General features: G+C 47.0%; 2 protein-coding genes across 2 annotated transcripts; both read right to left on the bottom strand.

The window, feature by feature from the left end:
* Positions 1–1,034: 1,034 nt before the first annotated feature.
* On the bottom strand, positions 1,035–33,628 carry LOC120836241. Its single transcript, XM_040216513.1, has 6 exons — positions 33,558–33,628; positions 24,750–24,887; positions 17,284–17,440; positions 10,425–10,462; positions 7,699–7,795; positions 1,035–1,070 (listed from the first exon to the last, which is right to left on the bottom strand). Exons 1-6 carry the CDS (start codon positions 33,626–33,628, stop codon positions 1,035–1,037), a joined length of 537 nt encoding a protein of 178 aa, XP_040072447.1.
* An 11,646-nt stretch (positions 33,629–45,274) lies between these two features.
* LOC120844647 lies at positions 45,275–55,502 on the bottom strand. Its single transcript, XM_040216517.1, has 4 exons — positions 53,652–55,502; positions 50,419–53,533; positions 45,928–46,035; positions 45,275–45,399 (listed from the first exon to the last, which is right to left on the bottom strand). Exons 1-4 carry the CDS (start codon positions 55,500–55,502, stop codon positions 45,275–45,277), a joined length of 5,199 nt encoding a protein of 1,732 aa, XP_040072451.1.
* Between the last annotated feature and the right edge of the window lie 5,446 nt (positions 55,503–60,948).

Genomic DNA, 60,948 nt, shown 5'->3' with positions numbered 1-60,948 from the left:
GTGATTACATTTTCTGGACATTTTAATCATATTTAGCTACTCGTGCGTGCTGCCATCTAAAATAATTCAGATAACCTAGATCGTGCTGACAGACTGGAAAGCACAGAATGTGTTCAGCTCACTCAAACGCATGCAGTGCATGGTCACGGAGGATGGATAATGGTCGCAAAATTCCACCTATAATGGCCACTGGACCATCTGACCACCCTTGGTCTACTACTTCTAGAGTGGTCACATTTGAGATGGGACCCCGCTGACCATAGTCAAGTTACCACCCATGAATGATTATCACGTAACGCCACGATTCATGTTCACGTGACTACGCGACCAAATTTGGTCCCCTATTTCCAGCATGTGACGAAGGGGACAATGTTCACGTACAATGCTCACGCCAGGTATTATATTCTTTGGGAAGATTACGATTCTATAATTCAGTGAGAAGAAATTTAAAATTTTGTCAAGATAACCCGTAGAAACCGACGTAAAAACAAAACAATTATGTCGGGCCCAGGAATGACAAGTAAACAATCCCGACGTTCAAGTAGGTATTCAATAAAAGTGTATTAGTGCCCTCTATGTATATCCCGGGGAACTTAAGAATTTTTACAGTAGTTTGGCTGAAATTATTATTTTACGGCGTTTTCCTGAGAATAGCAAAGGGAGGGCACATTGGGAGCATGTCCAAGAATTCTGAGGATGGTAGCGCGTCCAAGGGTCATGCTAACGTATTCCTTAAGAATCCACTTATGGATTCTCCTCTACTTCTTAAACTTTGTACAACAAATATATCCTACAGGAGCACAATAGGTTATAAAGGATGTCATTCTAAGTTCGTTCCATTGAAGAAAACGCACACCAACATTGACAAAAAAATTTTCTAGAAAATTTTAATGCAAAAACGTAATAAATGAATATGTGCAAAACAAAAATTCAAATATAGGAATCACTTGCTATGTTAATCCCACTAGGCGTTTAGTTGAGCGATTCTTTAGTCGTCTGTTACTTCTTTTTTTTTACGTTCGCCTCAGCACAGGTTAGGAGAACATTACGCATTCTCCGTGAATACACATCTGAAAAAAGAGGGACATATTAATTAGCCATATTTATATTGTTTCATTTCAAACGTCGTTTTCCTTTCTTAGATGAAACGTGATCCGTTCGACTGGCTTTGAATCAAGAAATTAACTTGTGACTGGTGAGTCTGGTGACGGTGTTGGGCGGTTCGGATCAATACTATCTAGAAGACAAAACCCTGCACCTGTCCCTCCTAAACGTCACCACTATGGTGTATCAACGCAGCTTCCCCTCACATGCGCCAGCATCGCCGCCAACGCGTCTTGCAGTGTCTCACAACGAGCGCGACGCTAACACGCGGCGACGCCAAGACAAAAGCGTCGGCCGCTTTGCGCCGTTTTTACGTAGAGCTTCAGCGTGTCTGCCGCTTGGGGCGGGTCGGGATCCACTAAGGATGACGCCACACGCAGGCAGGATACAGTGGGTGTCCTGCTTCTTCGACTGGTTTTCTGGTGCAGTGTCGTTGATCGTTCCCAGCAGAGGTATCTATTAGATGCCACAAAGACCGCACTGGCGAAAGCGCTCCCATTTTTTCAACTTTTTTCTTCTATCAGCTTTTCTTCCATCGCCCTTCCCCCCAATCTAAAAGCGACCTGCTGACCTCTGGTTATAAATCCTACCTTTATTTCCTCTTTCGCGTGTCTCTCACTTTTTCGCAACTCTCTCTCTCCCGTCGATTTCCTTGTGTTAGGTCTAGCAGTCAACAAACAACGGACAAAAAGCGTTTAAAAAAAATGCCGATAATGGTTTGTCATTCTTCCCTGCCTAAAATATGACAGACTGGGTTCCAAATCACACGGTCATTTGTAGTTCTCATGGCTGAAACTCCGCCATATTTGGTTTTGAAGTGCGTCGGGTATATTTAACACGCTCAGGCAAAACTCTCTGCATACGTAGGTCAAGGTACCGAGGTTTATCAGATATGATATAGCTTTTAAACTGTAAATTAAGATGTGTTTAAGGTGCACACTCGAAAAAAAAGTCTGTGCGTCTGCTTTCCCGCACAATACTCGGAGAGCCAATCACCGCGAGTTTCGGAGGCAGCTCAGCGAATGACGATGCCGAAAAATATGTTTAGACCAAAAAACGCAGTCTGAGTTGTGACATTAAGCAATGCAAGCGTGACGTTTTACATTGCTTAATGTCACAACTCAGACTGCGTTTTTAAGACTAAACATATTTTTCGGCATCGTCATTCGCTGAGCTTCCTCCGTAACTCGCGGCGATTGGCTCTTCGAGTGCAGTGCAGGAAAGTAGACGCAGATACTTTTTTTAGAGTGCACCTTGAGGAGTAATCGTTTAATGGAATCTTATATAAAGAAAAAAACATTCCTAGTGCCATTTTTACATCCACCGTTTTCTTCTTCTTTATTTCTCTACTAAACACTCATTTAAAAGGCAATCAGGCTGTCAGAAAAACTACAACACATTTCAGCAGTTGTCGGAGGAAATAGCCTACACGAAACTCAATGCATTTGCTTAAAGCATGACAATTAGGTTTAGAAAATGCCACTAGCCGTAAAAGAAGATTCTTTGTAATTAGATTGAAAGTGTGTTTTACAGAGTAGGGGATCAGAACGGTATTATCGGAAATTCAGTGCCTAAAATACGGATCCCTCGCTTTATTTAAAGCAACTCGTCATAGAGTATTTTGGGTACGTTAGAGAAAGTGGTCATCACAATATTTACGATTATCGGTTCAAAAATAGAAATGTAAAGCGCGTTGAAGATACCGTGTGCACGTTTGTCATTTTTCGTGCCAGTCACTAACTCCATGAAATCCATAAGGTAGACCGTTCCGTTTCGACTACCAAACCACAAAGAGTTGCTAGGTTTCGAATCCCGGGTGATTCCTTTCCGTGAAGTATCTCCAGCATAGCTCATAGCCTCAGCTGCTTTGCGAAGTAAAGCCTCAATAAATATTTTTCCCCACAGAGGAAGTTAAAGCCTCTAGTATAAAAAAGAAATACTTGAAAAACAACGATGTGCAGACTTTTCTCACTTTTTTATTTATAGTGTGGGAACCAGAAGAAAGGTTTCACGCATAAATATATTTACAAGTATTTACAAGTGGAATGAGACTGCAGTTCGCATCGCCCGATGCCGTCGGCGAGCCGTTCCGTTGGTGTCTCGAGAAACATCTGCCGCGCGTGTCCCGAGCTCAGCGCTTGCGCTTGCCGACCTCTTCGTCGTCTCTGTGGCACAACTACCACATATGCCCCCCTTGGACAAGTGGCCTGTGGCACTTGCGCTGGAGGCGTGGAGTGGGCGACAGCGTATTTTAGGGACATTGTGGGAGTTGTGTCCAAAGCAGAAACGAAGGCGGGCTTTAGGCGATTTAGTTAAACTGTTTCCCGACGACTTTTAGGAGCACCATGTAGAACTTCGGTGTTCTATCCATAACAAGGTATTGTCCGTAGTAGAGAGGTTGGAGGGGTTTCTGGGCAGAATCCAGTCGAATGAATACGTGCGTAGACTGGGCGAAGGCAGGGTGTATAAAGACTTGGCGCGCAGTGGGTTTTCGTGTTTGCGTCGGGCGTAAAGATGACATTGCCTCTCCAAGTCGTTGAACGTATGATGTTGGATCTATGGTGGTTGTTGTCATCGAAGGCTCTACCATGTCAGCTGGGAGACGAAGACGTGCCCCATAAACAAGCTCAGACGCGGTGCAACCTAGGTCTGGCTTCATGATTGAGCGGAGACCCAGGAGCACGACAGGAAGGTTGTCAACCCACGCGTCAGGGAGAGGTTGTGCTCGCAGAGCGGATTTGAGCTGCCGATGGAGGCGTTCAACTAGACCATTCGCAGCAGGGTGGTATGCTGTGGTTCGTGTTCGCACACAGCCAAGGAGTGATGTGAGTTGCTGGAGCAAGACTGACTCGAACTGGCGTCCTCGGTCTGTGGTGACTATTGAAGGGACACCAAAACGGCTGGCTCAGTTGAATACGAATGCTCGAACTACCGTTTCCGCGGTGGTGTTTTCCAGTGGTATAACTTCCGGTCATCGAGTAAATCTGTCCACACAGGTCAGTACGTCGGAAAAGCCGCGTGAAGATGGAAGGGGGCCTACAATGTCCACGTGGACATTCTCGAAGCGAGCCGAAGGCGAAGGGAACTTTCCTAGTGGTGTCTGTGTGTAACGCTGTATCTTTGATGTGTCGCAGGCCAGACAACAGCGCACCCAATCTCGGATGTCGGCATTGATCCTAGGCCATACGAAACGGGAAGTAACTAATTCCTGTGTTGCTCGTATGCCAGGGTGACAAAGAGAGTGAAGAGATGTATATACCGCGTGACGTAGATGACGTGGCACGTACGGGCGGGGTTTGCCGTTTGAAGTGTCGCAGATCAATGTAACGTTATTGTCAGGAAAACTCACTTCGTTGAACACGAGTGATGTGTCAGTCAGCCTCATGGAATGAAGTTCGTCGTCTTCTGCTTGAGCCGCGGCCAGTTGGGCGTAGGTGAAGTGCTCCTTATCCGTGTTGACCGCATTGAGGTCCAAGTGAGACAAGGTGTCTGCGACACTGTTGTCTTTTTCCTTCACATGATGGACGTCGGAAGTAAATTCCGCGAGGAAGGAAAGATATTGTAGCTTTCGTGGTGAATGGTTCTGGCTCGACGAGTTCATTGCGTAGACCAGTGGCTTGTGGTCAGTGGCAATAAAGAACGCGCGGCCTTCCAGAAAGTGTCTGAAGTGCTTAACAGCTAGGTATGCCGCGAGAAACTCCCTTCCGAAGGTGCTGTACCTCTGCTTGGCGTCTTGCAGTTTTCGCGAGAAGAATGATATCTGGTGTCCAAATATCGTTGATCTGTTGCAAGACACCACCAACTGCGACGTTCGAGGCGTCGACCATGAGGCACGTTGATGCATCTGAGGAAGGGTGCGCCAGAAGTGTAGCACTGGCTAGTTCTTTCCTTACTTTTTCGAAGTAGAGCGTCGCTTCCGGAGTCCATGTGGGGGGCGACTTTTCTCCTTTGGTTGTACTCAGTAGTGCTTCCAGCGGACGTAGAAGGGTGGAAAAATGTGGCAGGAAACGCCTGTAGAAATTAATGAGCCCAAGGAACCGTCCGAGAGCGCGCTTTGTTGTAGGACAAGGCGAATCAAGGATCAGCTTGACTTTGTCCTGTAACGGTCGGATACCGCGCGAGTCGACGTGATGACCAAGGAAGGTTAGCTCTGGCACTCCGAACTGGCACTTGTTAATGTTGATCACGATGCAATTTTCTTGCAGTCGTTTGAAGAGCTCGATCAGATGGTTCTTGTGGTCTTCTGAGTTACTGCTCGCGACGAGGAGGTGGTCGAGGTATGCGAAGCAGAATGGTAAGCCGCGAACGACCTGATCAATGAATCGTTGAAACCCTTGGGCTGCATTACGAAGCCCAAACGGCATCGTGACAAATTCAAACAGCCCAAACGGAGTGGTGATCGCCGTCTTGGGCACGTAGGCAGGCTCCACAGGGATCTGGTGGTATGCCCTTACGAGATCGATTTTCGAGTAAATGGTCGTGCCGTTCGGGAATGCTGTGCAGTCCTGAATATTCGGGATGGAGTAACGAACTGGCACCGTTGCCGCGTTAAGAGCGCGGTAGTCTCCACATGGGTGCCAGTCGCCGGTCTTCTTGGGCACCATATGGAGGGCAGAAGACCAAGGACTTGAAGACGGACGCACAATTGCAAGTTGAATCATGTGCTCGAATTCCTCACGAGCCATGCGCAGCTTTTCTGGTCCAAGGCGACGTGGTCGGCAGTGAACTGGCGGTCCGGTCGTGAGGATATGATGAGTAACATCATGCTTCGGCACTTTATCGATGTTTCTTGGTTTTGTCAAGTCAGAGTATTTGTCAAGAAGATGGGCGAACTTGGTGGAGGCTTCACCAAGGTGGGGCTGAGCGCCGGAGCTCGTGATAGGACACCCAACACGTGCATGTGGGTGGTAGCATCGATGAGCCGCTTGTTCGCCATGTCAACCAGGAGGTTGAAGTTGCGTAGGAAATCGGCCCCGATGATCGCGTACCCCACGTCTGCCACCCAGAACAACCACTGCAAACGACGACTCAGACCGAGATTCAGGGTCAGTGATTTTTGTCCGTATGTGGCAATGAGGGAAGTGTTCACCGCTTGCAGTGAAGATGTTCGGGCACGACTTCTGCGGTCGAAGGTAGTAGCCGGGATGATGCTTACTGCAGCGCCTGTACTGACCAAAAATCGGTACCAGTGATTCGGTCGCTGACATAGAAAAGGCGGCTGATGGGTCGGGTCTGGCCACTTGCCGCCGCTAGCGACCGACCCTCCGGTTTTCCTGGTCCCAGGATCAGGGAGCACCACAGTGGAGGGCCTCGGATCCGAACTGTTGATGGTAGCGGCAGAGTGTTCGGTCATACCGTGGGGATGGTGATGTCCTACGAGGGCTGGAGGGAGAAAACCGTCGTTGCAAGCGCTCTTGCGAATGACGCCATGACAAACCGGGTTGTTGACGGGCTTCTAGGCGAAGGTTGGCTACTTCGATAGTCAGCTTCTGCAATTCCTTGTGAAGTTGGGTAAGTTCCGATGTCACATCGGGTGCTGTTTGCGCGGCGTTAATTGTTGGTCCCGCAACTTCCATCATGCGGTCTGCTAACTCAGACAGTTCCGCCAATGTAAGGCGGTGCGCCGCTGCTAGTCCAACTCGAACGGCTGTCGGGAGATGTTGCAAAAATAATTCCCGCATGATGGCGGCGTCGAGGGACGAAGCTCTGTCACCTAGCAGATGTTGAAGGTGACGTAAGAACTGCGTCGGTCGCCTGTCACCAAGCTCTTCTGCGCTCAGAAGTTGTTGCAGGCGGCGCGGTTCCGAGGCGACGAGCCGGTTGACCAGTGCGTCCTTGAGGATGTCGTATGAATTTTCGCCAAGGGGGGCCCAGTAAAATGTCCCTCACCTCGGTAGCGGCTTCAGGAGGAAGAGCGTCGACGAGCAGCTCGTACTGTCGAGCCGGCGAGGTGATTCTGTGCAATCTAAACTTGTTTTCGACTTGCACGAACCAAAGGGACGTATCCAGTGCTCAGAACTTGGGCAGAGACAGAACCGCTGTTGTTCCGATGACTGGGGCAGCAGCTGCTGATGCCTCCGTTTCCATCGCTGCGGTAATCACGTTCGGGTCACGTCCGGGAACCAGAGTAAGGTTTCACACATAAATATGTTTACAAGTATTTACAAGCGGAATGAAACTGCAGTTCGCATCGCCCGATGCCGCCGCCGTGCCGCACCGTTGGTGTCTCCGGAAACACCTTCCGCGCGTGTCCCGAGCTCAGCGCTTTCGCTTGCGGACCTCTTCGTCGTCTCTGTGGCACAACTACCACAATAGTATATATCGTGACACCTTGCATTCCTCTACCGTCTTTTCTCCTTAATTTTACACTACCTGCTAATGCTCCGCTCCGCTCAGCCCCGTGCTCCCTGGAGCTCTCCTTCCCTCTCAACTTGAAATGGAGAGTAAGGACGAAAACAAACCGGAAAGGGAGAGACTACGAAACGTGAAAAGCGTGGTGTGTTCGTCGGCTGTTGGAACAATACTGGTGGCAACGAACAGAATAACTGGTTTGGCAGAATAGATTGCGTCAAAAGATGGATAAATGGTACCTACCTTATTTTTACTCATGAGGTGTCCACAAGCTCTTCCGTCAGGTTCCTTTACGTAATCAGTTAACTCATGAGTGTCTTTGTCGCAGCAAGACGGGTCCCTATCATTTCGTCGAAACTCGTTTCGTGGAATTACGTTTCGTGGACAACTTTTCATGGACACACGTTTCATGGACACACGTTTCGTTGACAGTGTGACGTTTCATCGACAATCGTTTCGTCGACAGCACCATCGTAAAACGTTTCGTCGACAAACTTTTTTTTTTGCGGCTCCGAAAGGAATGCAGGAAACTTAAGGTACATGTAAAATAATTTAATTATGACTTTCTTCTTGAGTGAGAGCGATGAAAAGGACATCCTGGATCGCAAAAGGAACGGGGTAGCAGAACAAAGAGAACGAAGTGCGCAATGATATAGCCTCCACGAATACCGAACGACGCAATACATACCGAACGCCTCAACGGATCAGAACGTTTCTCAAAAATGTAAATATTGTACATAAACCATTTCATTCCTTCTCTTAACGTTATTTAACAGTACATGCGCTTGTAACAGATGAAAAAGACGATGCCTAGCGCAGTTTCTCTCCAAGGTGAGCAACTGCGCTATTCTCTCGCTCTCATCCGTGTCAGATGGAAAAGCAAAAGTGCGCAGGACTTCGCACGCGGCCTATTCGGATATTTGCAAGTTCCGATGCCCGTTTATAGATCCGAAAGTTACTGGAAGAGGAAAAGCGGTGGAGAAAATATGCGTAGGCACAAAGCAAAACTTCGATCCAATGGGGTTGCGGAAAAGGGCGTTTTTCTTCTTCATATTGGTTATTTTTAAACAAAAATTTAGCTTGCAGCCTTTTATTGCAACATTACAACACTAATATTTCAATTGAAATTAAGCATGTTCATTACCCTCAATTATTCAAAAGGAAAAATGATGCAGTGTTTTACTGGCTGCTGCGACTTATACGCGAAAAAACTGTTTAGTCACACTCGTTTCATCGTCATTTATCCTTGGGCCGATTAAAAAGGACATTACACAATAAGGGGGCTGTAACCAATGTTAAATAAAAATAAATAACAAAAACACGAAAACTAATAACACTCGCACTACCGGGAGCGTGCTGCCCGCGAGTAAACCTAAAAAAAAATAAAAAATAAACCAGATTGCAATGCAAAAAATAAATAAATAAACAAATAAACACGATAGTTGGTTACAGATAAATAAAACAGTACACCATGTTTAGTCGTATTACACAAAGTAAGCCAGAGTTGATATCAAATGTGCAACTTAATGCATTATATAGCTTCTCTCGAGCAGCCGCCACATGCAAGGCCTTGGAGGCGGTAGTACCACTAGATGATATCTGTCGGCAGTAGCCGACTGATCCTCACACGCGACATTAAATTGTTCTTTTATCGATGCCAGCAGACAGATACCTGGGGCAAGTTCGTAGCTCTTTCCATAAAAGAGCGGCTTCCAAATCTAATGTTCTTTGGTCACATATTGGCTTATCTGCATGCAAAATTTCAGTACAGGCGTAACATATGCAGAACTATTGTGTTATTCATTATCCAGAAGCTAAATATGCTAAAGACTAAAAATCGTATGCGGTCTGGTAAGTACAGTACGTTGAATACCCAGTGTTTGGAGGAGAAAACAACCGTGTTTTATCACCGTAAAAGTAAACCACGCGTAGTGAGAAACGGTCTCCTTCAAAGTTTATTGCTAGCGGCTAAGACCAGATGCCAATTAGCTTGAAAACCGATTTTATGCCATTTTCAACGGTAGGAAGGCTGTGTGCACCGCAAACAGGCCTCGTTTATTCTTTCAAATTTTCTTTAAGAGCTTTAGTGTTTTGACGTGTGGACTATCTATGCTATGTTCAGGTGGCTCTTGAGGATTCTGCCAAAAGACGCGACGCGCGGAAAGATACGCTTGCTCTGGAAATGACCCAGCCACTTTTTCGCAACAGTCGGAGTGCTTCGGCCAGCCCGCGAAGGGTTGCATCCGATGACGTACGGACACCTCGATCACGTATGCTGCCGAAAGCGTAGCCCTCAAGAGCAGCGCATATTGTTGAATGTTTTAAAAATCTAATTTGAGAAAGGACACTGCTCGATAACAAAACTTCCCGGCTTTGACAACGCTTCCCCAAAGGTTCGGGCACAGACACGGGCGAAACCATTCAAATCGTAAGTTCCGAAATCAGTGCAATCGGCGAGCTACCCCCCCCCCTCCCCCCCCCCCCCCCCCCCCCCCCCAAAAAAAAAGAATAAGCAAAAAAAAAATTTCGATAGTTTAAATTGGTGAGGCAAGATGGCTGCGCACTGGTTCGCCATACTTGGCCCAGTCGGCCATCTTTCATCCTACGAAATCAGTGCAATCGGCAAGCTACCCCCCCCCCCCAAAAAAAAAAAAAAAAGAACAAGCAAAAAAAAAAATTTTCGATAGTTTAAATTGGTGAGGCAAGATGGCTGCGCACTGGTTCGCCATACTTGGCCCAGTCGGCCATCTTTCATCCATCCATCCATCCAACACAAGGCCGCGCGAGGAGGCGCAGCCAGCTGGCGGAGCTTGCAGAGCGAGCTGTCGACGAAACGTCGCAACATCTGTCGATGAAACGAGCGGGTGCTCGTTTCCACGAAACGATCTGTCGATGAAACATCGCAGTGTCGACGAAACGATTTGTCCATGAAACGTCGTTCGACGAACTGATTGCCACCGCAGCAAGACACCCTACACTTTCGGGACCTTCGGTGAGAACTATAATTCTGTAAAAATAGACGGCAAGGATCAGCTCTCCCCTTGCGCTTATGTTCGATGCGAGGCCAAAAATAATTAACCCTTGACCACTCGGTAACGTCGTTTTCATGAATGCGTAATAATATACCACAGAAAAACGCCCTCTAGATCTCTTTCCTCCAAGTTTCAGAATTTCAAAAGACGAGATCAGATCAGAGGTTCAGAAGTAAAAAGTATTAAAAAAAGTAATTTGGTACAAAACAAGGTACTAAATACGTTTCAAGTGACGATAAAAGTTCATTAAATGTAACAGTGACTTAAGTACATTTTTCAGATAACTTGCAAAATGGTTTCAACTTCTTTTGAAACCCTCGGCGCTGTCCAACACGTAAAGAAACATGCTGTTCACATTGAAATGTTGTGCCTTTCTAGATATGTTAATAATGTTGTAAAGAGCAAACATTGTCCATACTTGATGACTTTGCCTAAATATTTTCGTTTCTAAGCTAGAAAAAAAATCATTTCGCTGACTATCTGAGGCCTGTTTGAAGACAGAAAGTAAAATTTTCGACCTGGCTTAAGTCTTAGGTTTATTACGGTGCTTTCGTGAGCAAGAATGAACCATATGTGAAATTGCTTGAACGTCTGGCAAAACTGTGCGCTACCATTTTGTTAAGTCAAGATTCCTCTGCTGTTTGTAAATTTCTTAGCATTTTCGATAACAATCAAGGCCTATTGCTCACCTGAAACAATACTCACCCACACCTGCGAGCTAAGATTTAGTATTGTTTTAAGCCCTTCCTTGTGCATGTATGTACGTGCTCGTCGCCACGCCGGTCGACCGTTTCTCGCCGTAACCAGCATGGCGGGCCTACACTTCAGCTCAAAATTTGGGGTTGAGTGCCGGCAAAGGCGCGGGCGCCTGGTTTTCGAAACCGCTTTCTCTGTGCGTACTTGTGCGAGCGAAAGATTCTTCAGAGCTACGCCTTCGCGCCCTTGCCTTTGCCAGCGCCTAAGCCAACTTGTGAGACAGCATATTCTTCGGCGCCTCACTAGATGGCGCTGTCCATTTCGCATATCGTAAGAAGCAGATACGGTGTGTGTAGCTTGCGGAGAGAAGGAGGAGACGGCTGGGCACTTGATACTTAACTGTAAGGGGCTTCACCCTGTAGAAGGTGAAGAGGCGACTAATTTAGCAAACGCACTGGGATTTAGGGATGGTGCTGAGAAAATAGACATGAGGAAGCTGTAATAACCAAGGAGAGATCGTCTGACTGGTGGGGTAGGTCAAGCGAATAATGAATATTTTCTTATTCCCTTTATTCCGGACGAGATATAAGGTGGAAGGTGTGGCCACCCGGTTACATAGAGGCAGACTTAAAAGTAATTCGTTTCGAGTAGCGGGATTACTTGTAATTAATTACCTTCCGGAGGAGATATGAGGTCGAAGGTGTGGCCACCCGGTTACATAGAGGCAGACTTGGAAGTAATTCGTATCGAGTAGCGGGATTAGTTGTAATTAATTACTTTTCTTGTAATTTAGTAATTAATCCGTTACTTTTTTGAAAATGTAATTTGTAATGCAATGTCATTACTTTTGCAGTAACGAATTACTGAAATTACTTGTTTCAATTTTCCGTCCCATCAAAGAGAGAACGAGAGTGAATGAAGAGCGATTTAACGGTCATCGCGTTTTTAGCATGGTAACACAAGACGCTCGTGAGAGGGAGAAGACAAAAAATATACGCTGGTGAGGTGCTGGTGAGGGAAAGGGAAGGAACTCACGGAATGCACGACAGCCCAGCCAGAGCCCATTTCTCCTCTCGTTCGTGCGGTCAGCCAGGCTGGGAGGATTCGACTGCCTACATGAAGGCAACAGGCTTCGACTTCTTGGAAAACGAATGGACTGCTTCGAGCGTACAAAAGAGCAGAAAACTAATGAACCATAAAACCGCCGCGTGGGGTTCGTGTCGAGCAGGACCATTGACACAATGACCATGGTGCATATGTCCGCTCCCTCCCCCCCCCCCCTCTACCCTTCTTCCCCCCACCCCACCCCTCCGCGCCTTGTCCCCCCCCCCCCCCCCCCCCCACAATTAGTTTTTTCTTCTCACACGAAATTGTTCTTTCCCCGTCGATGTTTCTGCCAATACACACACCCACTTCGCAAATACAGAAAATGCTCTAATGAGACCTCGTCCATGCTCATCATTGACAGCGCTGTGAAAGATACTGGCTGGACCAACCAGCTATGTGGCTTCTGTCACTTTGCACTAGCGGATGCGTAAAGCAGAAACACGAGGGGGGCGATGGGAGCAGTTCATTCGAACAAAAAATGTAGCATCAAGCCTGCTGTCAGTTTAAACAGCAGGCAACAAGCTGGCCGGGGAGCACAGCCAAAACGGCTTGGGACTTCGAGGCTGAACCCATATTCTTAGAAACGAGAATGCTGGCGTTCTCGTTAGCGGATTGCGCCTGCGGGAACTTAGACCGAAATTTTAGGGAAAGAAAACAGAGCCCGAGGTTTCTGGGAAGAAACAGTGACGAGTTGAGAAGCCGCCTGTAAACGCGCGAAACACATGGAAGCGTGCTGTTCACTGAAAATTGTTTTTTTTTTTTTAATAATTTCTAAACAGAAAAATTAGTTCAGTTGAGATATTGCGCATTAATATTTTGTGTGATGTCTTGGTTCTGATACGTTTGGTGATAAAGAAAGAAGATGAAGTGGGTCATTCGGTCGGATAACAACCTTCATCAAGCGGGAATCTTTGATATGAACTGATACGCAAGTACCGCATCTTGGTCTCACAGCCAGTCAGTTTCAGTAGGTAAACTAGCCCCTATTTAGGCAACATTCAGCAAGCACAGAAAAACCACGTCTTAAAGAGAATCGTGTTTTGAAGATCGCCGACGCCAAAACTCGGATTACTTCGAATGGTGCGGGTGCCTCCACAGCCCAAGAGCATCGTCGCATGTTCATGGGATTTAGTTCTGTCCCGGCCGGTTGGACAGCGCAAGACTCGTTTATCTTGAGCCCCTGCTTAAGTCCTTTAAAACTTTATAGATTCGTTCTCCTGAACGTTTTACCCTAAAATATTGGGCAGAAAGTAATGAATGTGTTTATTTTTGTTTTAATTTTGATTGGGCCCATACGTTTCTATATCAAACACGCAGTACATAGTGTGTTTTTTCGTACTTCTTTGAAGTAACGCAAAAGTAATCGAGAAAACGAAGTAATTAATCGATTACTTTTCACGGGGAGTAATTTGTAACGGTAATTCATTACTTTTTAGGCCAAGTAATTGTTACTGTAATTATTTTTTTAAGTAACGAGCGCAACTCTGCATAGAGGCTCCTGCATTGTACGGGTCGTATAGAGGTTTTAAGAATAGATCTCTGGATGTGCAACTCCGCGTTAAATAAATGTCAAGGAAAATACAAAGCATTGGCTGAGTAGCGCAAGTCGCCGCCTGATTCAAAGAGTTTAGCCGCATCCATCCATCCATCCATTCATTCATCCATTATCTATTGATATGTTATTTAATGACGGGATTAATGTGAACTGACCACTGAGGAAGGTAGGATACATATAGTCACTCATATCTTAAACCACGCAGGGTTTGAGCAGTCCAGAGTATCTTATTATCGCTCCCGCCTATGAGATTTCAACATTAGCTGATAAGAACGACAAAAAAAAAAAAACACGAAGTAGAAAGTGTACGAGACAACAGAAAACGATAAGGCAGAGACGTTGGTAATAATAAATAAAGTAGGTAACATCTACTTTATTTATGCATGCGAGTCAAACGCCGGACGCCGGAGTTCCGCGTTCTAACGCGTTAGACGAGTGCAGTATAGAGACAGCTAGCTTTAGGTCTGCCCACTATTCATTTCAACCACAGCTCGGCTTATCGACGTCCCCGCGCGCTGTCGCCTCCTACTCTCCCTCAGTTTTTAGGTGCATACAAATTGACATGCCCTTCTAAAAGACTGTTCCATCGTACACTTAGGGAAAAAACGCTAAACAAAAGTGAGCGCGACAATGATATGGAACCAGCACCCTCTCATGCAAACTTCGCGTCGCTGACACCCCTCGTGGTGCTAAATGTAGTGTTGTTTGTTACCGGTAAGGTGTCGCTCTTAAAGGGAAACTCCGCTTCATTTTTGATACTTAGAAAACTATGCAGCCCTCTTCAGTATCATATAGGAAGACTAAATGTCAAATTTTACGATCTAACTCCGTCTATATATTTCTTAAACTGGCCAGCAAACTTTCAAATAAGCCAAGTCGCCGAAATCTGCCAACTCTAGCTTGCGACGTGTGGCGCAATCATCAGCGCAGTCAATGCCACAGAGTTGGAGCAGCCAACATTGAGGCGCTACGTCAGAAGCATGACTACGTCATTCTCACGTTTTGTTTGTTTTCACTTCTCGGAGCAAAATTGAACGATGACGTCATGAGTTTCTCCTCTCGGTGTTGGCTGAACGGCGTCCACGTGATCGCCGTAACACGGATGCGCTGGTTTGCGCTGCCCTGCGTGCTTATCGGAGCTCAGAGCTGGGAGCAGTCTGTTGGTCTGTTTCGTCTCGCCGCTGCTCTAACTTGAGAAGGACCATAGTTTTGTTTAACCCGAGACTGGGGTATTTCGGAAAAGGGACGAGAAGAAAAGAGGCCACAAGAAGGCGACGTCTCAAGACGTCGCCTCCTTGTGGCCTCTTTTCTTCTCGTCGCTTTTCCGAAATACCCCAGTCTCGGGTTAAACAAAACTATGGTTAACTTCCACCAGCTCGCCTGCACCCTTACAATTTTTTCATTGAGAAGGACGTTTTGTTTACGATACAAGCGCGGGCCGCATCTCCAATACCTAGCTGCGATGAATGCCGAAAGATCCATAGGCTCACGATGTTGTGTCGCTGCCTCCTAGAATTATTAGTTGACCCGCCCGGGTGTTGTCTTTCACAAGTTTCCACACGCTGTTGTAGCAGACTACATTGGCAAACACCGCGGAGCAGACGACACTTCCGCTTTGCTCTACGTTCGCATAGAGGATCGCGTGACCTTTGAGACTGTGACGGCCCCCGTAGGGAAGGCACAGACGCGCTGTGGTGGGCCCACGCTGAGGTGAGGAGAGATGAGGCGAAAACGATATTTACTTTTTAATAATAATAGGAGTCGGTGCTGGTGCTGCCCGCAGCTTACCGACCGTCGCGGCGTTCTGAAGGGGTGGTGACCCAGGCTGTCCATCACTGTGCCGGTGCCTGGGCGAGTTGGCTCCGGGGCTCACAGGGTTCAGGAGCTTGGAGGAACGCTAGTGGGTGGCCTAGTGATTGAGGCGATACGGGCTTCTCAGGGCTCGAAAAGTTCGGGGGCTTGGGGCGCTGACGCCAGCGGGTGGCCATGTTGTTTCTCTGGTCGGGCTCACAGGGTTCTGGGGCTTGGAGCGCTGACGCTAGCGAATGGTCTTGCGGTCGAGGCGATTTTGGCTTCTCAAGGCTCGGGGGCCTGGGGCGCTGACATCAGCGGGTGGCTTTTTCGTTGTGTTTTTCTGGTGCGTTGTTTCCCGCGCTCTCTCCAGCGCGCTCCCTGGCACTTTTCTCGGCGCGTCTTCCCGCTCGGACTCGCTTCCCCCGACCAGCCCCGACTCCCAACTTGTTCCCCATGTCCGGTTTCTCCGCTCCCCTTGTCTTCTCTCGTCTTCTTCCCGTCCCCCTCTCCCCCAGTGTGATCATCGTTCACGCCATCCGAAGCAACCTGCCCGCGTCACGTGTCGTGTACCTCGCCGCCACGAACGTCACAAGACCACGTGGTTCGACGTGACGTGGCCATGCTTCTGACGACACGAGACCAATGTTGCCTGACACAACCAAAGTTCCGGTTTCGGTATCTGCCGAATTTTCGTGTTTTTTTTTTTCTGCTTCGTGAATCATTTTTTTTTCTGCTTCGTGAATCCGAAGACGTCGAGCTGTTTAGTGGTGTTTTGTGAAATGGAATCTCATGTAAGCCCAAATAGTTCGGAATTGAGCAGAGTTGCCCTTTAACAGGACTAACATGATTCTAGCACACTATCATAGAGGGCGCCACCTCACTGTTACGTTTTGTATATATGTCGTGAATAAAGACTGCCGCGGGACTTTGCCCATCCGGCCCAGCTGACCCTGTCTGGTCCCGGTCTCTAGACTAAATACCTTGTAGAATCAATGCTAAGATTGATGTTCTGTAATGAGTATATAGTACATAGAAGCTGAAGACGTACTTTACCGTATAGAGTGGCTTAACAGAGTCGTGCTCTTTTGCATTTCTTGCGTATGAATCGCAGTGATATTTCCTGCGTCCTCAATTTTTCAATACACACTGTCGTATCAGAGTCCCATACCGGGGAGACATATTCAAAAACAAAATCAACCAAGGTTTTGTAAGCACTGATTTGATATCAAAGAAGGAGTGCAGCTTAAGATTGCGCATCAAATATCATAGTTTACCGTGGCCTTAAGCCGGGGCCTACTGCTCACACATCATACAAAAGACAGTCTGCAAACACGAGTGACCGCAATATCCGTGATTCGAACTCCGCACGTCAAATGTTCTTCTTGAACTCATTATCATGCGGTATTCGAAGCTCGGATCTCGCGATTACTAGAGTTTGAATCTCTATGCAGACTGTTTCTTGTGTGATGTATAAGCAGCGTTACCCCGACTCCAGTGAAAAATAAAGTCGATGTCTGCATTCGACTACAAATACGTCGAAAAATGTACCCCAACAACTTTTCCGCATTAAAACAATTTTTTTAATTAAAATGAAAAGGTCGCATAGCTTACACGTCAAATATACAGAAACGAACTCACACTCACCTTGCATGATACAATGAAGGGAAGATAAAATAGGCGAGCAGCGCATAAATCGACTCGCCCTTCGTGTAGAGAGTCTTCAAGGCACTTGCTTGGGAGTGTCCAGTTATTGTGCATTATCGGTGTTGGCGTATCATTCCAGCAGTTATGCCTAGAGTTACTGAAATAAATACCATCACAAAAACATGGAATACTTCAAAGATATTCTTCTCCCCTCGGTAATGTCATTTTATATATTAATCTACTCGTTGCAGTGTTTACGGAAGAAAAACATCCATTGCCAGCGTTCAGAGACCGTCTATTTCAGTGTCACAGCAATATTTCGAAAATACTGCCACTCAAAGCAGCTATGTAAATCAATGGTATAACACCGTCACCCTTTTCTAGGGAATTAAATCAAAGATAAGATCGTTATCGAGCACTTATCTGCCCATTTCTTGAAATGTATGTACCTCTGATATTGTTTCTGCTTAAATTAATATATTTTCCGATAAATTGCGAACTATTGATTTTATTTTGATCAGTTGTAATCATATTGTATATTGAATAGTGGCCCTCATATTGCCGCTTTTTAGAGCGCAGCTCTTAGGGGCCCGTTCCCGGCTTGAGCGGCGTCGCCGTCGCCGTCGGCGTAACCAAGGTCATCCCAAGGTCACGTGACCCCCAAGGTCACGTGACCCCAAGGTCACGTCACCCCTCCCAAGGTCATCTCAAGGTCACGTGACCCCACGTGACTCCCAAGGTCACGTGACCCCTCGAGATCACGTGACCCCTCCCAAGGTCATCTCAAGGTCACGTGACCCCAAGACCCCACGTGACCCTTTGAAGGTCACGTGACCCCCAAGTCACGTGACCCCTCTGAGGTCACGTGACCCCCGAGGTCACGTGGTCTCCTCCCCAAGGTCACCTCAAGGTCACGTGACCCCAAGGTGATCCCCACGTGACCCCCAGGTCACGTGACCCCTCTGAGGTCACGTGACCCCTCTGAGGTCACGTGACCCCCCGAGGTCACGTGACCCCCCCTCCCCGAAGTCACGTGACACCCCCCCCCCGAGGTCACGTGACCGCCCCCCCCGGAGCATATTAAAGAATGAGGGGAGGAGGAGGGGTCTACCCTCCCCTCAGTACCCTTCACTCCTCCTCCTCAAGAGCTGCGCTCCAATTCGGCGTTACAGGGATTTGTAAACGGCTTTCAATTTTTTTTAAAACTTGTTTCTGTTTTGTAATTATTGTAATTGTCTGGCGTCTGCAATAATCTCAAGGCCGAACCTGAATTTTTGTCAAGCTGTTTATGCGGACAGAAGCAGAGGGAGAGGAGGGGAAATGAGCGTGAGAGAAAGCCAGAACACCGAGCTCTGGTTGGGATGGCTAGTGGATAAACACAAAGCTAGCTGCCTTTGTCTCCACTGCAGTGTTCGAACGTGTTTCAACGCGAAAGCCCAAAGCTGGACGCCAAAGTTCCGGGTTCTAACGCGTTCCACGAACGCAACGGCGACCAAGGAAACGTTTGTCTCCTCTGCACAGTTCAAACGCGTTCGATAGCGAACGCCAAACGGCGGAGGCCGGCGTTTCACGTCCTAACGCGTTCCACCAGTGCAGCGAGAGTCAAACGCAGCTAGATTGACGTCTATTCACTAATCCTTCTATCCCGAGCCCGGTGTTCTGAGCTCCTCGAGCGCTCTCATCTCCTCTTCTCTCTCTCAGTTTCTGCCCGAATAGGTTAGCTTACTCTGCGCGCTCACCTCTTTAATATTATTAACCTAGCAGGCGTACAATTCGCAATCACAACTAAACTAAGTAAGGTTTCATCGATCTGACGGATGCCCTGAAATAAATATCGAGCATAAGATGGTCCTTCGACATGATCACTTCGACTCTCATATAGCTACTGAGAGCTGAGGATACGCGGGACGTGGCTTATAATCGTGAAGGCAGGAAACGTCCGTACGCGACATGACACCACCATAGATGAAGCCGGTTGAGACTTCGGGTTTGGAGGCCCCCAACGATGACCGAAACCAAGAGACGCAATTGGACGGACTTGGGCACACTTGGGGGCGTTCCCACCGAAGAACGACCTCTACTTCCGGCTTCACTTATGATTTTCTTTTAGAGCGCAGCTCTTAGGGGCCCGTTCCCGGCTTGAGCGGCGTCGGCGTCGGCGTCGCCGTCGGCGTAACCAAGGTCACCCCAAGGTCACGCGACCCCCAAGGTCACCCCAAGGTCACGCTACCCCAAGAGGTCACGTGACCCCTCCCCCAAGATCACGTGACACCCAAAGTCACGTGACCCACGAGGTCACGTGACCCCCCCCCCCCCCCCCCGAGGTCACGTGACCACCCCCAGGGTCACGTGACCCCCCCCCCGAGGTCATGTGACCTCCCCGATGACGTCATCGTCACTGATGACGTCACCGGCATCCGCATCGTCATCGTCATCATCACTGATGACGTCATCAGTGACGTCATTGATGACGTCACCGGCATCCGCATCGTCATCGTCATCATCGCTGATGACGTCATCGGAGTCCGCATTGTCATCGTCCCTGATGACGATGACGTCATCGGCATCGTCACGTGACCCCCCCCGGTCACGTGACCCCCCCAGGTCATTTCACCCGCCCCCCCAGTACCCTTCCCTCCTCCTCCTCAAGAGCTGCGCTCTAATTCGGTATTACAGGGAGTTGTAAACGGCTTTCACTTTTTTTAGCTGACTTCAGCCGGTATGCCGCCTCCTCTTATTCCTACCTCCATGTTTATAATAATCCAATTTTAATGCGGAAGCATTAGCTGTCCTAAGAGCGAAGCCGGTGTTGTCTCTAGACGTCGTCTGTGCAACAAAAAACGGTACCTAAATTCCCATTGGATGAGCGAAACGGCACCTAAATTCCCATTGGCTGAGCGACACGACAGCTATGCAGGTGCTTCGTCATGGAAGGCGGCGGGGGCACTCAAGATCAAAGCGGACGCGCCTCAGCAATAAAACACAAAGAAAAGCACAGCAACGCAGATGCTTCGTCACGGAAGCCGGCGGGGTTCGCCACGCCTGCGCAGTGGGGGGCGCGATGTCACCGCCAGAGGGCTGTGTAAAAAGGGAGACGCGGCTCGCTGCCTGTAGGAATGATTTCGCATTCCTACACGTAAGCAATCCTAAATGTCTCTGCCGAATTTTCGTGTTTTTTTTTTCTGCTTCGTGATTCATTTTTTGACATTCTTATGGCAATTTTATTGGTCCTGGAAGCTTACGCCAACAAAAATCCCCCATCAAAGAGATTCTGGAAGCTTACGCCATCAAAAAAGAAGAAAAGGAGCGATGTGTCAGCCAAACATCGCTCCATTTACATTGGAAGGAAATTGCCTTCCTTGGCACGTGTTGATTGACAGAGAGCGTGTGGTGTGTTTTTGTTTTTGCTACTGTTATTGTTGTGTATTCTTTTCATCAAATGTTTCAGTTGAGAGTTAGCGCTTGTCCCGTGTTCTTCCTTTACAACATATTTTTGTCTTTTGAGCGCTGTATTACAATTTTTGAAGGGAATTCTTATAAGAGATTTGTGCAAATCAGCAAATTTTAGAATCCGAATGCTAGTGCTGCATCAGAGGCGCTCAGATTGACGACGAACGATTTCAGTAAGTTGATGCGTCATTCCGATCTAGATGCATCACACTCCTATCTATCGAATATTTTCGATAGATGGCGCCACGAATATGAATAAGGTGTATTGAATTCATGACAATACATGATAAATCGACGGTGCTTCCAGTCAGCACAGTTCAATTGTTTGGGATCAACTGGTTTCCGTCCCCCGAGAAGACGTAAGCCGCGGATGTTCCGGGCGAAGACATGTGGCTTCGAGCCTGGTCGCTCCATATCATGTCGGGGAGAGTACGCCACCTTGTTGGCCTACCCTCTAGCCCTCCACCGCGCGTCTCCCGTTTTCGTGGAACCCGCAAGATTGCTCTAAACCGTCGGGCCTGCCCTCCTCTGCGAGAACAGCCGTTTGGTCAAGGAGTCCTGGATTGAACTCCGGGCAACGAATCGAGTCGCGATGTGAGCTCGTCCGACCGGCGATGACTCAACGCGAGCGGTTCCCCTGGTTCTGACAGTCGGCGTCTTCTCCTCCTAGTGGGCGTCCGTCTGCCGAGAGCCTTCGCCCGAACTCCTGCAACGACAGGTAGCGCCGTGAGCTCGGCCCACAGGCGGTGACTCCGCTCGCAATTACCCCTTTTGCTCTCAGGTCGGCGGGCGCTGCGGCCACACTGAGTCCATGGCTCGCCTGACCGTAGTGTGTCGTTGGGGACCCTTGGTTCTCAACAAAAGCTGTTAGATACCGGGATCATTGTCGTTGTTGGCATGGCATTGGACGAACCCGGCGCGGCGACCGCCCTTTCTGGTAGCCGTCGACGGCGCGGTGGGATGGGCATCGGATTCCCCTTTGAGCACCGGTCCCCAGACGTAAAAGTACGCATTCTTGCTTCCCAGAATTGTGGCACAAAAATATAGCAATACCTAAGTTTTCGTTTTTAAGAACCAAAGTTTCGCAATTACTTTCTGCACACTCCATGCTACATGACTATTCCAGCTGAGTTCTGACGTGATTATAACACAGAGGTATTTGTATTCATTTATAGTTACTAAGGTAGCATTGTTGAGGGCGTATCTAAAATCAAGGGGAGTTTTACTGTGTGTGTGGCTCACATTTATACACACTTATGATTGTTTAGTGACATTTGCCAATTCGTACACTATTGCGTTATACTGCTTAACCAATTACCTTTAACTGATCGCTTCTCAAACCTATTTCTGAAAGCAACACGTAGCCGTACGCTTAAAACCGACATTGTATGCTATTATCTTCAGTAAGATCGTTTATATTAACTAAAAAATGCCAAGGCCTGAGCACAGATCCCTGGGATACTCCAGAAGTTACCAGGACAGTAGGGGAAATTACACCGCCGATTAAGTATGAGTCCAACCACCGCAGGAGTCTCTCATTTCTGAGCAGAATTTTAAGTTTTTTCAACAACTTATGATGTTGTACTCGATCGAAGGTTTTTGCCAAATCTAAAAGGATAACACCCATCTGGCCCCCCTTGTCGAAAACATTGTCAACCTGAAGAAAGTTTCAAATGCCTTCGTCTACGGCTGTGTTATAACCTTTTCATTTCTTTACCGTATCATATGGTCGATTGGGAACAAAGCCAGGACAGTCTAACGCGATGATGCGGTGATCTGATATTCCACCTACAACTGCACAGTGATAGTCTTCAACACAAATATTATTATAAACAAATTATAAATCAAGGAGGGAAGTGGTCGTTTTTGTAACTCTTGTGAGAGTCGTCACAATCCAGATAGGATTGTTCCAAAAAGCCAAATCTATCAAAAGTTCGAAATAACAACATCGTGACATCGAGGTCATTGTAGCCCAGTCTACGTTTCGAAGATTAAGGTCACCTCCTAAAAGTATATTTTTATTGTATATTGGCATGTACATGCACAAAATCGTGTAAGTCGTTCAGTACATCATAGAGGAGGTTATAAAAGATAATATCACTCACACTGCTTGAGTGCCTGTGGTATTACGCAGAAAAGAAAATTCAATTCCTGATTTTATAACTATCATTTTGTGCGTTGGGGGGAACGGTTTCACAATCAGGAATACTATCACTTAACCAATTTTCGGTTATCAACAATGTCTCTCGATTGAAGGAAAGGAGAATGCTTTCCAGGTCGATCGTTTTGTTTACTATGCTCTTTGCATTCAGGTTGATGTTAATTACTCGAAGTTTCGTGTTAGCTGTACATTTTACGACGTTTACGATACTTATCGCACTTAAGCTGGCAAATCTAAAGGTCTTGCATGTCGGTATACCTCGGACGAGGCTTCAGCACCAGCAGCATTGCCCCGTCCTGAGGGGACCAAAATGGGGTCTTACTTGGTTTCTTTCCGGCCAATGGTCAGCTTCACACAACTTTTCGAGTTCTGAACCTTCGACATACACATGAAACGAAAAGTAGGTATCATACTTAATTGGCAATTTTGTGCAAACAAACATTTTGTCACCGAGCACTTGGAGAACAAGAGCCAACACATCGTCTGAGGATGTGAACGGGTGCATGCGCGACACGAATATTGCCTTGCGGACGCACAGGAGGCCGGGGTGCGGCACGCAACTTACTGCTGCGGTCAGAACCGATTAACGGCTGCGGTCGTTGCCTTGGGTGCGCTGGCCTGTCTTTGTTGACATCATGCGATTTAAGACTTCCACTTAGCTGCCCTGTCGTCACTCCTTAGTTGGAGGGGCTCCAGCTGCTCGAGCAGTTGCACCAGGCCGGCGAAACGTATTGCTGGTCGGAGACAAGGAGTCTCCGGCCATCGGCGCGTCGGTAGAAAAGCATTTCTAAAGAAGCTCACTGTTTCGTACCAGTTCAACTCGCAGAGACTCGTTTTCACGTCTCAGGAACCGTACTTCTTCAGAGAGTCCGACGATTTCACGGCAAAGCGCCAGCAGCGTCTCGCGAACACTGCACTCCTCCGACAGCACGTCTTCCCGTGGACCGCCGGCTTTCCTACCCGACGTAGAAGCCCGAGAGCTCACAAGTGTATCTTCCGAGTTCCGGTATTTTTGTGGACATGGCGCACTCAAACGTGCCACCACCATGTTTTGCGAGCAGGTCGAAGCTCGAATGTGGAATGTTGACGCATTTCAAATGGAAGCTTTCGTCGCACGTGCACTAGCAAACGATAAACCGCGTCCGAGATAATGGAGCGGCACAAAAAATTGTTTTGATCCAATATTTGAGTTGCTAGTTCAGCAGTGTGTTCTGCTACAGCGTAACGTATATTTAACGAATATTAACGAATATGCTACACGTAACGAAGCCGAAACCGAAATTCGACAGGGGGGAGAAAGAATAATATAAAGGAGGAGATTGTTGGCCGAAGTCACGTGGCCGTGAAACTTTTCTTTTAATCAACGTATTTACAGCATTTTAGAAGCCACAAACAAATAGTACCATAGTCCTTTTCTATTTTTAATATTGAGTGTGTGCCTTCGATGATTCACGACTTTGATTATATTTGTGTCTAAACCATAGAAAACTGCACGTGACCATTGAGAAGAGAGTGAGCGCGACCCGAACCGGCGAGTTCTCAATCGGCGGTTTTAGGGCGGAAATAAAATTAATTTCGGGCCTCAAATTATATTCTGGGCAGTTGGGCTCTCGTATGTTTTGTACGAATAAAAACCTTGGCGGGCATAAATACCCTGCCATTGTCCCTTTGAGCGCACGACTCGCGGTCACGGTATCACCCGATTGAGCGTTAAAAAGCAGGCTTCAAAGGTTCTGGTTTTTCTTATTAGAGAAACACTAATAGAAAATGACCCTCTCTCATTATTATTAAAAAAAAACATAAAATATTGCTGTTTTTATTGGTCACGGATCTACAAAACTGAAAAATAACTTACTTGAGAAAAAACCTTCGAACAGCTACCTTAGCGCACGTAGAAAGGCGAAAGCTTGTAGAGTCGTCAAGCGGGCCTGTCAAAAATCCGTCCTTTATTGCGCATCCCTTGTAGCTTCCGTTATCCCTGGTAGCCCCGATTCTGCATGAAAGGGTCAATAAATGAAAGGAGAGTTAGTGTGGTCCCGCAGAGACCCCTTTTTGTGTCCGCTTCTATGCGTAGCTCTCCGTCTGTTACTAAAGAAAGATGGAACTATCAGGAAAACAGTCACGAACGCTTTTAAGGAAAAACACAACATATACAATGTTTTATTTATAAGTCCCTGAAAGGCTAGAGCGCACACACAAACAAGCAAATATACTGAAAGTCAAAGTCCCAGCGCTTTCAATGTGCTTGGCTGTCCTCGTTGATGACAGCACATGAGCAGAAAGATTTGGAACGTCGCGGCGGTCTTGCTTTTTTAGAGCGACTTGAATGGCACTACCGGCACTTAGCGTCGGCTGCGCTCGAGATTGAGGTGAAACGAAGTATATTGTATACGTTTTATTTTGGCTTGATCATATCAGTAAAATTTTGTGGTTGGTGGTCAAGTTTATTTCGGTTGCCCATTCACGCTCGTGACTTGTAGCGAATACAAATGAGGAGGTTTTAGGAAGTTAATGTTTGCACGAGGAACGCGACTTTGTTGCGGATACTTGTGATGAAGAAATATATACGAGCTGGGAGGATGTCTCCCATGCGGAATCTGGATGAAAGTAAACATTTTGGTGGACATCCACTAAGTTAGCAATTACTTAAATGTAAAAAAGTAAGGCTTTGACCAATATTAATAGAGATTCCGACGATTTGAGCCCAGCTTGGACCCTTGATCACGGTTGAGTGTTTTGGCTTTTTCGTCGCTATGATAGTACCCGGTGTTGTCTTTTAAAACGGCCGTTGTTTCTTTGCGCTTGTTGCTGATGGCGTGTCGCTCGACGCAACCCACATGAGTCATCGTAAACCAGGTACGTAGGCGCTTTGGAAGTAAGTTTCCCAGCTGACCGGTTGTTGTCGTTTTTTTGTGTCTTTAGAACACATCGTTCGCCTTGTCAAACGATTTGTTCACCTCACCAGCTCTGTCCCAACCGTCAAAGTACACTTCACTTTTAAAAACAAATCTAGGAACGAACTACAGGTGATTCCTAAGAGCCTACGCCTGAAACGGGTAACCCACACCGGCAAGGGTCGCAGGATCATGGAACAAGCCGAGCGTCCTCTTCTTGACGCAGTAATTAAAAATGCTGAGAAACGGCAAAGAGGAAACACTTGGGCCTTTTCTTCTTGAGCAGACAACTGGAACACTGCGCACCTGAAGTTTTTCCTGCCGTCAACAAGTTTGCTAAATGTACTGCCATCTCATCTTCTGAAAGAAGGGAATCCGGCCACCAGATGGAAGCTCTCTCCCCTTCTTGCGCGTTTAAACAATTCTGAGGAATCCGACATAGGGTCTGTAAAAAATCTTTCCTCAAGAACACTTTCCGCAAGAGAAACTCGGGTCTTGGCGAAGGGAAAGAAGTCTAACCTCACTACCACAAAGCCACTTATTGCTTCAATGGCAACAGTTGTTGAATGTGGCCTGAGTGATGTGGACCCCTGCATTCGTGAAGAATCACGCCTGTAGGCTATCGGTGTACTTTCCAAGGCACACCGACGAGCACACCTAAACTACACGGCGGAAGAGAAAGCAGCCATCAAGAACCTGAAGAAAGACAATAATATTATCATCCTGCTTGCCGACAAGGGGAATGCGAACGTGATGATGAACCGCACTGACTACGACGACAAAGCCCACAAACTCCTTGCGACAAGCGCGTACGTGACTCTGCCGAAAGACCCGACTACCAAGATCCAAGCAACTTTAAACAAGACAATATCTTTGATTTTCGGTCAACGTCCGAAGTCTTGATGCTTTTACCTCAGTCTCATCTGACGGAACGGGACTACACGTGCGTTCTACGGCTTCCCAAAAATGCCCAAGCCAAGCGTTCCACTTCGCTCAATAGTGGACTTTACTGCATCACCGCTACGCGCATTATCGAAGTACCATCACCGGTTGCTGTCAAAACTCACGGGGAAGACAAACACGTATGTGAAAAACTCCGGCTATTTTATCTAGCTGACCTCCGGTCTCCAAATGTACGATGACCGAAGTCTCGTCTTCTTCGACGTCGTTTCACTCTTTACAAGCGGGCCCGTACCTCTTGCGCTGCTTGTAGTGATGACGGCACTATCGTCTCCAACGAAGCTCTCCAAGAAAACGTGCCTTACTGTGTATGAGATTTGCCCCTTCTAAACCTCTGCCTAACCAGCACCTTTTTTTTTTTTCTTTTTTCACGTTACGTCAATTTACGGAAAAAATTGTCGCCGATACGTTTACCGTGTCACAACCTACACGCAAACACACCGGGATTCGCTGCAAAACCAAACACCGTTAGCAAAACAAATTATACTGCATATAATATTCTTTATGTAAAAATATAACGAAGCCCAATATAGGCACATAGAGCAATGACTGGGATATGATTTCCGCTACCATAGTTTGTTTCGCCATAGATCGCAGCGTAGTGGAAGGCTAGAAGACATAAAACACGGATATACACAGCATGGAAGCTAACGCTTTTGAAGGGGTACTCCGGCACTTTCTTTATAGTCCATGATTTGCCTGAAATTTCGCTAAACATACAAATATTCATTTGTGGATTAGCAACTCAAATATCGGTTAAAAAATACTTTTTTTCGCGAAGTTCGTGAATTTACAATAGTGGTCCTCACCGTGTTTTTTTGCAGTGAAAGTCTCTACTGGGGCAACAATAAAGAAGTGACGTCAGAGGAGGCGGGGGTTCACTCTTTGAGCTGTAGATTTTGTTCCCAACTGATTGCAAGCAGTTGCATGGCGTCGAATGAATGCTTTGGAAGTTCGCTTAAGCACCCTCGCAGCAGCACGGAACAGATGCTCGGCAAAGTCCATTTTTAGACTTCCCGCTCGACCTGCAAGCCTGACTTCTCCTGACGTCACTACACCGAAAAGAGCGGGTGGATTTGAATATTGGTTTTGGTAACATAATAACTTCTCCATTTTACAATAACTATTCTGAATTTCGCGATACTCAATAACATACTGGAAAGGGTAAAGGCCGGTAATTCCCAAATTATAGTTAGTTGGGGTAACCTAAAAGATCCCCGGACTGCCCCTTTAAAGGCAACTCCGCTCAATTCCAAAGATTCCGGGATAATGAGTGATTTCGCGTGAAAGAGCCCTAATAGAAGACACTACGTCATTTGCTTCGCAAAAAAATGGGGTACATATTTTTAAACATAATTCTAACGGGAGCAGAAATCGAAACCGAAACTGCGGCTCCGTCCGGCGACATTGGCCTCGGGCCACCAAAAACATGGCTACCAAGTGGTACGAGATGTCACGTGATCATCTGCGCAACGACGGGTGAAATCGGGGTGGGCGTGTGATAGGAGGAAGTGTCGTCTGCCCCGCAGTCTTCACCACGTTTTGGTGTCTACGACATTCGACGACGTCTGCTTAACTGCGGCATAAGTCTGCCTACGTAGCGCCCGTAGTGTGGGCGAAACTCCGAGAGACAATAATCACAAACGGTGAGACGACGACGGCAGTTGCGACGTGGGAGACGGCGGTGGGACCACGGCGGGGCGGCCAGACGGCTCCCAAGAAACGCGTTGCGCAGGCGCGTTACGCCAATCACGTAGGCACCGCTGAGCGCAGAAAGGAAACGGTGCTCACGTCACCCGTTACGCTTTCCCGGAGAAGAAAAAACAAGCAAAAGGGGGCAATGGTGAATGCGTTTAGATCAATGTTCGCTACGCCCACGCCGTAGACTTGAATGCACTGTTGGTTGCGCCTCAATTCGCCCTCTTGAGTCAGCCGATTTCTGCTACTTGGCGATTTGAAAAGTTTGCCGGACCGCTTAGGAAACATTTAGGTAGAACTAGGTCGTAATACTTGACGTGTGGTCTTCCTAGGTCACACCAAAAAAAACTAATTTTTTTTTTTTTAAATGAATACGAGTTGTCATTTAAGGCAGTTTGGACGGCTCGCAAAAAACAGCTGCTCAACGTATACGTGTTGCGCTGTGATGTTCTACAAAGGTGCTAACAGCCGGTGGAAGTTTACAGAAAAACAAAATCAGGAAATGAACTTACCTCGGCCAGAAGAAAAAAACACAAATACCTGTTCTAGGCAATCTGCACCGCCACTTTGCAGACGATGCTCGCGTAGTGAGAAGTGCTGCCGACAGATGGCGTACGCCCCGTCGAGGAAGCAGAGTCATAGATAGTGGATGAGTTTAGGCCATTTATTACCCTCAGTGACCTCTCTCTGCATCAGGGTGTAAGATAGACTGGTGGGGAAACGAGAGCCAATTGAGTGACCGGATTGTGTACCCGTCGGGTTTCTCTTTTAGAGCGCAGCTCTTAGGCACCCGTTTCCGGCTTGAGCGGCGTCGCCATCGCCATCGGCGTCGCCAAGGTCACCCCAAGGTCACGTGACCCCCAAGGTCACCCCAAGGTCACGTGACCCCCAAGGTGACCCCCCAAGGTCACGCGGCCCCCCCCCCCCCTCCTCGAGGTCACGTGACCCCCCTACAGGGAGTTGTAAACGGCTTTCACTTTTTCTGTGGCGCCATCTATGTGGAGCACCGCGAACTCTCACTCCGGGTGGGCGACCGGTGGCGACCGGCTAAACTGACGGAGATGGTTTCTCGTGGATTTTCAATAGAGGACTGTTGTGCACGCGGTTTATTTTGCGCACTCTCCCATAGAATTCCACGCAAATCCAATTCCGACTTTTTTTCCTCGCGCCGCAGCGCCATCTCTCGCAAATCGGGGGTACCCGCAAGCAGACGAGTACACAATCCGGTCACGGCGCTGCGGTAGGCTTCTATGGGCCGTTTCCCCACCTGTCTATCTTACACCCTGCTCTGCATCTTGATTCCTCCCACAAAAGTGACGTTGCGTCTAGCAACCACCTAGCAACGGGGGACGTCGTGCGAACGACGAGCGCCTGTCCACCATTACCGATCCCACTCTCCACGCGCGCGCATGCAGGGCCCCATGTTATTCCGTGTACCTACCTCAGTTCCTTAGGTTTTCTGGTTAGAAAATTCTCGGATGTTGTGCCGTTAGCTGCTCAAACCATAGCCATCCATATTTTCGTTTCTGTGTGACCGCCAAAGAAGAAGAAAACGTCAAAATATATAGGTCATTAGAATCAAGTTGAAACCCATAGCAGGCTTCCAACTTTGAGAGGAAGGAATTCTTGTTTCTAATTAAAAGTTTTACTTAGACAATAAAGCTGTCCTCAAAGCCGGAATCATACGGATACGGGTTTCTGAATCGATCCGTTTCGAAAGTCTTGCGCCGATTATTCGAAGGCCGGAGGCCCTGCACAATAAATGGTGCAACAACTGCATCGAGGGACGTGCAAGTCCTCGAATTCCAAAAGATTGCAAACGTCGAAGCGCGGCAAACACTACGAGCCGACGAGATAATTAAACAGCGTCACTGCGCGCATCACCTTTCTCTGTGGGTGTGTTTCTTCCAGTGTGCCGTGACGTTGAGGTTTTAGTCCGCCATTCTGCAGGGATTTCACAGCCGTCAACAGAGGGCAGTATTTTGAAAGGGGTCTATATTGGTTAGTAGCTCGATCTTGTGACACAATCTCTTTAACTAACTGCTTGCCCATAAAGTTTTCATACTGATCCTGCCCTGATCAAGACCGTAATGTGACGTTTTGCCGCGGGAGACAGACATACGTCCTATACTACACGCTGCCCAGCTTATTTCCCTTGTATTCCTTTTAAAACTATGGAGTTAATTGAAACTTTAATTGATGACTACCAGTAAAGGTAATTTTTGTATAAATAAGGAAGTTTGTTGGTTTTTGATTTTGGTTTATTTTTATGAACTGATACGATAATGGATGCTGGGATCCCAAAAATCTTAGGAAGGACCCATCAATTGAATTTAAATCTACTATTTCAAAACAATTATATCCTACTATACACAAAGAGTCGCCTAATGCTGAGTGGCTCAAAGTTTATTTAGTAACCTTCCGGTATCCCCGAAGATGTTAAGGAAACAAGAGCGCTGTCTCATTGACGAAAGGTCCCGGTTGAGGCTTGGTCATCCCATATCAGGAGCCTCGCCTTGAGCAAGCAACCTTACTTGACAGGCGGATGAATGATTGAGAAAATATAACATTAAGAAGAAACAAAGTTCTGCAAAACTAATATTTGGGTAGAATGGATTTAGCTCATTTTACCTTCTAACAAAAATTCCCTTAGAATTGCACGGGTGCACTTCAGAATACATCAGGTGACACGGCATCCTGTAATGCACTGACCACCTGTCTACGCTCGCCGACCAGAAAATTCCGAACGTTCCTCAGCTATGAATTAGTAGTTACTGTCGTCGTGCACTGATGAAAATACAAAAAAAAGTTAACTAAAAAAAATGTTTCAAGTTTCGCGACGAACTTAGCGCACGCGATGCGTGCGCCCAGTGCGTATATCAACAGGCTGATGTCACCACGTGTAAGGGAGAAAATTCACAAGGTAACTGGGAATTAAATTACTGGAGTTCTGAACAAACACCAGAGTTATAGATACAGCTAGCGGTTCAATTAAAACAGAATCAAGTAGTTATACGTTGCAGGATACCAAGGGCCAAGCACACAATTATAGATGCTTTACAGCAGTTGTGCATGGGCGCCGCCATAACTGACCTTCAGTTTTTGTTTCCGCTTATTCCATTTTTTTTTCACTTCGTCATTACCATAGCAGTCCAGGTTTTTGCCATCTTAGATTCCATTGTGTCCTTCTTCCCAGCATTGGCCTTTCTGGAGGCTCGTCAACACCCGTTCCGGTGGCTCGGTATCGCAGGTCAGCAATGGTGGCTGCATTCTGGCGCGTGTGTAAAGCCTCTATAGGTCCCTGGAGTCGAATGGGCTCGAAGATAGCGAACTGGGGCGTGGCCATGGCGTTGGCATTACGCGTCAGTGACGTAGTTAACGAGCTGTCAAGCAGGCCACGTCCGTTAGCACTGTTCTTCTCCTACCTATGGCCCTGCGACGAAGCTCAGGCCGGTTATGGTTATGATAGAAGACGGTCCTGCAAAACAACCCAAATCGGCCGGCGCTACCACGGCGAACGCCATTCGTCGGTAGCACCTCTCATTACATGTGCATCGTCTGCGAAGTGGCGGCGTAGAGTGCCCAGAAAAGGATTCTGCTCATTGTTGTGGTTGTTGTTGGTTTTTTTTTTTTTTTATTGTTGTTGTTTACTGTAAACTTTCAAGCTTGCACCTCTGTAGTAAATTGCAGCGCGATAGAAACTGATTTTGGCGGGACGTCTGAAGTTCCTTAAAAGCGTTAGCTCACACGCCGTAGATGCTAAAAGCCTAGGTAACAGGACACTCACCGCACGTGAGTGGTTTAGTCGACGATAGCATACGCACAGAAAGACGGCAACGCCCTAAGGTTACAATTGTGGTGCCTCGTAATTGATATCATCGGCATCTAGTGAGGGCTTCTGTCTAAGCGGAGATAAAACAAAGTTTAGAAAGGACCTTTTTTTTGAGAAGGCTGGAAAAAGGCGCTGTTGCCAGTTTACGAATCCGCGAACCTCCAGTCAAATTTTACGACACTTCATATTGTTAGCGAAAGGTCCGGCTAGCGAGAGATGTGTCGTACATTTCTCTTAATACTTTTATCAAACGACCGTTTCCCTCGTCTCTTTTTTATGAGCCGAGATACATAGAGGGAGGAGAAGACTTGAGCGCGCGGGGACGTCAGCTAGCCAAGCTCTGGTTCGGACCATTAGTGGGTAGACCTAGACCTAGCTGCCTATGTATCTAAAGCATTAGTCGAACGCATTTGAACTCGAAAGCCAAACGCCAGACGCCGGCGTTACGCGTTCTAACGCGTTCAATAAGTGCAGTGGAGACAAAGGCAGAACTAGCTTTAGGTCTACCCACTATTCCCTCCGACCAGAACTCGGCGTTCTGACGTCTCCTCCGCACTCTAGTTTCCTCCTCTCCCCTCAGTTTCTTGGGGCGTACCTCAGTAGAAGGACCTCTCTAGATCCCCAACTTCATGAGTTGTGGAATACTTTATCGTCCCTGAAATATTTACATTAACAGGTTCGGAAAGCATGCCGAAACGAAGCGACCGGAAGTTTCTTGGGGGGAAAGAGACTGCTTTTGTTTGTACATAGTAAAAGGGTCTATAAACATTTTTCTACGCGGGCATCACTACCTTGAATCGTTGAACTTTCAATATGCGCCAGAAAACACTGTCATTCTCACGCCAATTCACTGGTCAGTATTACCGTTTTATTTACGACTGTTCTTTTTTTTTTTTTTTTTGTCCCTTCAATTATTAATTGAGCGAGGTCGTTAAATATTGTTTTTTCGTCTCGCGTAGTGGATGAGACAACTACATCGCTGGGGACGTTTGTAAACAAAAAAAGATATTTAAATACTGGCAATTTGAGAAAAGCAGGTTCGAAGTTATGACGTTCACGCTTTTTGCTTCACAATTTGTTGCTCCGCGTTATTATCGACGAGTACATAATCTCATTGACTCCCGAGTAATAATAAGATGTACTCGACTGGTTTCATAAAAAAAAGAGGCTAAAGCTTAAATAATATTTTTTTCCAACTCAATATTGAATTTGTAAGGGACCGTCAAGAACAAACAAAAGAGGGGCACATTGCGCCCCACTGTTCCCAGAGGAGACGTACAGAAAAGCCAGCTCACGGCTCAGTGCGTGGACTCCCACAAAGGAGACTCCGTCATCGTAGAACATTCCCATGCTTGCGTTTCCACAGACGCCTCCGATCTTCGTCATAGCTAAAATGAAATCAGACGGTCATCATTCATGCGAGAAGGCTGTTCGGCAGTCTTATCCTCTAGTCAAAAAACGATGACTCTAATTTTAATCGCACGAAGGCTATCTGAATTGTTAACGAACTAATTACATGCAAGGCACATCGTGTAATACCTGCACTATACGTTTTGGAGTATATGTCATCTAAGCGTCTTTCTTTATACTTCCGATTCCCAGAAAGGTTGAGTAAGTCCAACAATATTTTCGTATTAAAGTCAAATGGCGATGTGAAAAACATTTTAAAGCATGAAATGCTTTTTTAACGTTCGATAAAATACACTTTAAAAATGCTTCAGGGGTTTGAGATGTTCGTTAAATTTTGCTAAGGGGCCTGACGTACCGTTTAAGAATTCCTAAAGTGTGTAAGACACCCGTCATGAATTTTCGAGAGGCATGCGGCGTCTGTTCCAAGCCTTTCTGTGATACCGCAGCACCCGTCAAAATCGTTTTAACCGTTCTATGGGAAAGATCATGTGAACCTTCAGAATATATGCGTCGGGGAAGAAGCTTGGCCATTTTGTAGTGGGGCGGTCTCAACGAGCGATATAAATTGAGGAGATGTTCCACCGTCCCTATCTTGTCGTGGCCTTTATTGACGTTGCTCTGTCTGTGTGTTTTGTGAATGTGTTTCATGAAAAAACTGTGAGTACGCAGGCGAGCTGGTGGAAGTTGATCATGATGTAGAATACTCGAATGCCCATCGGCTGCTCCAATGCTAGCAGAAATCTACCTTAGCAACATGGATGCAACAGTAGCGGATAAATTGAATTGTAATTCATCGAGTACGGGTTTCGTAAGAAAATATGTCGTTGACATATTGATCTGCTCATTTCGCGAAGAGGATGTGCTCGATTTGGAACGGACAGTGAGGGCAGCGGCGCCGGAAATTAAGTTCATCTTAGAAAAGGCGGACAATGGTATTCTACAGTTTCTTGACCTACGCATTCACTTGGAGGGGGGGTTATGTTGGGAGTACGGAAAAATGACCGCAAGAACCCGTTTGGGTAGAAAAAGTTGTCATGCTAAATCAGTAAAAGCAGGTGTAGTCAGAGCTCTAATCAGCAACGTACTGGACAAGTCGTGTGCCCATTTTAAGGCTTGTGCGGTAGAAAGGCACTGGTCAAGGTTAGAAGATGCAGGTTATGGCAGTGGGTTCATAAAAAGAATATTTGAATTGCAGCAAAAGGCTAAACAACGACCAGAAAAGGAAGCGAAAACGCATCATGCGGTTATTCCGTATTTTCACACAATTTCTCACAACCTTAAAGCATACGCAAAGAAATTTGGGAAGGATGTAGCGTGTAGGTTCGACTTTAAACTGAGCCGTTTGACACCGTTTCAGACAAGTCAGAAAGTGTGTTAGAAAGCGCACCGTTATAAGTCGGTTGATTGCGAGGAAGGGTTGGTCTATGAAATATCACTGAAGTGCGGTTTTAAATATGTGGGTCAAACGGCACGGTGCGTAAATGATAGATTTGAAGAGCACAAAAGAAATGCAAAAGTAAGCGTACCCAATTCAGAGATTGCTAAACATATTAGTGAGTGCAACGATTGTATGGCACTATGGTCGTAAACTGACATTGTGCAAAAAGAGTGCGACAGCGCTAAGAGGCTCATGAGAGAGACAGTTCCTGTCAAATCCATCGGTAACTGTATCAGCCATGCTTCGATGCAACTCGGAAGTAGCTCCAAGAAGTTTTTTAGAAAGTAATGTTTTGTCTTTTTTTTACATTTCTAAGTGAACGCGCAATGAGTCATTTGGCGGGCAAGTGTTCAGTTGAAGGACATATCAATTCTCGTTAAGACAAAGCACAGCCTTTTCAGTCTCCGGCTGGAAGGGAAGAAAGTTCGGTATGTTTGTTTCGTGTTTTTTTCTTTCAAGGCCCTAAGTTTTTACTTTGGGATTGAGGTCACCGTTTACGGTCGATGTGAAGACCAGTGTGGGTAGGATTGTATAACAATGGCTGACTTTGTGACGTCGGTGGTCGGTGATTAGGTTGTGGATATATAAGGCTTTGAGGAAATAAACGCGGTAGCTAGGTTTGAGATGGTCTTTTCCCCTGTCTTTTTTTCTTCGACCAAGTTTCCCAGCTTTTACCACAGTCTCGGGTATTCTACACCATGATCTGTTTCATGGCCTAGATTAGAGACGCCCAAGCACATCCAGTCCTCGTTCACGAGAAAAAGTGGGTAGGTAGAGAAAGTGGGAGGGGGATAACCAAGATAACCTGTTTATAGCAAGTTGAAAGGGGGACCGGTGCTGAGCAGCCTTAGTGGGAAGCTGGTCGCCCTGTTTTTTCTTCGTCAACGAGCGCAAACTCTGCAACTACGAGCAAACGTTCAGTGTCGGCTTCCCCTCTTATGCGTAACACCTAACTTCTAAAGCAGCTCTTGTTCCTTGCGCCTCTTCGTCTGTCCGGCTTCAGAAGCATCCCGCGAGTGAAAAGGGTGCTGGAGGCGCCAGCACGACGGCACCAGAAACCAAACCGTGACTGTGCTCAGGATTTCACAACGGCGGCGGATGATGGTTGGCATTGGTGGTTTTCACCAAGCATACTACTGACAGCACCTGTACACGCGTGTGGTGCACCTCCTAGGTTTTAGTTGAACTGCCGTACGTTTCAGGAAGTTACCCAACGCCGTTGTGAGTACCTCAAAAGATATGTTTTGCGACAGAGAGCTCGGTTAGTCCCTATCTGATCTGGTCGCTTTTATCTAGAGCTGCTTGCCCCCAGGTTTGAGTGAACGTGGATTCTTATCGTTTTTTTAGTTACAACATAACTGTAGAACTGAATGTCTTAAATAAATTTACAATAACATTTTAAGCTGCATTTCCTGTCTATGGATCACAGTCATTCGGCCGTCTGAAGGGTTGAAGGGCTGAGGGAATATGAATGACTGAAGGATCTGAAGGGCTTAAGGGGTTTCAAGAGCGAAGGGGTTCGATGGGCTGAGGGGTTTGAGGGTCTGAATGGATTTTAAGCGCTGAGAGGGTCCCATAACATATTAGGGCTGAAGTGTTATTTTCAATAGGACCCAATTCCAAACGTTCTTCGACCGTCCGTCCATGCATTTCCTGTTAAATTTAGCGGGAAAATTGATATCACCAATCCTATACACAAATTCAGTTTCTGAGCTAAATTTAGCGGGCTATTGTCGCCACGTGAACTGTACACCAGTTCAGTTTCCCCGCTAAATTTGGCGGGTAAGTAGCGTCACGGGACCTACACATCTTGGGGGAAATGACGGCACGTGTCCTATCCATCAACTGATTTCCGCACTAAATATAGCGGGAAAATTCACGTCCTCTGGCGAAAATATCAAATCACTTTCCCACTAAATTTAGCGGGAAATTGACGTCACGTGACCTATACGGCCTCCAAGTTTGTCTGCTCTTGGCGCACCTCGTGCGGTTTTTACTCCCCAACGCCCCCACTTGCTTCTGTTTACCCCCGACCTCGACCAATAATGGCGCGCCCTTGGCTGCCTCGCCATTACGCGCTCCTTACGCGTTATCTGTGTTGCCCTTTGATTGGCATCCTCCTTCTTGCGTTCCGATGCGCAAAAGACGCGTTTTAACGCGATAGCGTTTAAGAGGTCCTGTCGCAGAAGATCCGGCGTCGGTGTCGGTGGGACCAAAATCCCCATAATGCAACGGGCAGCACCATGTCACGTCACAGGTGGCTGTGACGTCATGACCCTATCGATCCACTAAATCTGGTGGGAAAATTTTCCCGCCTAAATTAGCAGAACAGTTTACCGCTAAATTTAGCGGAAATTTTTTCCTCCAAATTTAGCAAGAAACTTTCTGCTAAATTTAGCAAGTAAAATTTCCGCCACGTTTAGCGAAACATTTTACTGCCAAATTTAGCGGTAAAATGTTCCGCCAAATTGAGCGAGAAATTTTCCGCTAAATTTGGCGGGTCAATGGGGTCATCACGTCGCAGCACGTGTGACGTTACGTGACACGTGACGCTACCGAATATAGACCACGCACAGACGCCTGCACGGCTTGGAAACGAGTGCGGGTTCATATGAAAAAGCTTGGAGAACGGGGCCCGATAACGCTATCGCGTTCTACTCTTGCAGGATTCATCGAACTTCTTCAGCTATACCTCACATCTATGATGATGGAACATGAAAGAAAGATCTGGCTTAAAAATCCGGTTTTTGCATCGGGTCATGCCATGTGCCAGAACGAAGTGAAATGTATTTGTCCTACGTAAACCGTGCCGCCGAGGCAAACCTAAATAGCACAACCCCCCAGGGTAAAGTCTTCCGCTACGGAGGTGGCTGTCCCATCGCCCACCCTGAAACTATAAAAGTGGAGATCATTCTTCCTTCTTTCCACCAAGCAGGTGGTAATCTCAGGTTCAAAAGGGAAGACCCATCTTCGGAAGGCCTGCAATTTTCGGACGTGCGACTGACCAAGACGAGGGAAGGTATTTGCTCGACTTTCCAACAACGCTCGAAAATGTCGGTTCTTCCGTTTAAAAGTGCCCACTCCAAGTCGGTTAAACTGGGGGTAATCAAGGCCTTGCTCATCTCGGCAAAAACGAACTCATGTTGGTATTCTGCAACCAAAAGCATCAACACCCAAACTGAACGGCTTCTGAGCTCAGGATATCCAGTGGAAGGGATCGCCTCCCGTTTTCACAAACTCATCACACCAAGAACTACCAGCAAACCCTCACCTGCACGACAAAGGATCACTAGCATCCCATAAACTCACAAGGTATCCCATCGCATCCGATCAATCGCTACCCGATTAAACACGAAAGTCGTCTTCTCCTGCTGATTCAAACTGGCGATCCTGCGCATTATGATTAACCGGAAGGAGACAAAGCCGCCCTGAGAAAGAAAACACCATTCCCACTTCAAAAAATGTGCTACCGAGAAGGTGAATTCGGTGCTCCTCAAATACGGATCTTAATGCATTGGGTAAACTGGCCGGTGCGTAAACGACCGTCTCCGAGAGCTTCAAAATGAAGCAACAGCAAAAGCCGATCATCCCACACATCCTATTCCTGCTCATGCGAAAAAGTGTTTGGGTGAACACCGAACTTAAGCAGCACCAATGCCCTGGGAACGTATCATCAGCGATTCGGACTTGAAATCATCGAAACATATTTCATCGAGAAAGTAAAAAAGAAAGTCTCATCTGCATCATTAGCCTTGACACGACGTGAAATCGAATTTATCAGGCCAGAACTATAGAAAAAAAAATGTTACAAAATGATATATATATTTGTGCTGTCATGTATGGTGACTCAATCCCTATAGGCGCTCCTGATTGTAACCTACTTTCCTTCAGCCCTCCCCCGTTCTGGCCAATGCGGGAATTTTTTGCGCCGATATCTAAACATTTGTCGTTACTAAGACAAAGAACGTGGTTGTCCGTGAAAGTTATCCGTGTTTTAATACATTCTATTTTAAGCATGCGAAGCTTAAGCGTCCCCCAAGCGTTGAACACTTGCTCGCCATATGCACTAATTCAGTCCCACATATATTTAGCGGGAAAATATACGTGACTTGACACACCAATTCCCTGTAATGCATTTCGAGCACTACAGAGCTTAAAAAGCTAAAGTCGCGGCCATTTTTCTTTTTTTTTTTTTTTTTCGTTTTGTCCTTAGAGGCGAAATTTCAAGTTATTCGGTACTGAATTTGAAGAAAATATTTCTAGAAAGTTCAAACAGCTGTCTAACTATAAAAATAAAGCGGCGGGAATTTGAAAGTAGGTGCTTAGTCCTGATGTGTTGCTTGATTTATAGGTTTTATTTGTGAAACTGCGCAATATTGCATACTAAAATTAAGCCGTCGCTCAGCGTTCTACTGCGTGTTTCGTGAAGTTTAAGGTAGATGAGTAAACTTGCTGATGTGGCGTCCGTGCTGCTAAATACTAAACTAGGGAATAAATTTCACATCGCGAAAATCTAATGCGGAGAACAAGTGGGCTGCTTCTTGCGCTGGAGTTGCGGTGACATCAGAATGACGCTGAGATCCAGTTGGCTTTAATTAGAAAAATAGTGGGCAGACCTCAACGCTAGATGTCTTAAGGTCTACCCAATCTTTTTTTTTTCCAATCAGTTTATAAGAGCTTGAAGTTCTGACATCATCGCAACCCCATGTGCAAGAAGCAGACAAATTTGCGCTCCCCTTAGCCTAGGCCCGGACAGACTTTGCGTAGTTGGAACGGCTGTACTTGCCGTAACCCCGGGGTTTTCCTCTTTGAATTCGGGGGGTGGCTGCTGCCATCTATCGTTGTGGACACTCGAGCGCTAGTCGAGATAGTCGTGTTTCCTGTCTTGGCGAGCCTCGCATCTCGGTGCGCCGGCGGTAGTCCTCTCCTTTGAAGGCGCGCGACTACGGGACAGCGTGGATAATGTACTTGGTATTTCAAGGAGCGGCCAGGCTCTTTAAATCGACCGCAAAATTCGGTTTCTTAGCCTCTCGCGCTACGACTTTGTGCAGCGTTGCCCACAAATGGTGTATTTTTTTTTCTTTAGTTTTTGTAAAATTTGCAAAGAGCGAACTTACTTGAGGAAAAAGTAAAGAGAGAAAAAGGCTTAGCTCCCATGAAAACGCAGCGAAGCCACTGCTTTTCAAACAATACGGCGCCGTTTGGCACGGGAGACAAGAGATGGCGCAAGCGGTCGCGACGCCCGCTGCCGCAAACGAACGAGCATACAGCGCCGAGAGCCGGCGTCTTTAGCAGACAATCTTTTCGACTCAAAAGCGGCGCGAGCTTTTCTCATATCAGTTGCCAATGCATTGTTTTATCATCCTTACTAATAAAACATACTGAATGGACACATAATCGATTAAAAATGATTTGTCGAGATATTTTGACTGTTTTTTTTTTCGGGGTACTGATGTCGTCCGTTTTGCGGTTCCTTGTTGTTACCGTGCCTGTTTTTGTTTCTGCGACCGTCGCCGCCTGCGGAACAGACGCCGCTTTTGAGTCGAAAAGTTCGTCCGCTAAAGACGCCGGCTCTCGGCGCCGTATGCTCGTTCGTTGGCGGCAGTTGGCGCCGCGACCGCTTGCGCCATCTCTTGTCTCCCGTGCGAAACGGCGCCGCAATGTTTGAAGACCGCTGGCTTCGCTGCGTTTCCATAGGAGCTAAGCCTTTATCTCTCGTTACTTTTTCCTCAGGTAAGTTCGCTCTGCGAATTTTATAAAAAGAAATGCACCATCTGTGTGCAATGCTGCACAAAGTCGTAGCGCGATACGTTAAAGGGATTGTTCGGTCACATTTTGTATTTGAGTAAACAATTGAATATCATCGTTATTGCCTCGAAACGCATCGTACGTGCAATATCTTAATTTTATATGCCCTTCTGCATGAGTAATTGAATTTATACTGCTCCAATCGCACTCTAGCGTAAACGCTGCTGTTGGTGGCAACATTGGAGCTCTGACGTCACACAACACAAAGCAAGCATTTCTGTCTTGTTTTTGACCTGCGACTGAACGCTTCAGCGTGTTTCGTTTTTGTTGTTGTGTTCGACTTATTTCGTGGTTGGATTAGATCTTCGTTGCGCAGTTGGGTGCCACAACCACCGGGCAGCACATGCGAGCCAAGACATGACGTTCCACAATTGTCCGCAAGACGTGCAGTGACGAGCAAAATGGATCGTCGCCGTGCGTAGGGACTGGGTTCCCGTCAAGATCGAGGTCCCGCTTATGCAGCAATCATCTCACAGAAGAGAGCTACGAGCTGAGCTATAAGCGGACAGAAGGCTCGTAAGCTGCAGTGTAATGCTGTGCCAACGATATTAAACTACGTCCATCCACTCCTCGCCCAAAATCGGATTAATCAATTTGATTATGCAGCGAAACCGAAACCAACAGCTAGACCACCGGGAAACGATACCAGAAGTTGTATTTAGCACGCGTGCAGCCAAATTGTGTTTGACCCGTACGTTAAATTAGAGCGTGGCTACGATTCACCAAGCTCGTCCAAGTCAAGTGACGACATGCATTTGAGCGATTCACCGTTTGCCTTCGACCCGCGGACATCGCCTCCGAGGGAACGACCCGCAGCCTCATCACTGATCCCGTGGATCCGCCGAAATGTGTACCCAGATGCCGCTTCGTGTACCCTAGTTGCCGCTTCAGAGGCGAAATCTGCATCCTTTGCTTTGCAAGCGCACCTAGTTCGATCGGTGACCGTCGCAGTTGTGTTTGCGCGAAACGGCATACGTTTGTTCGAAGCTTATAGCTGTTTTCGAGTAATATCCTCCTAAAAGGCGTGACGCTTTATCCACATGATTGGGAGCTGCATAAAAAGAACCGTATTTCAGTTGGGCCCAGCCTAGGAACTATATAATTCGAAACAAAATACAAGACATCCGTCGACCAACGCTTGTTATCCCGACCATCCGACACACCTTTGCGTTTTGTGTCGTCACGCAGCAGCTACGGATGTCAGCCATTTACACTCGCGAAATTTGGGGTGCAGTTTCGTACATACATTCATGAAAGGTTTAATTAGTAACGGGAGATCATATATCAAAATAAAAATGACGTTTGTCTACATGAAGGCTCCTTCGACGTAACGAGCGCAAAAACTTAAGTACCTCCGGTTTCGACCGGACAATCCCTTTAAGAAACCGAATTTGGCGGCCCATTTAAACAACTGTGCCGCTCCTTCAAACACCCAGTAGATAGCTCGATGCGCGTGCGTTCCTTCAGACGTGTAGTGTCCATACCGCTCGGGGAGGATAGGGCGCTGCAGACGCGCTGTCTAATGCAATCTGGCCGAGTAGAATGTATTGTTCGAAGTAAAGTATTACGTAGTATTATCTAGAAGGTTTTTTGTCTTTCCTTTTTCTGTGATAGTAATATTTACGCGGGGGCATACACCTTCTGCCCGTATTATCATTGCCAAAACGTCAAAATGTGTGCATCCCCAAGCCACGTACCTTCGTCCTCAACAACATCCATAAAATAATTCCTGAAATAAAACACACATGCTAATTGCATTTAGAATTTATATTAGGGATGGGCGAATAGCGGTTCAAATCGAAAAGCTCTGTGTCATTCATAACCTTCACAGTGCTTGGGGGGGGGATCGCTTGCCGATTGGGCTATACTCTGTTTCACCTTGTGTTGTACCGCAGGAAAGGCTACAAGCGCGAGCTCCTTGCTCTAGGGCACATCTCGGCGGCACAAGCTCTCGTGCGTTCAGAGTAGCTCCCAACGCTGTGAGCTCGCGCTTCTAGCCTTGTCTGCGGTACAATATAAGGTGAAACAAAGTATAGCGCACACCAGCTCGGAGCACGTGGAGCGAAAGCTCGCGCTGAAGAACCCAGGCTCATGGCTTCAATCCCCACCCCTGCCCGTTCCCATCTGGATCAGTATCGTACCGGCGTGCGGTCGTGTATCACTACCGCGTGGTGCACGTTAAAGGCCTCAGGTTAGCGGTTGTACTCCACTCGCGAAATTGCTCATCTACAGCTAAGAGCACCGTCGTCCGTTGTGGGAACCATCGGGTTCCCTCTATCCCTATCCAGGCCTAGCTTCAAGCAGGCCGTGGGAGCCGTCGTCACCAATGGCGTCGGCCTCCCGGATACAAGGAACCACGAGGCCGAATTCCCCGAAGGGGCCGGCTCTCCCTTGCCCATTTTGGGTGAACGCGCCTTCGGCACACCCTTCAGAGTTATAATGGACGCGACTGCTAGTGGCCTCCCCGGGCGCGTCCATTCTCCGAGGCTACATAAGCTGGCCCCGAAGGTGGGCCAGAGGCTCTCGTCGGCGGAGGCCCTGGCTCTACGGAGCTCGGTTTTTCTTTGTGGGCCTCCGACTTCCCGTGAATCTGTCTAATGCGGCAGCGCGGGAACCCGACCGGGTGATACTGGCAATTGAGCCAGCGCCCAGACTTTTCATTGTCTAAGAGCGAAGCGTGCTGACATTGCAGTCAATAAACACGTCTTTATCCGAACCGAGAAACCTTTTGTGTTTCAAGTGGCAACCACAAAGGGCAATCCCACATCTGGCGCCCAACGTGGGGCGCCAGTTGTGGGATTCTAGTTTACCCCAAAGTCCTCAGTGAGGTAAATACCCACTACTTAACTCGGCGGTTGCAATAGAGCGGGTTTCGACTTACCTTGCTGATCGCTGTGAGGCAACACCCACTCCGTAGGTCGCTGCTATGGCGGCTACGGCCGGGTCCGTCCGTTGCCTGCCGTTAGGCTCCGATGGACGGGAGACCACACGAAACACAGGGATATCGTAGAAACGTGTTTATTAGGCTTACGCCACACGCTTTACGCCCGTAGGTGGAACAAAAGAGAAATGAGGTTGGCGCTGCCTTAATTGACAGGATCACCAGGAGAAAGGTCCGCGCTGCCTTAACTGGCAGGATCACGGAAAAGGGGGAACAGTAAAATAACGATGAATGCTCCGTCGAGCGTAGCCCCCCCTAACCAAGAGCCTCGGCCACAGGTGGGTGGCCGGCTTATGTAGCCTGCGGGAAATAGACGCGCCCGGGGAGGCCGGTAGAAGGTCACTCGAAAACGGGACGCGTCCATAATCACTCCCAAGGGTGTGCCGATGGCGCGTTCACCCAAAAGGGCAAGGGAGAACCGGCCCCTTCGGGGAATTCGGCCTCGTGGTTCCTTGTATCCGGGAGGCCGACGCCATTGGTGACGACGACTCCCACGGCCTGCTTGAAGCTAGGCCTAGATAGGGATGGAGGGAACCCAATGGTTCCCACACCGTTGAGGCAGACCAAGCGTTTGGCTCTATAAACATACATAGAGCCCAATTTTTTTTTCTTCACAGTACTTATAAAATTGGCGACAGACAGTCGCCGGTTTTGCAGTGTTAAGGCTAAGTACGACGCTGCGCTGTTCCAGTCGAACCGGTATACCAGCAGCCCTAATTAAGACTTTCCAGTCAAACAAGAGCGAAATGTCGACAACAAAAGTCAGCCAACAGTCGTTCTGAGCGGAAGAGATCAAAGTCAAATCTGTGTGTCTTAGGTGCCAAACCAAATATGATATCCGGCACGGTCCAGCGGAGGACTGAGGACAATTACGATAACCACGAAATCCTGTGACGTGTAACCGGATGCTCGGTTAGACGGTATCTTCTCCGCGAAAAACATCCGTCAGAATGGGAGCACCTCGGCCGGGCTTCGAACCCGCCGCATGGGGGATCTGCAGGCCTGCGCCTTGCCTCGGAGTCCCCTAGGTAGCTGAGAACGGAAGATCGAGTTAGCCGACACACAGAACATAGACACGATCGACACTTAATACAATATCGCCAGAGGAATGATGTGACGTGCATTTATTGTTAACTCAACGTTGATATCAGAGGAAGTCATTTTTATAATTATAATATCGACATGTTCTTGTGAGCTCTGGTCATAGAGAATTGGGGAAACACAATAAATAAAGCTCTAGCTCCTCCCTGTGCAATATAGAACTCAAAACGAAGCGTAGTTCTTAATGCTTGTCAACAGCGCTTGAAAGTAGACTGCAGCATATACAATAAAAAAAATATTATTGTTTCATCGGTAAGTGATGAACCAACACGACAGGAACGTCTTATTACAAAAATAATTACATTGTAACGTAGAATGTGGCGTCCGGACAGCCGAGATCAAATCTGTTTCGTGTGAAATACTTCATAGAGCTCTCGTAAATTTTTTGTTTTTCCATTTGGGCGTCTTTATTGCATTGGATTCCTGGAAAACAAGTAGTGGATCCCATAGTTAACCTTGACTTTTACCGTAAAACTGCGCAGGTTCACACGCGAACGAATCTCTTCGAGAAGGTGCTTTCTTAATTGTGCTGTTTTGTATTAAGGATAAACAAAATAATTTCTCTCAAATTTGATGTTCTGTGCACGCTTTCAAATCCACAATAGAAGTATTTGAACACATATGAAATTCCTAATAAAGAAATAGCATGTACTTGTGTGGTCTGTCAAATAAACATACCGGAACTTATACACAAATATCGAGTAACGGTATGTACGTTCTGAAATCATTTTATGTGTTCCCACAGCTTTATTGGACACATCAATATCTGTCAAATAACCGGTAGTAAAGGCCTATGTGGTAATTGGCCTCTGCTACGGCAGATAAGATAAAAGCATTATTTTATAGCATCTAATTTGTTTTAGTTTTGCTACGCAACTTTTTGCTCTACAAGTTAAAACGGTGTAGTTTTTATACGGTTATAGCATTATAACCATATAACCTTAAACATACCCCAAAACATAGACATCGTTCGTGACGCATAATATTTATGTTTCACACCAACAAAATATTTCTCTACTTGCCTGAAAACGTAATAGTAGATTAAATCGAAGATAAAATCTGAAAATTTAGATTGATCTTCACTATAATTCATTTTCTTTCTCGCGAACATGCTGTTATTTACCATCGCGTAGAAAACACAAAAAATTGTCTCCTGTGAAAACACAATGTATAATACACGCCACACCTAACAAAAACACTGTGGTGAATTTTAATGCATAAAAAAATCGTATATGCATTTGAGCTAATATTTGTGGAGAGAAGTTATAGTAGCAGGGATGTAATAGGTCATCATATAAAAGCCATGTTTCTTGGTACTAGGAAAAAATTACCACAAAAGAGCCAATAAGAAATTATGCATTCTATGGCCAGGCTTATCGTTCGGTCCAGTTATAAGTATGACTGTACTTCTACAAAATAGTGATAATGGTTAACATATATTACGTTGGCTATGTAGAAAAAGGTCCCAACAAAAACCTGCATAAAATGCGACACACATGGCAAATTTAAGGCCAAATAACGAAGAGCATCTGGTACGGCCAGCGAAAAACACGCGTCGAAGTCAGAAGTCGTCGTACTGGACTCAACACATCAACAATTACACTGAGATTTAACAAAACTGACACATGTTCTTCGCATGATGATTCTTTTAGGTATGGCCCATGTACTGCCGCAAGCGTTCAGTGCCTCTGGATCGAAAGATTTACGTTTCCAATTGAATTTCCAGAGTATTGTTAGCTTTTCGTGGAGTTGGCGATTCATAATGGGAAGCAATGGAGTACGATGACAACGGTGCAGCGGGAAGCCACTCAAAAAAAGTCGAAAGGTGCTGTTGTTTTCCTCTTTTGAGTGTTTCCCCGTTTTTTCCTTGCCCTTTTGCGCCGTCGCTTCTCGTTTTTGGGAGTAATTACGCAGTGAAATGAAGCTTACCCTAGGCACCTCTTGATTTCTTGTTTTTTTGTACGGGATATGCAAGCTAAATTGCTTTAATGCCTCCTCCCGTACTTAGAGGCGAAGGTTTTATTTGAAAACATTTCTTGCAGAAAACCTTAAAACGCTTCACCCAGAAGGAACGGCAGCTGAACCATTGTCACTCTATCGCCGACTTTGTTTTCAAACAAAATTAATATTCGCAAAGCAAGCTCCAATTTGGACATAAGATAATTTGTCAAAATTCTTTTAATGGCGGCAAGTAACTTCACGTGACAATCTGCATCTTTAAACATTTTCCAAATTTTGAATGTCGATGGAGAATGATTGTTTGTGGTCGGTATACAGCAGATGGGCAGCACTTCGGCTGAAGCCTCAAGTCATTGGCAGAACACAGCAAGAAGACCGGCATTTTTGTCTTTAATTTTCTCGTAAATATTTTTTAAGAATTTTATTAGACATTTTATTAAACATGAAGTACCTAATGGAATTTTATTTTCTAACTAATACCAAGGCTGGCTTGAAACTTACGTTAATCGCGCTGGTTCCAACCAATGTGAGCTCAATGAACGGGTATGGAATAGTGGCCAATCTAGTTTCCACCTTAAATACAAAAGGTTACAAAAACATTAGAACTGCTTTCACGTCACGCAAGTATTAACTGAAAAGAAAACTTATATAAGTATTGCACCATGCAAATTATGCAGAAAGCCCTCTTAAACACCACTGCTTCAGAACCATTCACGAACAATATCACCACATATCAGTGGGCAATCGTGAATAGACCTGATTTTATAAAAGTAAACGTTTACCGAAATAATAACTTTCTCGAGAAATTATTTACGGAAGCCGGTCTAATATTTAGCCATTATCCTATAGATGAGGCAAGTCATCCGTCTTACTTACGGCATTGAGAAGCACAGTAAAATAAAAATTGGGGTCACGGTGTGTTTTATGAAACGTCTCCTGAACTTCGTGGTTGTAGATAAAGTGAACACCAATCTGCATTACATCGGCTGCAATGAAAGAGACAGAAAAGAATGAAAAAGGCTCGAGGTACACCTAAGCACTTCTTATGAGTTGTGAAAGCGAAAGCACGCACGCCGCTCTCCGCTCCCTTCTTTATCCTGCGGCGTACAATTCGCTGGCCATGGGCGTGGAGCGGTGGAGCCACTGCCTCGCAGACACGCAGCGCCATCGGGTGAGCGATCGTTCAAACTGTCGTGTGCCTTGCGGTGCGAGCAAGGAACGGATAGCAACGTAGTTCCTAGCAGAACGAAGCCCTTGGTTTATTCAATGCGCCGTATATATTGCCAAGAACGGTACAAACCATAAGAGGCCAGCAAACGCGGTGATCAGTGATAACACAACAGTGTGATAACACAGTCAGGATGACAGCACACAAACTGACGCGCAGCGGCCAATGGAAGTTTCGTCGACGCGCGCCAGCCAATGGCGCCGAAGTGTAAAAGGTGCCGTTGGCTAGTTTTGGGCGTGGTTTCATTAAGGGGCCGTTTTGCATGGTTTCAAAGCTGGTGACGTCGGCTCGCTCCATGAGACAGTTAATGGGCGCGTTAAGTCGGAACTCCTTTGCTCCTACTCCGACGCTCCGAGTATCATGCTCCGAGCGCAGCAACGAAACGATGCATAGCGTACAGGAGCGCGACTCACCGAGGCTGCGTTCCAAACCTACTCGAGTGGATCCGAGTTACCCTGGCGGATTATGTCACGTGACAGCAAAAACAGAGGAACGCTGGACGCCGGTAGGTTTTCGATAACCACCTTTACCCTATAGAGTTGGATCGAGTAAGTTTTGGAACGCGGCCAGAAACTACCGACGGTCCACACGAGCTCCTTCCAACTGTAAATACGGGTGGCAATAGCCGAAAGCATTTCGGAGATAAATCAATTAAGGCCCGTGTGGAGCGGCAGAGTCTAAAGCAAAAGAGACGGCGACGTTATGAAGTTTCTACGAACGTTTTAATATTCCTGAAAAGTTTGAAGGCTCGCTTGGTGCACATATGTGGAAGGTTACCTTGGCCGATCTATTTATTGACCATGCATGCTGTTCCTATTTAAATTAAAGACAACATTCTTAAACCCGCTCGTCGACGCAAGAAACCCTCAAATTTGTCAGAGATTCCGCACGGTTCCGTCTCGTAGCGAGACGGAAGCTACGCAGATACCGGCACACCGTCGTTCGATAGCACGTCAATTCGTTTTTAGGCAGTATGCATGAACAAACCTTTCCCGCAACGTAACTGGTGTTTCGACTTTCCAATCTAAGTATATTTATTCGCTGCGGCTAAGCTAAGCATTCTAAGCAGGGCAGCGGTCTTACTGTCTTTTCCTCACAACTTTTCTGTCGCCGAGCTAACAGGCACGCTCGTTCGATAGATTAATTTTTTTCAGGCAAGATGCACGAACGAACCTTTTCCTCAACGCTCAGTGATGTTTCGGCTTTCAAATCGAAGTATCTTTATTCGCTGTGCTAAGCCTTATAAAAGGGACAGAGCGGTCCGAATGGCTCCTCATCTCGACAACTTTTCTGCGGCTGTGCTGTCGGCACGCTACCGTTTGATAGATGAATTTCCTTTTCAGGCGAGATGCACGAACAAACCTTTTTCGGAACGCTAACTGCTGTCTTGGCTTTCAAATCAAATCGCTTCTACCTGCTGCATTAAGCACTTATCGCACTAATCAACTGAAAGAGAGCAGGCAGCGGTCCGGCTGCGCCCCTCGTCTCGACGGTCTAAACAGCAGCGCAGCCATCTTGTTTGTTTACGTGACGTCACGGAGCGCGGTGAAGTCACTCGCGCTCCGAGAAATTCTCGGTGCACGAGAGAGAGAGAGAGAAAAACTTTATTTAAGAAGTGAGGTCGTTGCTTCGTTCTTGGGCGGTGCCCTTAGTCCAGGGCTCCGTTGGCTTCTGCTATACGCTTGGCCCGTTCAATCAGCCGTCGCTGATCGTCAGGCGCTGTGCTGGTCAGCGCAGCCTCCCAAGACGAGAATGTAGGATGGGGGATAGGTTTGATGCCGTTTCCCAATGGGGTTGGGCAGGTCCATGTGGAGTGGTACAAGGTGGGTTGTGGGGATTGGCAACCCGGACATATGTCTGGGTACCTGGTGGGAAAGAATCGTTGTTTATGGAATAGGTTTGGGTAGGTGTGGGTCTGTAGTAGGCGCCATGCGATTTCCTCCTGCCGGGTTAGTGACTTGTGTGGGGGGGAAGGGTTTTGCGCTGGGAGCGGTAGTATTCTGTGACATTATTGTAAGTGAGTAGGGGGGCTGGGGGAAGGTTGGTGCTGTAGTGTCTGGTGCTAAATTCCTCTCTCTCTTCGTGTAATGCCCGGTGGGTTATTTCTCGGGCGAGCGCGTGTGCGCTCTCATTACCGGGAAGAGAAGCATGACCAGGTGTCCATATAATGCGGACCGGTGGTAGCAAGGAGGGGTCAAGGGGTGATAGAATTCGTAATGTTAAATGGGAGAGGGAGTTTCTGGCATATGCTCTACATGCCGCTTGTGAGTCGGTGATGATAGTGCATGGAACCTCATGATCCTTGATTGTGTGATATAAGTGAGCTAAGGCCAATGCAATAGCTACCTCTTCCGAGGTGGTGGTGGGGAGCTTGCCTCGAAGGGAGGCCGTTGTCCTGTTCTGACCGTTGGAATCGCAGACGGCTATGCTCATATACTTATGTGGTGCGGGATATTCTGCCGCGTCAGTGTAAAAGGTACATGGGTCGTTTCCGTGTAGTCGTTGGAGAGCACGCACTCTTGCCGCTCTCCTTCCGGCATTGAGCTCTGGGTGCATGTTTCGTGGGAGTGGCATGACCCGTATCCTGGCAGTGATTGCGGGTGGAGCTGGCCCTACTTTGATGGTGTGCTCTGGGATTTCGAAGCTCTGATAGCCGAGTCTGCGAAGGACATGTTGTCCTGTCTTTGTGTAGCTCATACGGGTGCGTTGTCCGGTTGTGTGGGCTTCGATCAGTTCCTCAATAGTATTGTGCAGGCCGAGTTGGAGTAATCGTTGGGTTGAGGTGTACGGGGGGAGTCCAAGGGCCGTTTTAATCGCTGTGCGGAGAATGATGTTGAGTCTATTTAGCTCCGTTTGGTTTAGTTTGTGGTATGGGGCGTGATATATTATTCGGCTGATGAGAAGTGCTTGCACAACCCTAATGGTATCGGTTTCTTTGAGGCCGCCTCTTTTGTTGGCGACTCTGCGTATGAGGTGGGCTATTTGGATGCATTGCTTCTTTAGCAGCTGCACGGTATGGGTGGCTTTTGCATTGGCTTGGAGGTGCAAGCCAAGTATCCTTAGACGGTCGGTTTTTGGTATGGGGGTGCCTTCAAGGTGTATGGTGATTTCGTCTGTGGTCTTGTTCCGTTCATTAGTTTTGCGTGCTCCTCGGATGAGCAGGAGTTCAGACTTTTCAGCTGCGCAGCTGAGTCCTGCTGCTATAGCGAATTTCTGGGTGGTGTCTACTGCTTCCTGAAGGTTGTCTTGTATCTGGCCGTCCGAGCCCTTGCTGGTCCATATGGTGATGTCGTCGGCATACAGTGCGTGTTGGATGTTGGGTGTTTTGGCGAGGAGATGAGGAAGCCCTGCCATGGCAATGTTAAAAAGTGTTGGCGAGAGGACTGAACCTTGGGGAGTGCCCTTTCCCGTGAGCAGGATTGGGTCGGATCGATGATCGCCGATCCCCAAGGTGGCGGTTCGGTCGGATAAGAAAGCTCGTATGTATTCGTAGGTCTTCTTTCCGCATTGGGATCGGGCGAGGCCTTCCAGGATGGCGTCATGTGACACGTTGTCAAAGGCTCCTTTGAGGTCAAGAGCCAAAACCGCCCTTGTCTGTGCCCGTCCTGGGTGGTCGAGGATGTCTTCTTTAAGTTGGAGAAGTATATCTTGGGTGGATAGGTTTTTCCTGAAGCCGAACATGGTCTCTGCGAAGAAGTTGATGGCTTCCAGGTGTGGTTGGAGTCGTTTAAGGACTATGTGCTCCAAGAGTTTTCCTATGCATGACGTGAGAGATATGGGGCGAAGATTCTCGAGGGAGAGTGGCTTGCCCGGCTTGGGTATGAGGGTTATGTCTGCATGTCGCCAATCTTGTGGCAGCGTACCAGTGTTCCAAGCCTCGTTATAATAAGCCGTAAGGGCGGTGATGGATCCGTCGTCGAGATTTTTAAGCATTTTGTATGTAATGCCGTCTTTACCTGGTGTCGTGCTCCGGGTTAGGTTTGTAAGTGCGCTTCGGACTTCGGATTCGGTGATGTCTGTGTCAAGGGGATGCGTGGCTTCTTTGTGCGGGTATGAAGAGTATTTGGGTTTAGGGCCAGTTGCTAAGTAACGTTCTCTGAGAGCGTCCCATAGCTCATTTTCCTTTCGTGTTTCTCGGTGAAGAAGTTTGGTGATTGCGTGGGATGTTGCCGCCTTGGTTTTTGTTGGGTCTATGAGACTTCGGAGAAGAGTCCAGGCCCGTTTGGTTCCGAGGGTTCCTTGGAGCTGATCACAAAGTTTGTACCAGTTGGTTTGTGTGAGTTCCTCGGCATACTGTTCTGCCTCTAAGGTGAGCTCTGCTATGCGTTTTCGGAGTTTTCGGTTGTGTTTGCGAGTTCTCCATCTCCGGGTGAGTCCCCTGCGAGCTTCCCACAGGTGGAGTAGATGTGGGTCTATAACTGGGGCTGCACTTGTGGTTTTCACCTGCGTAGTCACCTTGTCAATGTCATTTTTAAGTTCCTGGATCCATTGTGCTAGGGGTGGGTGTGCTTCTGCTGTTTCCCCCTCCGGGGGTGGTCTTAGCTGTCGGAAGGCGTCCCAGTTTATGAGTCGTTGTGTGCGTCCGTGGCCTCGGCCGATCTGGGTCTGGATCTCAGTCTCAAGAATGTAATGGTCGCTCCCCAGGTTTTCTTGGAGGTTTGTCCAGGTACATGGCTTTTTTGCACGCACGAGCGTTAGGTCCGGGCTCGTGTCGTGGTTTACGCTGTTACCCAGCCTTGTCGGTTGGTCAGGCTCGGTCAGGAGGGTTAGCTGGTTCCTAGATATAGTCGTAGCTAACTTCCGTCCCTTTACTGTCTCATGTTCGTATCCCCAGGCTGGGTGTGCCGCGTTGAAATCCCCCACTATAAGAAAGGTGTTTTCTCGTGGTCGGGCTATTCGAATCGCGTCGAGGAAGATGTTGTCGAAGGTGTCTCTCTTGCCACTCTTGGGGGGACTATAAATATTCAGTATGAAGAGGCTGGTTCCTCCGCGTTTCTGGGGGAGGAGCTCCAGAAGAACATGTGGGATGTCTACATTTCTGTCCATGGTATGCTCTATGACGGGGATGTGTTTTGCGACCAGAGTCGCTACTCGCGGTGTATCTCCGTGGATTGTATTCTGCACATATGTTTCGTATCCAGACAGGTTGGGGGCGCAATTGGTTTCTTGTATGGCTATGGCGTCGGGGCGTTGTGTGTGGGTGCTGAGGTATTGTGTGAGGGCTCCGCGTTTGCGTCGGTACCCTCTACAGTTCCATTGCCAGATTCGCGTAGAGATCACGGGGGCGGTAGGGGGAGAGTGCTTTTTGTTTTGTTTCCTAGTGTTTGTCTTCGTGTTGGGGCTGGCGTTGAGAGACGTCGGATTGTGCCGCTACAGCAGGGACACAGGAGGCTTCGGTAGTCGGTCGGTGGTAAGGGTGTACTCGTCTCGCTTCACGATGATCGCGTTCACCGTGTGTGTCCGTGTGCAACGGGAGGTTCGGCTCTGCCTGAGAGAGCTTGATTCGGTGGTCTGTTAGAGCGGCGTGGATGAGTTGGGGGAGTTGTAGAGCAATCTGCTGTATTATTTGTTGTTTCATTTCCTGTATGTCCTGTGTTATTTCCTGCCGTATTTTTTCGGCGGGTGCGAGTTTCTCCTCGCGTGGTGTCTGTCGGAGTGCTTCCTTTAGCTCTTCTATGGGTTGTCTGGTGAGGGCCCTGATTTCTTCTCGGAAGTTCTTTAACTCCTCTTGAATTTCTCTTCGGAAACTCTGTAGGGATTGGGCAAAATGCTCCTTGGTCTTTGCGAACGTGTCTGAATCTGGTTGTGCTGTCGTCTGCGTGTCGGTTGCTGTCATGATTGTTCGCTTTGTGATGATATCCCGTATAGGGTCCGGTACTGGTGTGTGGGGGGAGGGAGCGTCTGCGAGTGTGGGGACGTAGGGAGGGTTAGGAGGCTGCGCTGCCCAGCTTACCTTCGTTTCGTTGCGGTCATCCCCGGGGAGGGTGGGTTTCTGTTTTCCCCTTTGGTCCGTTCGCTGCGTCTCTCCGTATGTCCGGGGCCGACTTTGTGACCTCGAGCTGGAACGGGACTTATTCCTGCCGACGTGTTTCGGGTGTCCTGTGGGTGGGCTGGGCTCGTGGCAATCTTGCGGTGTGGAGTCGGCCAGGAAGATGAAAGGATTAGGATCTTCCCAGGTTTTGCTTTGTAGTTTCGGCCATTGAGGGTCTGCACTTCTTGGTTGGGGCGGTGGGGGCGGTGGCGGTGGTAGGGGTGATTTCTGTCGTCCTTGCATTTGTTGGTGTTGTTGGACGTGTTTCTTGTTGTATGGTCCTCTCTGTCGGGCCGGGCAGCGCGGGTCGACCGCTGGGTGTTCACCGCCACAATTTATGCAGTAGGGTTGGCACTGGTGATCTTCCATGGCACCGCCAGGTGTTCCGCAGGTGGTGCATCGGCTCTTCTCCGGTTGCGGGCACACGTCGGTGCGATGTCCTAGGCCCAGGCAAACGCCGCATATTTGTTTTCTTGGTTGGTAGGGTCTGCATGGGTATTCACCGCCCGATAGGTACACGTAGTGGGGTACCTTGAGTCCCTCAAATGTGATGATGGCAGTGTTAGTCTGTCCCATCATTCTGGCGTACAAGATGTTGGTCCCGGGGGCACGTAATTCCTCAGTGAGTGTCTCGGCTGTCGGTCTGGTGTCTACACCGGAGATGATGCCTCTGCATGAATTGTCGGGGACTGCCAGGTATGCTGTGACTTCGTATTGCCTGGTTTCGAGAGTTAGCGCCGAGATTGCTTGTACGCGGGAGGATGTCTCTAGTCTTGGGGTGCTGATGATCGCCAGGTTCTGGTCACGGCGGATTCTTATAGTGATATCGTTCGTTTCGGTGGACGAGAGTTTAGATGCCACGAGGATGGCTCGTGTGAGCTTGTCCGTACTCCAGGCTCCGAGGTTGAGACCGTCTCTCGGCCGGATGACCACTTTGTAGTCGTCGATCGGGAGGGGTGGTAGCCTTTTTTGGTGCAACGTTTGTGTTTGTGCTCGGCGGCTCCGGTTCTCCTGAGTGTAGGGGGAGCCGTGATCACCTGCTCTCCTACGGGGATTTGTGGAGTGGTTGGGTGCTTTCTCGGCAGCAGCGGCCTTTTCCCTCTCGGATTGAAGTTGTTGTCTTCGGGCTCGCCTGCTGACTACGTCCGTCCAAGAGAAGTTATTTGTTTTCTCCTGTTGTTGATGCGAGGCATCTTTACTGGGTGACTCGTCGTTGTTTGGGTTGGGGTTCCCATTGAGATCGGCCGCGCGTTCATTTTCATCTCGGTTGGTCGGTTGGCGCTGGGATAATGCTTGACTACTTTCCATGATGGTTAGGGGCAAGCGTCCGCCTGTTGCCGGGTCGAGAGCTGCGCTCTGATGGCGCGGGCGGTGCCGGCCGCCGTGCTCGTCGTTTGGCTTAGCTGGGCGGGTTTCGGTTTGTGTCTTAGGAGTCTGATAATGTTAAAAGTGGTGGGCTCACCGGGACTTGTGGACTTGTGTGGTCTCAATGGATGCCGTTCATCGTAGGCATCCGTTTGGTGTCGGCCCCACCCATGTGGGGTAGGAATCTCGGGCTTCCAGGCTCGGCGAGGCGAAATCGGGGGCCGCCGACCGGGGAGCGGGCCTCTCGATGTTTATACTGGAGGCTCGCGTTTCGGAGCGGGGGAACTCGGCGAGGACGGAGAGCTCCAAGAGCACGTCCGTTCTCGACGGAGGTTGAGCGAAGTCCCCTCGGTGCACGAAGAGCGGGCTCGAGTGTCAGTCTCCGTTGGCACTCCTGTCCGTTTAGTGAAAGGAGCGCCGAACTCTCGCGCTCCTGAGCACGGACTAAACGCGCCCAATGCTTTCGCAATAAAAATCTTCTATCGAAAAACGCGGCCTTTTAGTATTGTCGCCAGTCAAGAGCACGAACTTGGACTTTTGTTTTATTTAAGCTCAATACGACGTAGCTCGTTCAACACCTCAAGAGGTACGTACTAAGTGATAAAGCAATTTACAAAAGCTTTTAAGGCCCGTCCCAAATTGGAAGTATTATCTCCTTTATTATTCGTAGTCATTTTCTTGATTATAGTAAATAAGTATAGCACTAATCTTTTTTTAAAGCGCAGCTCTTGGGTGCCCATTTCCGGGTGGGGCGGCTTTGCCATCGGCGTCGGCGTAACCGCGCTAAATTTAGCGGGAAAATCGACGTCACCTGACATCAACAGCAATTCAATTCCCCGCAAAATTTAGCGGGAAAGTTGACGTCACGTGAACTCTTTCACCAATTCAGTTTCCCCGCTAAATTTAGCTGGGGAAATGACGTAACATGATATGATGTCACGTCACCTATTAACAAATTCAGTTTCTCCGCTAAATTAGAGGAAAAATTGAAGTCACGTGACCTCAATACCAATTCAGTTTCTCCGCTAAATTTTAATGGAAAATTTAAGTCACGTGACCTCAATACCAACTTATTTCCCCGCTAAATTTAGCGGAGAAAATGATGTCACATGACTTGGTGTCACGTCACCTATGAACAAATTCAGTTTCTCCGCTAGATTTAGCAGGAAAATTGACGTCACGTGCAGAGGAGGAAGAGGGGAATGTGCGGAGGAGGAGGAGGAGGGGAGGGAGAAATGGGGAGAGGAGGATGAGGCGAGGGGAGAGGAGGAGTAAAGGATGGAGGACAAAGAGCAGATCAGGAGGGGAAGAGGACGGGAGGAGGAGAGGGTACGGAGGACGAGGAGGATCATACCCTCCCCTCCGTACCCTCCCTTCCTCCTCCTCCTCAAAAGCTGAGCTCTAATTTCGCGCTACAGAGATTTGTGGACGTCTTTAATTTCTTTTATTCCGGTGAGGTTTCATCGGACCATCCCGGTATCAAATCTCACATGTATAACATTATACTCGAGAAGATTTCACGATTTTTCATTCAGCTATGGGATGCTGAAGGAGCCGATCGTGTGTGTGTGTGTGTGTGTGTGTGTGTGTGTGTGTGTGTGCGCGCGTGCGTGCGTGCGTGCGTGCGTGCGTGCGTGCGTGCGTGCGTGCGTGCGTGCGTGTGTGTGTGCGTGTGTGCGTGTGTGTGTGTGTCTGTGTTTATTCTTCGCCACGCGCTATATTTTGTTTTATATTAAAATAAAAATCCATCAACTTCATTGTCAAGCAATGTTTATACTATATTTATATTTTTTTCTTGCTTTATAAGTTGTTACGATAATGTCAAACATCTTCTTTTCAATTCATCTCCAGAAGCTGAACCATTCGGATATTATTAAAAACATATCGCATTCGCACGAGAATACAGAGCGTAACCCATTTGCTATTATCGTCCTACTTCAGCTAAGTAATTATTGGCATTCAGAATCATAAACTTAGTACAGCTGTGCGGATATTGTCGCAGTGCTAGAAGTACCATACCAAATAAACTATGTAATACGCTGATATGGTATAACATATACCATTGGACAAACTTTGTCTACTTACGTCGGTGCGTTGAGGCTCCATATCCAAAAGTAGTAACAGCTGAAACATCCGGTAAAGCCAAGAACATAATTAAGAGTCATTAGGTAAGCAAGTGAATAGCGTTTTATAGCTGAGCACCGGGTGGAGCCGAGACAAAACTTGAGAGACTCAACCACCATTAATTCGCTCCAAAGTTTCACGATTAGTGATCAAGGCCACTTGCGATAAATTCAAGGGAATACAGTGTAAGTGTGAGAAAAGTGAACCATGTTATTTTGCAGCAAAAATAAACTACTCCTCGCCGAACTATTAATATTGGTCAAATATAACGCTAGCGTTTGACAGCAGATGCCAAAGTATAAAAACTTACAACGATCTCATAAAAATGTATGCGGTTTTGGAAAATTTTAATTAACAAATAGGGCCCGTTTCCGAAAGCGTGTATTGTACACTTTATGTATTCCTCCTGTATTCTTGGGAGTTGTTAAAATGTTACTTTATTATATTAAACAATAATTATTAAAATAATTAAATAATTAAAATAGTAATATATTTATTATTAAATATTAAATAATAAAAAATATTATTATATTTTAATGTTGTATTAAAATAGCTTTATCGTAAACGTTGATTGGTGTATCTTTTCTACCTTGGCTTCCCCACGGCGGCAAATAGTATTAATAAAATAAAATAAATAATACTTTCTAATAACAGGTTTCTAAAAATCGCTTATAACTTTTGGATCAAACAATGAAATGTTCTGCAGTTATTGCATCTGTTTTCAACCGCCTACACCGCATATGTGCCAAGGCTGAAATTGCAGGCCCGGATGTTGCGCTATGAGTTCGAACCAGATGCGTAGTTTATTTTTACGGCAAGAAAAACAAGATCCTTTATTCTCCCACGCACACGGTACTTTACCAGAATCAAAAGCTGGGAGCGATTTTCGTGAAGACCTGGCAGCAGATCTTAAACAAATTGAGAGATGGCTGGGGACCGTTCAAGCTACAAGAATGCAGATACTCATAGCGGGCCAGACAGCGTCGGTCCGCCGGTCTCCTCGTCAAACACCTTGATTTATTCTTTTAGGAAACTTTACAGCGCTCTGCGTTCTAAACAAACTTGCACCTAACGTTTTACAAGTAAAGCGTTACTTGTACCTAGTCACTTTGTTCGGTAACAAAGGAACAACCTAGTAAATTGTTAAGAGATGGAACCAATAACGTATTTGGGTTAATTTTTTATGAAGTAACGAGTATCTGTATTTAGTTACTTCTGGAGTAAAACGTGGACTACAGATTTACCCAACCTAGTTCACTCCAGTGTTCCGGAATGGGAAACCCCATTCCATTCCAATTCCATTCCGGGGAATTAGAGTTTTCGATAATTCCATTCCTTTCAATTCCTAGGAATGGAGACACTGGGCCCATTCCCACTCCTGGAATGGCTGAATAGTTCCATTCCATTCCTTTAATTCCTAAACGTAAAAATTGGCACTTGACAGCTACATTCTGTTGCCGGCATAAGCAGCATAAAGCTGACATTATCAAATGCAGAGACAATTGAAAAAAAAAAGCTAAATTCCTCAAAAAAGCGCTGATTTTACTAAGCGGACTGCTGGTGCCTACTGAAAAAAAAAATCATATGAATCTATATAAGAACTGATATGTAATATCCAAAAACTGATATGCGAAATATGAAACTGATATGCGATATATGAAACTGATATGAGATAGCCAAAAACTGATATGGGACATATAGACGCTTTGCAGCAGCTGTGCATGGACGCCGCCATAACTGACCTTCAGTTTTTGTTTCCTCATATTCCGTTTATTTCACTTCATCATTGCCATAGCAGGCCAGGTTATTGCCCTATTAGATTCAACTGTGTCCTTTTCTAAAGCATCGGCCTTTGTAGAGGGTCGTCAACTACCGTTTCAGTTGCTCGGCATCTCGGTAAGACAAGAGAAGGTCAGCAATGGCGGCTGTAATTTGGCGCGTGTGTAAAGCGTCTATAAGAACTGATATGAAATACCCGAAAACTGATATCGACATATAAGAACTGATATCCAACATTTGCCAACTGATATGAATGTGTCCAATAAACATATCAGAATTTTTTTTTTTTTCAGCATACGACGTGCCGCGCGGGCAAGCGAATACGTGGCTTGAAACCGCAGTGGAGCGGCTTGATTTATTGGCTTTCAAATAATTACGGCATGAGCATTTACTTTTTATTAAGAGATTCATCCCCTGAGCCGTTTAAAATACTATCAGAGGTATGACATTACTGAAAAAAAAATCAACATGCTGAAAATAATATTTATTGCTTAGGTGGTCACCGAAAAACTCCGTACTTGCAAAACGACCTGTATAAAAGGCGGAAACGCAGAGCTCAGAAATAGTTATTGGGTGTGCTGTTGTATATTTTTCATGCCTGTTGTGCCGTGAATGTGTATATGCGCTCAATGTATATGTTCAGCTGATACTAGTGTTGTGCGTACCAGAATCAAAAGCTGGGAGCGATTTTCTGAAGACCTGGCAGCAGATCTTAAACAAATTGAGAGATGGCTGGGGACCGTTCAAGCTACAAGAATGCAGATACTCATAGCGGGCCAGACAGCGTCGGTCCGCCGGTCTCCACGTCAGACACCTTGATTTATTCCTTTAGGAAACTTTACAGCGCTCTGCGTTCTAAACAAACTTGCACCTAACGTTTTACAAGTAAAGCGTTACTTGTACCTAGTCACTTTGTTCGGTAATAAAGTAACAACCTAGTAAATTGTTAAGAGATGGAACCAATAACGTATTTGGGTTAATTTTTTATGAAGTAACGAGTATCTGTATTTAGTTACTTCTGGAGTAAAACGTATATATACGTGATGGCATGAGTAAATAGCAACTATATATACGTATATATACGTGATGGCATGAGTAAATAAAAATATTTTTTGTAGCGCATGAATTGGGCGGTACCTAGCGCCACCTAGCCTAGTGTAACTGATATGCGGCATATGAAACTGATATGAAATAATAAGTTCTTATATGAAAATGTGTCCAATAAACATATCAGAAATAAATTCATATAATTTTTTTTCCAGTAGGGTGGCTCAAAGTGTTCATTTACGATGTACTGCAAACATCGAGAAAGCTTCTTGATATGTCCATGCTTCTTTAAGACATCGGTCTCGCGACCACGTGGCTCGCAACAAACAGCAAAACTTAAATCCACTCATTTTATTTTCTTTTGTTCTAACTTTTTTTGCATTTGACTTTTAGGACATACGCGGCCAGCGTGTTTGTTTGATAAGACCATAAAAATATC

Source organism: Ixodes scapularis, unplaced genomic scaffold (genome assembly GCF_016920785.2).
Source record: "Ixodes scapularis isolate PalLabHiFi unplaced genomic scaffold, ASM1692078v2 PGA_scaffold5__190_contigs__length_132052651, whole genome shotgun sequence".
In the NCBI taxonomy this organism is placed as follows: Eukaryota; Metazoa; Arthropoda; class Arachnida; order Ixodida; family Ixodidae; genus Ixodes; species Ixodes scapularis.
This window is presented reverse-complemented; position numbering and strand designations above follow the sequence as displayed.

What these genes read in the sequence shown, in the direction of transcription:
- LOC120844647 (XM_040216517.1), bottom strand. Translation starts at nt 55,502, where the DNA reads ATGGAAAGTAGTCAAGCATTATCCCAGCGCCAACCGACCAACCGAGAT. An exon ending in CACCGACTCACAAGCGGCAT is followed by an intron (nt 46,036 to 50,418) that starts GTAGAGCATATG and finishes CTAAATTTTCAG; the next exon opens with ATTTTATCTTCGATTTAATC. An exon ending in AACGATGTCTATGTTTTGGG is followed by an intron (nt 45,400 to 45,927) that starts GTATGTTTAAGG and finishes CTTGTTTTCCAG; the next exon opens with GAATCCAATGCAATAAAGAC.
- LOC120836241 (XM_040216513.1), bottom strand. Translation starts at nt 33,628, where the DNA reads ATGGGAATGTTCTACGATGACGGAGTCTCCTTTGTGGGAGTCCACGCA. An exon ending in GTTCGAAGGTTTTTTCTCAA is followed by an intron (nt 17,441 to 24,749) that starts GTAAGTTATTTT and finishes TATTTATTTCAG; the next exon opens with TAACTCTAGGCATAACTGCT. An exon ending in ACCTCATGAGTAAAAATAAG is followed by an intron (nt 1,071 to 7,698) that starts GTAGGTACCATT and finishes CTCTTTTTTCAG; the next exon opens with ATGTGTATTCACGGAGAATG.